The sequence below is a fragment of the Nicotiana sylvestris genome, chromosome 10 (genome assembly GCF_000393655.2).
Source record: "Nicotiana sylvestris chromosome 10, ASM39365v2, whole genome shotgun sequence".
Lineage (NCBI taxonomy): Eukaryota > Viridiplantae > Streptophyta > Magnoliopsida > Solanales > Solanaceae > Nicotiana > Nicotiana sylvestris.
The window spans coordinates 66731212-66803300 of NC_091066.1; the positions used below are offsets into that span (position 1 = coordinate 66731212).

Here is a 72089-nt window from a genome sequence, read left to right on the forward strand (position 1 = left end):
GAGACAACATGTGGCAGACATGTATCAAGCATGGATAACTGGGAAAGCACCACCCCCACCACCGCCAAGCTTTTCAAACTCTGGCATTACCCATCCCCCATACTCTCCATCCCAACCCACTTATGACAGCTTTCCTAGCTACCCGAGTAGCTCCATCACTCGTCCACGCTACTCCCCTCCCCAATGCTACTTCTCTCCACGAGGTTCCCAAAGATGGGCTTCACTTTCCAAATACCCAGCTCCACAGAAGGCCTATCCACCCTCACAAGCCTACCAGAAGCCCCCTGGATCAGGTTTCCGGCCCAATCAAGCATTTAGGAACGAAAGGTTGCTGAAGCGAGGAAAGGCTCTCACCCCTATCGGAGTATCTTATGCAAGTCTGTTTGAAAGGCTAAAGCATGCTGGCTTGATTGAGCCGCTCCCCGCATATACTCCAGATCCACATGCAAGAAACTTTGATCCGGCAGCGCAATGCGCGTACCACTCCAATGTCATAGGGCACAACATTGAGAGTTGTCGTAATTTGAAAAGGGAAGTAGAGAAAATGATCCAAGAAGGGCGGATTGTGATCGATAACAGTAACATGGAGCACTCGAACCCTATCGAGAACTTGTTGACGGAGGTTGATGATATGGAAGCTGATAATGGTCTTGGCAATACTAATGCAAAGCTTAGTGGCTAAGATGCCAATTTTGATAAAATGGGAGGACGCTCCGTTCCTTGGTTAGCAAGAGAGAAGCTGTTGGTGGTTTATTTTGTTGTCATTTCTGTTATCCGGATTATTCTTAGGGTTGTAATCCGAATATTGTCTTGTGTCAAACCTTCTTATCTTTCCATTTTTGTCGTATCAGTTTGTTTAAGTCTCGTTGATGTTGTGTTAAGATTTTATTCTGGTTGTTTTGTTTGTTTTTCTAACCATTTCGCCGGAAGTCTAATACAAAAGCCGGTCTTTTATTATTTCCAGTCATCTTTTTATTTAGTCCTTTTGTCATTTTCGTTCAATGCCGATTCTAGGGACATGACATGCGCACACAGTTTGGGCCTAGTCTATAAAGTTAATCATAAAACCCTGGGAAGGTGATCAAAGCATTTAAAGGAAATAAGAACGGTTTGAGATTATTTGAAGCCCGAGTCATGTGGAACTGGGGCAAGTAAAACATAAAGAAAACCGTTAAATGCAAGATTCGCCAAATTGGCATGAGGGTCGTGCATGAGAGTGAGAGTGTCGCCCAGCAGTGCTTTAGAAATGACAAATGAAAAAGCAAGTGTTTAACATAATTGTCAAGTCCAGCACCATCGGAAGAGACTATAAATCTATGTTCAATTGTGTTGTTTGCACTTGGCATGTTTTGAAGACTGGAATGACGAAGGCATTTTATTCTGCTACCTAAACACTTTATCCTTCGTTACCCCTTTTGAGCCTTATTTATTTTCTTTCATACCCCTCGTTCGGAATCAATAGCAACGACTAGGAAATACGAGCCTGGAAGGTAAAGAAAAAATCAAAAAAAAAACGAAAAAGAAAAAGAAAAATGAAAAAAAAACAAAAGAAAGTCAAATGAAAAAAGAGGAATTGGGAACTACGTTTGACCTGATTCCTCAAAGAGGATACGTAGGCGCCTCACGGCTCGGTCATAGGGTGCATAGTGTGCATAATGTGCATAGTGTGCATAGTGTAAAAAAAATTTAAAAAAATATAAATAATAAATAAATAATCCCCAAGCAAGAAACTGGGGCAAAAGTTGCGCTTGTTGTAAACAAATATGATTTCGAAGGTTGTAATTTTTAAACCCCAAATTTATTTGTTTTTTTTGAGCCTTTAATACCCTTTCTTTCTAAACCTATCCAAAAACCCCACATTACGGTCCAAAGAAAGACCTTCTGACCAGTCTACAAAAGATGCCAAGTCAGACAAATGAGAGTTTTACCGGCGAACATAACATTCTGTTCCCCAGCAGAAAGGACTCTAATCTCCAGCAGAAAGAGTCATACCGGCAACACTCCAAATCCCCAGCTGGAAAATGATACAAATGAGAGAGTCTTATCGGTGAAAATCTTCACGGACACCATAAGGCGATGAAAGTTGAAAGAAAAACCCAAAATGAGAGAGGCTTGATAGTGAAAACCCTTCGGGCACTACAAGTCGAATAAGATTGAGAATCAGATGGGGAATTGCCAATTGAAGGTCTTGAAAGACGATTAACAGCATAGGATAGGCCACATGTGCATGTCAATGACCATTAGAGTCGGTATTTGCGTTTGATAGGTCTTTATTTATAGTTTCTTTTGTTAAAGAGTCATCTTTTTCTGTTGTCTTTTATTCTATTCCCTTTTATCTTTTTCCTTTCATAGAAATTTCCCCAGTAAAGTCTGTTTGGTCAGAACCAGTGGGAAATGACTTCAAAATAGGCCATCAGCTTTCCAAGATAAGATCTGACTAGTATATACAAATGGTATAGTCAGCAAGGAACAAGCGCGAGGCCAGTGTCAAAAAAGATATCCCCAGCAAAAGGGAATTGACAAAAAGATCAACGAGTGTAAGAGGAATATCCTTGCCAAAATCAGAGGTTATTAAAACCTCAAGGCCAAGGCCCATGGACAAACAAGGAGAACAATAAGCATGATCTGGGAAATTCATGCGAGACTAAAAGGTCGAGAAAATGCAAGTCCCCGAGCCATGCCACGAAAGAAGAGGGATATCCCCAGCAGAAAAGGATTATCCCCAGCAAATAATATCATCCCCCAGCAAGTTGTGGAACGCAGAGCAAGGAAGGGAAAAGGGAAAACCATCCCAGTGGGAGTATCACAACCAACCACCGCGTTTTAAACTAACAAATTTTGTTTAAATTGAAACAGGTAAAGGAAGTGGCATTGATGACAGAAATACAGGCCATAAGGGAGACTGTCAAACTGGGGCAGAAAATTTTCCTTTCATTTGGAAATTTTTCTGGAAGTCAGATACCCATTCAGGGTAAAATGAATATAGCACCAGTCTCAAGGGAAGTGGTCTTTGAACCAGTTTTACCCCCAGCATAACAAGTTTTAATAAAAGAAGTTGTTCCCCAGCAGACAGAACAAAGGGATGACATTTGTGCTCAGGAAAAGCAAAAACCATTATCATCCTCAGCAGCTTCCAGAAGAATGAAGCATCGATTTGAAGGGATAAAATTCCCCAACAGCATTATCCTCAACAACGTTATCCCAAGAAGATAACACTTTTATCCCTAGCAGTGTTGAGCGAAAATAAATTCAAAAAAAAAATTGAATTTGAAGGAGGGGAAGAAAGGAGACTCCCACAGTGGTATTATCCCCAGCAAGCAAGAACAAAGCAGAGCGAAGGAAAAAGAAAAGAAAAAGTCAGGCGTCCACCTGGAGAATGAGGATGAAGAATTAAAGAAGAAGTCAGGCGTCCACCTGGAGAATGAGGATGAAAGAATTTAAGAATAGGTCAGGCGTCCACCTGGAGAATGAGGATGAAGAATTTAAGAATAGGTCAGGCGTCCACCTGGAGAACGAGGATGAAGAATTTAAGAAGAAGTCAGGCGTCCACCTAGAGAATGAGGATGAAAAAAAAAATTGAAGAAGAAGTCAGGAGTCCACCTGGAGAATGAGGATGAAAAAAAAAATTGAAGAAGAAATCAGGCATCCACCTGGAGAATGAGGATGAAGAATTTAAGAAGAAGTCAGGCGTCCACCTGGAGAATGAGGATGAAGAATTTAAGAATAAGTCAGGCGTCCACCTGGAGAACGAGGATGAAGAATTTAAGAAGAAGTCAGGAGCCCACCTGAAGAACAGAATGACGATATATTGGTTGAAGTCAGGAGCCCGCCTGAAGAGAGGAATGGCGATTATTTTCAAAGTTGTTGTCAGGAGCCCGCCTGAAGAGAGGAAAGGCATTTTTAAAAGTTGTTGAAATCTTGCCAACCTAAAGAAAGGAATGGCGATGTATTGTTTGAAGTCAGGAGCCCGCCTGAAGAGAGGAATGGCGATTATTTTCAAAGTTGTTGTCAGGAGCCCGCCTGAAGAGAGGAAAGGCGTTTTAAAAAAAATTGTTGAAATCTTGCCAGCCTAAAGAAAGGAATGGCGATGTATTGTTTGAAGTCAGGAGCCCGCCTGAAGAGAGGAATGGCGATTATTTTCAAAGTTGTTGTCAGGAGCCCGCCTGAAGAGAGGAAAGGCGTTTTCAAAAGTTGTTGAAATCTTGCCAACCTAAAGAAAGGAATGGCGATGTATGGTTTGAAGTCAGGAGCCCGCCTGAAGAGAGGAATGGCGATTATTTTCAAAGTTGTTGTCAGGAGCCCGCCTGAAGAGAGGAAAGGCGTTTTCAAAAGTTGTTGAAATCTTGCCAACCTAAAGAAAGGAATGGCGATGTATGGTTTGAAGTCAGGAGCCCGCCTGAAGAGAGGAATGGCGATTATTTTCAAAGTTGTTGTCAGGAGCCCGCCTGAAGAGAGGAAAGGCGTTTTAAAAGAGTTGTCGAAATCTTGCCAACCTAAAGAAAGGAATGGCGATGTATGGTTTGAAGTCAGGAGCCCGCCTGAAGAGAGGAATGGCGATTATTTTCAAAGTTGTTGTCAGGAGCCCGCCTGAAGAGAGGAAAGGCGTTGTCAAAAGTTGTTGAAATCTTGCCAACCTAAAGAAAGGAATGGCGATGTATGATTTGAAGTCAGGAGCCCGCCTGAAGAGAGGAATGGCGATTATTTTCAAAGTTGTTGTCAGGAGCCCGCCTGAAGAGAGGAAAGGCGTTTTTAAAAGTTGTTGAAATCTTGCCAACCTAAAGAAAGGAATGGCGATGTATGGTTTGAAGTCAGGAGCCCGCCTGAAGAGAGGAATGGCGATTATTTTCAAAGTTGTTGTCAGGAGCCCGCCTGAAGAGAGGAATGGCATTCATTTTTGTTGTTAAAGTTGGGAGCCCGCCCATAGAACAGAGGCATACATTTCAGTCTTTAATTTTCAAGCATTGAACTTGGGAGCCCGCCCAGATAACAGAGGCATACATTTCAAGTCTTTAATTTTCAAGTATTGAAGTTGGGAGCCCGCCCAGATAACAGAGGCATACATTTCAAGATCAAGTCAGAGAACAATAAAACAGAGGGTTACAATAGGAATCCCCAGCAGGAAACAATAAAATTCCCCGGCACCGGGAAGCAGAAGGTTGCAACAAGAGGTCACAGCACAAACTCAAGTGCATGTGTCAAAAGAAGAAAAGTACCGGAAGAAATGCAAGCAGACAAGGAAGCAAGGCAACAAAAACAAATTGTACTCTAGCCTAGCTTCTTGTTTTCTTTTAAGCATGTTGTAACAAGGAAATCGGTAAGCAGTAGTAATAGCATGCAACAACAGTAACAGTGCAGTCCAACGGTAGTCCCAGCTACCAAAGTTTCCCGAACTACATTGACCTGATTCCTGTTTAGCCCAGGATATGTAGGAAACCTTTGAAGCAAAGGTTCGGTCAAATCTTTTTCAAAAAATGCTTCAACGGAGTACTCGAATGGGCAAAAATCGCTCGTTTTATCTTTGCACGAAAACCCTTCGTGTCTTCGGGCAAAGAGGGGCAGCTGTAAGCACGTGATTTTTGCCCAATATGAGAAATACTCCCAAAAAATGCAAAATAAAATGATTTTTCTTGATGTGCAATTTTGAGTGTTTTTGTGATATTTTTGGATAATTATTTGTATTTGTCTGTGTTTGCTTATTTGTTAAATTAATAAAAAATACAAAAATACGTCGCATTTTGCATGTAGGATTTAATTCTACAATTGTTAGTAATTAAATTTGTTTATAAAAAATGAAAATTACAAAAATAGGCATCGTTTGCATTTTTAGCATTTAATGTCCAAATATACAATTTTATGCTTAATTAACACTTAATTGTGCGTTAATTGTTATTGGAAGTTAATTTGCGCTTTTATAACTTAATTTAGTTCTTAATAATAGTTTAAGTATTTTTATAATTTAGTTTTAGAAAAATAAAAGAAGAAAAGAGCGAAAATATAAAGAAAGTCGGAATTGGACCTCTTCTTCAATTTCAAGCCACAGGCCCAAAAAATGGCCCAATCTTCCCTACGACCCAGTCCATTTCGAACTGGGTCGACCCAGTCCATAACCCAACTCCCCCTCTTCATTTTCATTTTTTCATTTTTACAAAACAAAAACAAAACAAAACAAAAAGAAAAAACCAAAAACCCTAAAAAACCTAAGAAACACCTCCGCCCCCCTCCCTTTGCTTCATCTTCTCCAACCTCCAACTCCCAACCTCAAGCAGCCATGGCTGTTCCTCCCCCCACCCACAGCTGGCCAAGCTTCCAAGTAAACCCCACTCCACGTTCGTCACCTCCAAACAACCCCTCACCGCCGGACATAACCCCAAACGACCACAGTCCTTTAACACCAAAGCTCAACCACGATTTGTAACGTCGTCCGCTGCTTCACCTTCTTCAGTCGCTGCCCAGCAGCTTTGCTACATCCAAACAGACCCCATGGCTATTGTCTCATCTTCTCCGGCGTCGAGTTGCTGCCTTAGCTTCGACCTCCATCGCACATGGCTGCCTAGTCGTGGTAGTTTGTTTCCGTCCCCTCCATCATGCTGTTGCTGCTCGTAACCATGGTTGTCTGGTCGTGGTAGTTGTTTCCGTCCCCTCCATCGTGCTGCTGCTACCGTTGCTAGTTCGCCGGAGCTAGGTCGTCGTTGCTGCTGCCGGCGCTGCTGCTTCACGTTCCATGCTTCGGCTCTTGCTTCGTCTTCTTCGTTATGTCAAAGTTTCGTTGGTTTCATTTAGAGTTCGTTCGATGTTCGTCGTTGGTCATTTACGGTTAGTTGTTCTAAGTTTTATTTTTGTCCATATTTTTGTTTGATATTTTCCGAATCCAAACTCGTTAAATGATTCAATTCTTGTCTTGTTCGTTGTTCATCGTTGAAATAATTTTCTAGTGTGTTCATGTGTTTGATTGAATTAATTTTCAGATTTCAAATGATAAATTAATTAAGTGGTTTTTCATGTTTATTTCATGTTTGTTTTATTGTTTAGGTAAGAATTTGTTAGTTTGATGTTTGTTAGATTCAAATTGAAATTTAATTAACTATTTCTTCAATTTGTTTCATGTGTTTATGTATTGTTAGAAATTGTTAATATTGTTAAGTTCAAGTTTAAGTTCATAATTGTTTCTTCGTCGATCTTGTTATTTGTTTAAAGAATTTAGTTGTGTTAGAGAAATATGTTGGTTTAATCGTTTAAATCCATCATGCTTGTGTTAAAATAGATTCATTCATGTTCATACTTTGTTTGGATGATCTTGAATCCGAATTTTGTATAGTTTGATTTCTTGTTTACCATTTATGATTATTGTTTGAATTGTTCTCATAATCTTGTTTAAAGTTTAATATAAGAATTGTTTGTTGTAATGTTGTTAGAGTTGATGTTAAGTTCTGTTGTTGAATCCGAAAATAGGATTGTTTGTTGCTAAAATATTGTTCAATCAAATTTTAGTTGTTCTTTGTTGTTCAATTCGTGTTCATGTGATTTGTTGTTGAAATGTTGTTAAAATCGTGTTCATGTGATATTGTTGTTATGATGTTCATCCATGTTCATATTGTTGTTTGAACATTGTTAGAAATTGATCATATTGTCTATATTTTGGTTAAGTTTGATTAATTGATGTGTTATAGCTGATGGGTAGTTTGGTAAATTTGTAGTACGTTCAGGGGTAGTTTGGTAATTTCAGTAAGGTCGGAGGGGGTAGTTTAGGAATTGTACATTTTGAAATTGTTTATTTGAAGCATGGGGGACAAAATGAAATGGGGTGGGTTGTGATATGATTATTTAATATAAAGGGGGGACAAGATTTAAATTAAAGGGGAATCTTGCATTATTTTAAATAAAGCATGGGGGACAAAATATAATGGGGTGGTGTGATATGTTTATTTAATGTAATGGGGATGAGTGGAAAGATAATGGGTTGGGTAGAGAAAAAGTATTGATTTAATTGATTAAAAGGTTTATGGAATGAGATTATATGTAGGTGAAGTCTTGAACACAAGACAGAGAACGAACAAGAATACAGATAGAGAGAAAAAAAAACGGACAGAGAATAGAAGAGAGAAAAATTCCGAAAAATATTTAAGCTTTCAAAATAAAAATAAAAGCTAAAAAATATATTGCTTTCTTTCTTTGTTTGAAATTAGTATTAATGGTTGTTGTTACATTTAAAGCTTAAAGCTTTTGTTTTTGGGATTATTACTCCACCGGTCTGTTACTGGGTTGTTACTGTTGCTGGGCAGTTGTTGCTATTGCACTGTTATTACTGTTGCTGATTTTCATCTTCATTTTCTTTTGCTTCCAATATCAGGTACATATCTTTTAAACTCATGTTGTGAAGAGCTTCAACATGGCAAGTAAATGAAGTTTGGAATTATAAGGATGTCTTCTACTCATTTAAATTTTATTAGTTTAAATTTCAGTTTTGTTTTAGTTGGTTAATATAGTATTAAATCAATTAGTAGATTAGTTCTCTTTCTTAATAACAAATGGCTTAGTTATTTTAGGAACGCGATCAACTCATTTCTTTTAATATATGAAATAATGTCAATGATTTTTTACAAAATATAGAGTTAGTGTTTGCAAATATTCGCATAGGCAGAATATAAGAATTGGTTTATTTATCTCAAACCCAATCTTCGTAAGCAAAATTAACCAAACAATTATAACCTCGGACTAAAAACAAGTGGTGTAAAAGAAGGATGAGATTTATAGATTGTAACTTTTTAAGTCAAAAAATGTGTAAATAGCGTTTGCTCCAAATATAACAATGAAAATTCTTCAAAAAATATTACTTCATTTATTAAATCAATTGTTTTCCTAAGTTTATACGCAATTCGCTTTTTGGGTAGATAAATATTGTATTTACCATAAAAATGGTAGTATTAATCACACGTTGTCACACGTTGTTTATTTTTATTTTATTTTTATTTTACTCTTTAAACTCATGGTTTTTGAGGAATATAATTCACACGTAAAAAATATAATTTGCGGTCAACACTTAATGAATTGTGAATTCTTTTCAAGGAATTTAGAGGCATCTCAAATAGTGATTTCTCATGACTCTTACATTTAAAATATATGGATGCAATAAACATTTGTAGAGAATTTATATTACTGTCAAGAATATTTGCATAATTAAGGATGCGTTCGCGTGACTTGATTATACTTCTAAAGGCGATTCGGATTATGCGTTCGCGCAACTTCGAGCAAATTTTTAATAAAAAGGGGTTCTTCGGAGATCATCAATATTAATTTCATATAACCCGAGATGTGCAGTTCACTATTTAATCATACAAGAGCGACAGACGTTCTTAATTTTATTTAAGCACAATTTCGAACTTAAGTCTATTTTTATAATAATAAAAAAAATCGAAAATAATAATAATAATATTATCAATATCATTGTGTACACGTGCGCGTGACACAACTCCGCATGTTTTAAAAAATATAATTTATAACACGAATATACGTACGCGTGATTCGATTCGAAGAAGGGTCTTTAATTATAAACAATTTAAATAGAAGCGGTAACAATAAAATCATGCAATAAAAATGTATTTAATAAATCAAAATAATCAAGCCAAATATAACAGTTGAGCGACCGTGCTAGAACCACGGAACTCGGGAATGCCTAACACCTTCTCCCGGGTTAACAGAATTCCTTATCCGGATTTCTGGTTCGCAGAATAATAAACAGAGTCATATTCTCCTCGATTCAGGGATTAAAATTGGTGACTTGGGACGCCTTAAAATTCCCAGGTGGCGACTCTGAAACAAACAAACAAATCCCGTTTCGACTGTCCTTTAATTGGAGAAAACTCCCTTGCACCCTCGCGGGGGCGGAAAAAGGAGGTGCGACAGCTCTGGCGACTCTGCTGGGCATTGGACCCGATGAGAGTTTTGACAGTATTTGGGCATTGTTTTTTTTTTCAAAAATAAACAGTCAATTCCCTAACCGCTATTTCTTTTTTTCAATTTTAAAATATTATTCATGATATTCAAAAGTCAGTCAACACACAAATCCGGATCAAATAAATGCGCAAGTAGCAGCAAGTAAGATGCATCAGGATGGTCATTTTTTTGGTACACCTGTCCTAGACAGACCCAACCCCTGTGTTGAGTCTCCAAAGTCAAATGCACGTGATGCAAACAATCGCTCCTACTAGGGATCCGGCATGAAGCTGAGTTATTCTAAGTGAAAAAACCTGAGGCATATTGATCTAGCCCTGGCTTACCCAAACGGACAGTTTGAGCCGAAGCGGGGGCAACGTACCGGGAGCACGAAAGTCTACCCGGCCTAGTTACTTGTCCCAACTTCGTCTTATTTGGTATGACTTTAACAGAAAGGTGGGCCACGCGCACGTGTGCACCATAAATTTAGAAGACTCAGAAAGAAGGGGGTTTCGTAGCAGTTGTATATATTCATAATTCAAATAATATTAAAGCGGTAAAAGTGTCATTTAGCACATTGGGCATATATCATGTAAAAAATCAGATAATAAATAAAGCCAACTATAACAATTATTTTAAGCTCGAATTCTTGAACCCTGAACCAGTGGTTTTGGTTATCATCCCCAGCAGAGTCGCCAGAGCTGTCACACCTCCTTTTTCCGCCCCCGCGAGGGTGCAAGGGAGTTTTCTCCAATTAAAGGACAGTCGAAACGGGATTTGTTTGTTTGTTTCAGAGTCGCCACCTGGGAATTTTAAGGCGTCCCAAGTCACCAATTTTAATCCCTGAATCGAGGAGAATATGACTCTGTTTATTATTCTGCGAACCAGAAATCCGGATAAGGAATTCTGTTAACCCGGGAGAAGGTGCTAGGCATTCCCGAGTTCCGTGGTTCTAGCACGGTCGCTCAACTGTTATATTCGGCTTGATTATTTTGATTTGTTAAATACATTTTTATTGCATGATTTTATTGTTACCGCTTCTATTTAGATTGTTTATAATTAAAGACCCTTCTTCGAATCGAATCACGCGTACGTGTATTCGTTTTATATATTAATATTTTTTAACGTGAAAATCGTGTCACGCGTACGTATACACAATATAATAATTATTATTTATTTTTTTTCGAAATTTTTTATTATATATTATAAAAAAAAGACTTAAGTTCGAAATTGTGCTAAAAATAAAATTAAGAACGTTCGTCGCTCTTGTATAATTAAATATTGAACCGCACATCTCGAGTTATATGAAATTAATATTGATATTCTCCGAAGAGCCCCCTTTTTATTAAATGTTCGTTCGAAGTTGCGCGAACGCATAATCCGAATTGCTTTTAGAAATATAATCAGGTTACGCGAACGCATCCCTAATCACGCAAAAGATTCTTAATAGTAGTATAGATTTTCCATAAATGTTTATTGCATCCATCTATTTTTAAATGTAAGAATCATGGAGAATTACCGATTGGGATGCCACCAAATTTCTTGACAAAGAATTCAAAATTTATTAGGCGTTGCTACAAGTCTTATTTTACGCATATGAATTATATACCTCAAATTTTAAAGAATTAATGACGTGAAAAAGAAAACAGACAATACATATCTAAAACTAACATTTTTTCGTGGATACAACCTTTGGATGTCCATAAATCGAATCGTGTATAAAATTGGGAAAGAACTTAAAATGGTAAACAAATTAATAGTTTCCGCAGAATCTTCATTGTTTCATTTAAGGCGAACTCTTCTTCTATATATCTTTTACATAAAATGCCACAATTCGTTTATAAATCCTATGTCCTTCTCATGTATTTGTTTTAGTCCAAAGTTGCAATGGTTTGGTTAATGTTTGCAATAGAAGATAAGAGTCAAGTTGATAAGAAAGAGAACTATTATACAAATTGATTCAATAAAATTACATCACATGCAATATAGTTGTACGTTTGAACCATTCCTAATATTGTATCAACTCACCTTCCACATATGATTATATATATACTCATCATCATGCCATATATGAACATACAACTTATATTAATCTAAACAAAAATCAGATTTTTGATAAAATATACTAATAATGTAATTTATTGATACTTCCATTCTACTTTACATTTAGCTAACAATATTACGGGATGTAATTAATGGCCCATTTTATGCCATGTTCCCTACCTTGATATTTTAATCATGACTTCACTTAATGAAAAATTCGGAAATAGATGATATTATTACAACACTTAAACGAATTTTAAGAGGTAACAATTATCTTATATTCATTACGCCAAACGTACTACTATATTAATCAACTGAAACAAAAACCAAATTTTTAACTAATGAACTTGAACGAATGGAAAACAGAATTATAATTCCCGAACTTCATTAATTTGTCATGTTGAAGCTTTTCGTGACATGAATTTACGGATATGTACCTGATATTGGAAGCAAAAGAAAATGAAGATGAGAATCAGCAGCAGTAATAACAGTACAACAGCAACAACTGCCCAGCAACAGTAACAACCCAGTACAGACCGGTGGAGTAGTAATCCCAAAAACAAAAGCTTTAAGCTTTAAATGAAACAACAACCATTAATACTAATTTCAAACAAAGAAAGAAAGCAGTAGATTTTTAGTTTTTATTTTTATTTTGAAAGCTTAAATATTTTTCGGAATTTTTCTCTCTATCTGTGTGTGTATTTTTTTTTTCGTATCTCTCTCCCTATTTCTTGTTCTTTTCATTTGTCTTCAAGACTTCCCATATATATAATCACATCCCATAAATCTTTTAATCAATTAAATCAATACTTTTTCTCTACCCAACCCATTATCTTTCCACTCATCCCCATTACATTAAATAAACATATCACACCACCCCATTATATTTTGTCCCCCATGCTTTAATTAAAATAATGCAAGATTCCCCTTTAATTTAAATCTTGTCCCCCCTTTATATTAAATAATCATATCACAACCCACCCCATTTCATTTTGTCCCCCATGCTTCAAATAAACAATTTCAAAATGTACAATTCCTAAACTACCCCTTCCGACCTTACTGAAATTACCAAACTACCCCTGAACGTATTACAAATTTACCAAACTACCCATCAGCTATAACACATCAATTAATCAAACTTAACCAAAATATAGACAATATGATCAATTTCTAACAATGTTCAAACAACAATATGAACATGGATGAACATCATAACAACAATATCACATGAACACGATTTTAACAACATTTCAACAACAAATCACATGAACACAAATTGAACAACAAAAGAAAAACTAAAATTTGATTGAACAATATTTTAGCAACAAACCTATTTTCGGATTTAAACAACAACAACAAACAAGTATATTTAGATTTCTAACTTCAATCATATTGAACTTAAAATCAACTACTAACAACATTACAACAAACAATTCTTATATTAAACTTTAAACAAGATTATGAGAACAATTCAAGCAATAATCATAAATGGTAAACAAGAAATCAAACTATACAAAATTCGGATTCAAGATCATCCAAACAAAGTATGAACATGAATGGATCTATTTTAAGACAACAAACATGACGGATTAAACGATTAAAACAATATATTCCTTTAATACAACTAAATTCTTTAAACAAATAACAAGATCGACGAAGAAACAATTATGAACTTAAACTTGAACTTAACAATATTAACAATTTCTAACAATACATAAACACATGAAACAAATTGAAGAAATAGTTGATTAAATTTCAATTTGAATCTAACAAACATCAAACTAACAAATACTTACTTAAACAATAATACAAACATGAAATAAACATGAAAACAACTAATTAAACTTCTATTTGAATTCTGAAAATTAATTTAACGAAACATATGAACAAACTAAAATTATTTCAACTACGGACAAACAAAACAAACATTGAATCATTTATCGATTTTGAATCCGAAAAACAACGAACAAAAAAAAATATGGACGAAATTTGAAAACATAAACCAACTAACCGATTCGAAACAACGACGAATAAACGAAGAAGATGGAGAGGAAGGAGCAGCAGTCCGCAGCTGAACGCTCATGGCTGCTCGTCGCAGCTCCTCGCAGCTGAACGCTCATGGCTGCCCGTCGCAGCTGAACGCTCATGGCTGCTCGTCGCAGCTCGTCGCAGCTGAACGTTCATGGCTGCCCGTCGCAGCTCGTCGCAGCTGAACACTCATGGCTGCTCGTCGCAGCTCGTCGCGGGCAGCAGTTGACGTGTTCGGAACAGGAGCAGCTGGTCGACCATGGCAGCAGCTCGACGTGCTCGGAACAGGAACAGCTGGTCGGAGGAAAGGAAGCCGCAACGATGGGGTTTCTCCTTCGTTGGTCGAGGGTTTTTCCGGCGTGATTGGGGTTGGGGTCGCGAAAGAGGTTGTGTCGTTTGGTGGTGTTTGGACGGTGCTTGGGTGGTGTTCGACGAAGGGGGTGGCTGCTGGGTAGCCATGGCAGCTCACTATTTTGGAGAAGGAGAAGAAGAAGAAGAAAAGAAGAAGAAGAAGAATGGGGGGGGGGGGCGGATGACTTAGGTCATTTTTAGGGTTTTTTCTTCTTTTTTCTTTTGTTTTGTGTCTTTGAAATGCAAGATAGGGGTATTGGGTCTTTTGGGTTATGGACTGGGTCGACCCAGTTCGAAATGGACTGGGTCGTAGGGAAGATTGGGCCATTTTTTGGGCCTATGGCTTGAAATTGAAGAAGAGGCCCAATTCCGACTTTCTTTATATTTTCGCTCTTTTTTTCTTCTTTTATTTTTCTAAAACTAAATTATAAAAATACTTAAACTATTATTAAGAACTAAATTAAGTTATAAAAGCACAAATTAACTTCCAATAACAATTAACGCACAATTAAGTGTTAATTAAGCATAAAATTGTATATTTGGACATTAAATGCTTAAAATGCAAACGATGCCTATTTTTGTAATTTTTAATTTTTGTAAAACAAATTTAATTACTAACAATTGTAGAATTAAATCCTATATGCAAAATGCGACATATTTTTGTATTTTTTATTAATTTAGCAAATAAACATGCACAAATAAATACAAATAATTATTCAAAATATCACAAAATATCACAAAATTGCACACCAAGAAAAATTACTTTATTTTTGAATTTTTTGGGAGTAATTCTCATATCGGGCAAAAATCACGTGCTTACAAACATTACCAAATCCTAAGGGGAGTTCCCTCACACAAGGTTAGGCAAGCCACTTACCTCGAACCAAGCTCAATCAATCCGAAATAATGCTCTTTCTACGAATATCTGACTCCAAATGGCTCAAATCTAGCCAAAACCAATTACTTAACGTAAATATAGCTACAAGAAACTAATCAAGCCAACAAAATCAAAGCTAAGGCAAGAAATTAGAAAAACGCCCAAAAAGCCTCCCTGGGCCCACGTCTCGGAATTGGGTAAAATCATAAATTATGAATACTCATTCACTCACGAGTTCACTCGTACCAAAATTATCCAAATCCGATGTCAAAATCCCATTCAAAACTCAGAAATTCGATTGGATAACTTTTCCCCAATTTTCCCAACTTTCTCTCCCAAATTCCTTGATTAAATGAAGAAAACAATAATAGATTAATGAAATGTAACCAAAATCGAGTAAGGAATCGTTACCCCAATGCTCTCTCTGAAAATGCCTCAAAGAATCGCCAAATCCCGAGCTCCCAAGTCCAAAAATGGTGAAGTGAATCCAACCCTTGATTTGCCCTTTTTCTGCTAGTCAAACCGCATCTGCGGACCTTTCTTCGCACCTGTGGTGCCACACCTGCGAAAATACCATCGCAGGTGCAGAAATCACTTATGTCCTCGAGTCCCTCTTCTACGAGCAATGGGTCGTACCTGCGCGTCCGCTTCTGCGAAAACTCCTCCGCTCCTGCGGTTCTTCCCTCATATCTGCAGGCATCGCAGATGCAGAACTAACCTTGCACTTGCAATCCCAGCCTGGGCTGCCCAAATCTGCTTCTGCGCTCCATGTCCCGCTTCTGTGGGCTCGCACCTGCGGTGACCACTTCGCAGGTGCGATTACACCAACACAAAAAATCTTCAGCAAGTTGCATAAGTCCAAATTTCAACCCGTTAAGCATCTGAAACACACCCGAGGTCTCGGGGCCTCAACCAAATATACTAACCAATCCTAAAATATCATGCGAACTTAGTCGAACCCTCAAACCACATCAAACAATGCTAACAACACAAATTACCCTCCAATCCAAACTTAATGAACTTGAAACTTCAAATCACCACAACCGATGCTGAAACCTATCAAGCCACGTCCGATTGACCATAAATTTTGAAAACAAGTCATATTCAATACTACGGACCTACTTCAACTTCTGTAATCGGATTCCGACCCCAATATAAAAAATTCCACTACCGGCCCAAAACTCCGAAAATTTGACTTTCGCCATTTCAAGCCTAAATGAGCTACGAACCTCAAAAACACAATCCGGATACGCCCCTAAGCCCAAAATCGCCCAGCGGAGCTAACAAAATTGATGGAATTCCATTCTGGAGACGTCTTTACACTATACCGACTACAGTCTCAATTTTAAGACTTAAGCTTCCATTTAGGGACTAAGTGTCCCAAAACACTTCAAAAATCAAAACGAAGCCTCTTGGCAAGTCACAATAGCAAAAATAGATACAGAGATGCAGTTAATAGGGGATCGAGGCTCTAATTCTCAAAATGACCGGCCGGGTCGTAACAAATAATAGGCCTCTTTTCAACAAAAAATTTATTTTTTTGCAAAGACTGAAATTTAGTTTTACAAGAGTCTTTATAATGACCCATTTTACCACAGTGAGTATACAACCAATTATCAGCCATAATTGTATACTTGCTATGGGACTATAGGAGGTTTTAGCCTTTTGGAACCCTATTCCTTGCATGTTTCCACCATTACTTTTGTATATAGACGTTATTACATCAGATGACCAAGTACATTTAAGTGACTTATCAAGATCATTTTTAACCCTTTCAAATCCTCTTGAAGTTGTTTATTCTTAAGCTCACTATCAAGCTCCAGTTGAGGCTGACTAGCCACTTATTTTTCTTTAGGGGTGTCCATCTATTTTTTCATATGGTTTTTTTAACCAAGGTATTTTTTCTGGTTACTTCTTCCACATATTCCTTCAAGTCTACAATGGAAACTAACATACCATCTCTTTCTTATTTTATGTTACCAATTTCTTCAATTAGAGTATTTTCTCATTAATAAGGCTATGATAGGCATCAACCAACACATTTTCTAAGGACATCAATTTTTGCTTAGAGTAAGTTTTTAAATTTCTTTGAACATCAAGAGACTTACCTCATCTTCCTCCTTATCCTCGTTGTTATCAAATTTAGCCATGAGTGCAAAGATTGACTCATATTCTGAAGATTCATTGTCAACAACTATCATAAATGTATCTCCTTGGTCATCCTCACCTTTAGATTCACTAGAGGAATCTCCCCAGTCAACCAAAGCTTGCTTTACCACGTTGTCAGCAACATCTCTTCTTTTGAACTTCTTGTTAGGGACCTGGTTCCTCTTAGCCGCCTTATCAGTGTTGGTTTTGTAATGATCCTACTTATGAAGAGGACAACCTTTAATAAAATGTCCAGACTTTTCACACTTATGACATCAATTATTTTCTTTGAAATTCCTATTGGAACTTCCTTTCTTTGAAATACCACCATTTTTTCGAACCATCTTTTGGAATCTTCGATTGAGATACTCCATGTCGGATTCATCACTACTTGAGTCGTTGTTAGCCTTGAAGACCAGGTTTTTTTCCTTCTTGTGCTCTCTTCTTTCAAGATCATTCTTTCTCTTTATCTCATAAATTTTGAGATTTCCAATAAACTCGTCAATAGTCAGATTCTGCAGGTCTTTGGCTTCAGTGATAACATTAACCTTGCTCTCCCAAGAACCTAGTAGAACACTAAGTATCTTTCAGATTAGCTTGCTGGTTGGAATGATTTCACCAAGCAAATGAAGCTCATTGATTATGGAGGTGAAACAAGTATACATCTCTTGAATGGACTCATCCTCTTTCATTTTAAAGAGTTCATACTCAGTTGTAAGCATATCTATTTTGGACTGCTTTAGCTGAGTAGTTCCCTCATGACTGTTTGAAGAGCTTCCTAAATTTCCTTGGCAAATTCACATGATGAGATACAATTATACTTGTCTGGTCCAATACCCCACACAAGAATCTTCTTCACCTTGAAGTTCTTCTCAACAGCTTTTCGATCAGCATTAGTGTATTGTTTTCTTGTCTTTGGAACATTCTTTGTTCCCTCTCCAACAGCCTTCATAGGGACAAATGGACCATCATAAATCACGTCCCAAAGCTCGAAGTATTCAGTCATAATGAAGTCATGCATTCTTGTTTTCCACCAGCCATAACATTAGCCGTTGAATCTTGGGGGTCTATAGGTTGATATTCCTTCCTCGAAGTTTGGTGAAGCAGCCATGATGAAAATCCTTTTCAAGTGTTAACCTCTTAAAAAGAACCTGCTCCGATACCAATTGATAGAAACTAAGGGTCCACCAAACTGTTTAGAGAACTAGGTTCTCTATCAGTTACCATGGTAAACAACAGACTGTAAAACCAAACAGTATAGGGAACTAAGTTCTCTATTTATTCCCGCAGTAAATCGGCAGTAAATAAAGAACACACAATATTTACATAAAAACTCCTTGTTCAAGGGATTAAAAACCATGACCTACCCTAATATGATTTCAACCCCACTAAATCGAGCAAACTTGAGATTATAACCTATTGCATTCTAGGAATTAAACTCTTAATCCCTCACCCCTTACAATAACTCTATTGTAAGCCCTTTACAATAACTCTATTACAAAGTAACAAACCTTGACTAACTCTAGTCAAGAAACTAAATCAAATTGTAGTTTAAATCTGTCCTACAAATTCATTTCTTGAAAGTAGTGTATGATTACAAACGAAGAATAAAATAACAAAGACTCAACAAACCTAAGGACTTAAGATATCTTCAACCATTGGATCTGGTCCTTGAGGTTGCAGCAGCTTTGTTCTTGAGAGAGGTGGTGGCTAACACTTGAGAGAATATGTTTTTTAGATTTGCAAGTGTTGGTGAAATGAAATCCCTTGCCTCATGTTGATAATATGTGCGTGTGAGATCATCAAAGATGATGCAATAAAGTGTCCTTTAGTTTGGCCTTAGCAAGCTACAACTGTGTTGCTGTACTGCTGTCAGACGGTACATTACATCAACTTTTATAGCTGTAAAGTTGACTGTACGACGACCATGGGAATTGATCCCTGTCTGTTCCCTCTATTGTTCCCTTATCTGATTTTATTGAGAATTGAACCAGACATCTGACTAGTTACTCCGAACGCAAGAGAACTAATTGTATCAGGTTCCTTATCTGGTTCTCTCATGAAGTTTGTCAAACCATCAAAACAAAAGAGACATAACTTATCAAATATGATTTGTTGGACCCCATGCTCCAAGAAAGTTGAACGGTGCACTTGGTTGAATGCTAATTATTTATCCAAAGGAACATGGATCGATTCCCACTTAGTATTTCTTTTTTCAATGGTGCACTCATATTTTAGAAATCCTAAATCCGCATGTGTTTGTTAAGGATTATGAATCAACTTCCTCCATCAAAAGTTAAGAAGTCACAAAGGCACATGACCCTAAGGGATTGGTGAGATCCTACAAAATCATGAAGTAGTTCCTAGGTGGGTCGAATCCGAATAACATATATAAACACTTAAAATTTCTCCTTCAACGACAGAGATAATACTTTGTGATACTTAATATTGAGTAAGATTTTTTTATATATGAGAATTAATTGTATAATTTAAAATATTAGGATATTCATGCAATTGAGTCATATAATATGATTATTTAGAGTAAATTAGACTTAAGGGTCATTTTGCTATAGACATTATGAAAATATTCCCGGTATAAAGTGTTTGGTTGGAGAGAAAATTAGGAAAAATGATCCTTAATATACGCATACCTTGCTTGGTGTTATAAGAAAAAAAATAATTTCTCTATCATCAATGCAACTTTAATTGACGGTATTAATAAGTACTCATATTAAGTTATGTGCAAAATTATTATTATCTTAATGTGGAATAAAAAATTATTTAAAAACAAAAATGCCTCAAAGCAAGTATATCCTTACATGACGATTTCCTATATTATTATCCTTACATGGAATAAAAAATTTTCTTGTTATTATTCATTGTTTAAATAATCTTTACATCACAATTTTTACACAATTAGTGTAAAATAAAAAAAAGACTTGAGCATAGCATAACAGCACAAATTCAAATTAGTTGGGGAATGAGTTCGGAATACTTACTGAATACTTAAAAAGGAAAAAGGTACTGCAGAGCTAAAGCCAAGAAGGAACCCTAGTTCATATTGTCCTTTTCTTATAGTAGTAGTAAGTATTTTTTTTAGAGTGAAAATGGTCTAGGATCGATTGACTAACCCGTTTATGCCGGGCGGACCTTAAAAAAGCCCGAATTAATAATTAATTAATTCAGCTTAAACCCTCGTTCGTTCGAAAACCTAGCCCTCTTTTTGGCATCGCCTACATTTGAGCATGTCCTGCCCCCTCTTCGTAGCTGCACCTTTCCTCTGAAACTCGAGGAAAAGTACAACAATTTTAAGCTTCAGAGATGCTCGAAGTTTATAGAAGCAGCTCAGTTGAGTGGAAGCCTTCGCCGGTAGTAGCCCTAGCTACTAGTGCCGACGATTCTCAAGTCGCCGCAGCTCGAGAAGACGGCTCTCTTGAGATTTGGCTTGTTTCTCCTGGCTCTGTCGGCTGGCACTGTCAACTTGTACGACTATATATATTTGTCTATTTACTCCCTTTTTTTAGCTTTAAAATATGTGTGATTGAGCTTTTTTTGTTTTGTTTCTGGCTGTGTAGATTATACATGGAAATCCTAATTCTAGGGTTTCGTCGTTAGTGTGGTGTAAGTCGGGGTCGAGAAGGTTAGATGCAGGTCGGTTATTTTCGTCCAGCATTGATGGATCAGTTTACGAGTGGGATCTTTTCGATTTGACTCAGAAGGTACGTGTAATTGGGTAATAAGTGTATGCGTATATTGATTGATTGAATTGGAGGAACTACTTATGCTATAATATACTCGTCCAAGGGACCTTAAAAGGTATACATTATTTAGTAGTGCAATGAAATGGACCTGAATTGAGTTGACAAGGTAAACTTGTTGACTGCATTTTTTTGATGAACATAGAAAAGAAGGCAATCTGAAATACGACAAAAGAAGGAATTTTTGACATTTTATGGCAGTGATTGTCTTTATAGAATACTATGTTGATCTTATCTACTATTTCCTTTTCTCTCCATTATTCTACCTTTTTTAATATATAAATTAGTGGATTTTTGAAATGGTTGTTTGTTAAAAAGCTATGTTTAGCTTTCCTTTTGTGGGGTGGAGAGATTCCAAAGAGATGATATCCTCTATGATATTTTTCATTAATAAAAGGGCAGTCCGGTGCACTAAGCTTCCACTATGTGCGGGATCCGGGGAAGGGCTGGACCGCAAGGGTCTATTGTATGCAATCTTACCGAATAGTACTCGTCGGCAAGAATTTTGTTAAAAGCTTATAAGCTGCATATTGCTGTAATCTATTGCTTTTAGCTGCTATTGTCTTAGATACCATGCTCTTGCAGTGTCTTTTATGGATTTGGCATAAGAAAAATGCAGTCTTTTTGGCTGTATGATCGGAGACTCGGGTCTTCCCTGATCAATGCATTTCAAGATCCATTTTTCTTGCCTGTAGTTTTAGGGTTTGATTTCGACGGATCGAGTATGTTTTTTCTATGGTTGCTTGCAGGCTGTGCTAGATTCCATTGGTGTTTCAATATGGCAGATGGCTGTGGAACCATGCAATACTTCGCAGCTTCATCAAAATCTTCCAAGGCAGTATGAGAATGGCCATGTTAATCATACAAATGGTGTTAGTAGTGATAATGAGAGCACTGAAGGTGAAGATGATGATGACTCAGTTGTTCTTCACGAGGATGATGATAGTGAAAATGGTCAAATTGCATTTGCTTGTGATGATGGTTGTGTTCGAATCTACACTACTGATGAGAAGAATATGACTTACAAAAGATCATTGCCTAGGGTCAGTGGTGAGACAGCTGCCCCTGAGAGTCAAAGTGCAGATATCTGATTGTTGCTTTGGGTATTTTATAATTTTTGTGTAATTGCAGGGCGTATATTGAGCGTCACTTGGAGTTCTGATGCAAAGAGGATATTTTCTGGTAGTAGTGATGGGTACGTTCTATTTTGGAATTAACTATGTGCTACATTTACTTGTTGATTTCTGATGAAAAACTCAACAGAGGCAATAATGTCGGCTGAAGCATGACTGTCTATTCTTCATGGCGTGTCCGCTGTGAAAATTCTGAGAGGAGATTTTTTCTTTGCAGGTTTATAAGATGCTGGGATGCGAAGTTAGCATATGAAGTCTATAGGATAACTGTTGGACTTGGAGGTTTGGGTAGTGGATCTGAACTATGCATATGGTCATTGCTTGCGTTGAGGTGAATATCAAATTGGCAACCCTTCCCTTAGAAGTTTCAGAAAGAATGGGAACTCCTTTTTTTTCATCTTGTGTTATACTAAAATTTTCCGTTTTAATATTGCTTCAAACCTCATAATGCTGTTTGCAGATGTGGTACCCTGGTTAGTGCAGATAGTACTGGTAGCGTCCAGTTCTGGGACACCCATCATGGCACTCTTTTGCAGTCACATTCAAGTCATAAAGGTGACGTGAATGCTTTAGCAGCATCACCCAGCCATAGGAGGGTGTTCTCTGCTGGTTCTGATGGTCAGGTACATAAACACGCTCCCTATCCAAAGAAAATACTCTATTTAAGTTGTACATCTATTTGTGCTTATTCCTCTAGGTTCTCATTGAGCCCTTGCTTGTTTACCCAGATAAAAAATGAAGTCCCATTTTATGAAGTTAGTAGATGATGTTAATTGATGAAACTAGCAATGGTATCCGCCAGAAATTTGAACTATGGATAAGCATTTTAGGGATTAAGTGGTTTAGGATAAGTAGAAATAAGACAGAATATATGTATTTCAAGTTTAGCAAGCATACGAAGAGTGAAATTGAGGTGGAACTAGGCAGGATTGTGGTACCTAAATGCAGGCAATTCAAATATGTAGACCTCAATGCTTCAGGGGAGTGGTATAGCAAATGAAGATAAAACACAGAACTAAAATGGGATAATACATAAATTGCCTCCTAAACTTGTCCCTAATTATCAGTGCTTTGAGATGCTACAATTTTTTTTTTTAAAACAGGCTCAATGGTTAACTATGAATAAATAAACAGGTTGTATGGTTTGTGATAGTAAAAGATAATATGTTCGAAGCATTTAAATTGTTAGTTGCTTATGTTGTTATACATGGGTTAAATCGCTTGTCTAAAAGACAAAAAAAGAAAATATGCTACAATTGGTTGTTGCTTGAGAGGCTTGACTTCCATATTTCCAGTATAAGTGCTTCCTGTGTTTTGTTTTGTTTTTTGCCAAAAAACTTGCACGTAAAACTTCATTTCCTTTTCTATTTCTTGTTATCTACCTTTTTCTAAAAAAATGATAAAGAAAAGTTAAAGCAAAAAGGCAAAGAATTGACGAATGACTAACATAGAGGTGCCTGCTATTTTATAAAAATGTATCTGTAATCTTCGTTGATCAACAATATTCTTTTTTTATGAAGTTGTTTCATTACTGGCATCATGAAGATGCAGAAAGTACAAAGGTAAATATGTTAGCTTCGTTACATGATATTGTAGATACTGGGAGCTAGCCACAACACCAAAAAATCTTATGAAGGCCTTTCATGACTATGGCTAGTCTAAAGTTAGGGAACTAACAAAGCCTATGAAGATAGTAGTACTATTTACATGGAACTGGTTGGACCAACTAAACAGACTAAGCAGACATTTAGCTTTTTGGTGAGTGATTTCGAGTTGAAATTCCATCAAAACATCTGAGGTTTCTCTCATCCGAAGGCACCAAAAAGTACCTTTGTACTTAAATCTTTCGAGTTGATCGACAATATTCTTTCAGTCAATCTTGCTAAAATGAAGATATTACAGTATCAATCTTTTATTTAATTTGTTTTTCTTTAGATATTGTATATTCTCATCTCTTCTGATATCTTGCTTAAGACATTCTCAGCTATAATTGTTTTGAGAACACAATTTAAGTATGCTTTTATAGCTGCTAATTATTTGCTATTGTTTTTAGGTTATAATTTATAAGCTCTCAACCAGTGAGGTTGGGTCTAATGATGGAGATATTACTTCTGTAGACATGAAGAAATGGATTTATGTTGGTTATGTGAGGGCCCATACACATGATGTGAGGGCCTTGGCAGTTGCTGTACCCATTGCTCATGAAGGTCAGTTATTTAGTTTTGCCTCTCGTTCACTGAAATTGAAGTTGAAATATTTGCCTTGTTTTGATTTTGGACTTCAAGATATCCCTTCTTATCTGGGTTTTGTTATACTTAATTTTTAACCTTTCTTCTCCCTGACAGAGCCCATGGCTGAACATAAGGCAAAGAAGCAGCGTTCTGGGGAGAAGCCCCTTGATTTTAGTTACCATAAATGGGCACACTTGGGTGTACCGATGCTTATCTCAGGTGGTGATGACACTAAACTTTTTGCATACTCTGTAAAGGAATTCACCAGGTTTTCTCCGCATGACATTTGTCCTTCACCTCAGAGGCCACCTATACAACTTGCAGTAAATACAATCTTCAGTCAGGCTTCTTTACTCTTAGTCCAGGCTGCGTACTGGATAGATATTTTTTGTGTTCGTGTAAAAAAGGGAGTTATGTCTGATAGCTGTGGCCAGTCTGGCGGGGCTGCGAGAACAGATCTTGTGGCTCGTGTTAAGTGCAAAACTTCGAGGAAGATCACATGCAGTGCAATTTCTCCTTCAGGTGTAATGTTTGCTTATTCCGACTATGTAAAACCCTGTCTTTTTGAACTTAAAAAGAGTGGTGCTAGCAAGAGTCCATGGACTGTCAGCCGAAGGCAGCTCCCTTCGGGACTGCCATTTGCCCATTCAATGGTTTTCAGTGCGGATTCTTCTCGAATGATGATAGCAGGGTGTGACAGAAACATCTATGTGAGTGATTCCGTTCTCCAGTTTATCTTCTCTAGTTTAAAGCATAAAGTGTGTTTGTCTTTGATAAAGTCAGGGTGAAGTTCTCAATGTATTTTGCATGTTGCTATCACTTTTGAGGAGTGAGTTGATGACAGCTTTTTCTGAGGTGTTACTCTGACTATGTTAGATGTAGTTTGTAGGTAGTAAGGTTCTTACTAAGGTTGGAACATTTTAGTTAAGAATCATGATTTTAGAACTATACTAACTTAAATACTCCTTCCATCCCAATTATGTGACACTCTTTCATTTGTAGTTAGTCCAAAAAAGAATGATACCTTTTTATATTTAGTAACATTTCACTTTAAATTTCTTCTTTTACCCCTAATCAGATGATTTTTAGCCATACAAATTTCTCTAGTTTGTTATAGACAATAAGTTTCAAAAGTCTTTCTTTTATTTCTTATAACTTTATGCCCAATCAAACACCTTCACATAAATTAGGACAGAGGGAGTAACTACAGTAGTCAGATTTTCTCCCGTTTGCATATTTTATGTCAATAATAGGGAGTGTGAACTTTTCTTGTGTGTGTTACTGGCACAATTTCGTCTTTGTGCTGACTCAGTATAGCTGTTCCCATCCTAACAATAGTCTATTCATATGATGGATGTGGAATGGATACAAATGATTCATAGCTGACCCATGAAGTATAGTAGATTGATCGATTAATTGAATTTATTGCTGTACAGCATACACGTGCAGATCCTTTTCCAATTTGTACACGGACAAGCAGATGTTAGCTTTATGTTGTGTGTGCATATGGAGATGCTTACTCCTACACATGCAATAATAAAAAGTTTTAAGTTGATTTTTGACCTAGTTTTCTTGTTTGGAGGATAAAGCTAATTCTTCACAAGGTAGGGGTAAGGTCTGCGTACACACTACCCTCCCCAGACCCCACATGTGGGATTACACTGGGTTTGTTGTTGTTGTTGGTTGATAAAGCTGATTGGATGCAACCTTATTTTGGTGCATCATATGCATTCAGGATTTTCTTATACCAAAAAATATTCATCATGTTTCATCTCTCCTCCTTTCCCCACACCGATAAAATAAAATAAAATAAAATAGAAAATTGTTTCTCTGAAGAGCCTTGGAGCGACAGTGAAGTTGTCTTCGTGTGGCTGATAGGTCATGGATTCGAGACGACGCTTGTGTTAGGGTAGGATGCCTACAATACACCCCTTTGAGGTGAGGCCCTTCCCGTACCTTGCGTGGACGTGGTAGTCTTCGTGCATCCTGCTGCCATGTTTTAGGAAATTGTTTCTCTAGTACTTAAACTCGTATTTGTTGAGTTTTCAGTGAGATGGTCACTAACTTTGTCCTGCTAGTGAATTTTAACCAGTATTGGGAAAAGTGCTCTCTGTCGCTTAAAGCGACGAAGCAGAGCGACGCAAGATGCCCTCGCTTTGACATGTCGAAGATGTGATATCACTGAAGCATGCGCTTCCAGTGATGAGGCGAAAAGCAACAAGCAATCGCTTTGTTGCTTCTTATTTCTGCCCTTTTACCTTTAAAAGGGAAATAGGAAATGAAAAGCCAGAAAGTTACCAGCTAATCAGAACCCAGAATTCATGCACCGACACTTCTCACATGACTCTGATCTATCAGCCAGGTGCTTCTTTCTCTTTCTCATCTTCTTCTTCTTCCTTCTCCCCCTCTTCCACTTTTTCTTCTTTGAAGTTTCACTGCTACAGAATCAGGCTCTGATGCTTCGCTCTTCTTATAGCTTCACTGTGGCAGTGCTGCAAACCCTGTATTAGGGCTCTGAAGAAGAAGTGCAAAAGCATTGCATCACTTCTTCTTTGTGTCTTTGCTGTTAACTGAAGATCATAAAGGGTTTAAAGCTTCATTTTTCTTCTTATTGCAAAACTGCTATATTTTTCTTGTTATAATTGTTTTAAAACAGAGAACAGAGTCTGTTTTTCACTCTATTTGAATTGAACAGAGTATGTGAAGCAGACTTCTTATAAAATGCCTATTAGTTTGTCGTCCCTTTTTTATTTTTAGCTTGTCTGAAAATGGTAAATTTTTTTTAAAGCAAGTTGCTTTTGTATTTTACCCTCTTTTTAATAGTGATGTGAAAATGGTAAAAACTGATTTTAGCAACTTTTGTCTGCATTCTACTACCTTTTCTTATAAATTTATAACAATTTAAAACTATCGTGAGTAGGATTCTTTCTTGGGATAAAATTTAGGAATACGATCATGGTCAAATGGTGATTTTCTTAGCCTATTGGCTGGTGGACTTTGTTTTTGAATGATTTCGTTTGAGTTTGCCTTTTCTTTTTATTTTTAGCATGTTGAGATTATGCTTGTTATGTGTGAGGGTTATGTGAGGACTTGTATAACATGTACTTGTTGAGTATTGTTCTTGCATTTATAATGATTTCCTGATTATATATGTGTATGCTGCAACTTTGTTATTTCTTCAAAAAGTGCACTCACGCATTGCTTCTTGCTTAAAGCCCCACACCGTTTTTTGCGCTTTTGTATTTGAAAACACTAAGATGAACCAACTGTAATTTCTCCCAGTAAAAATGATCCATTTCTCACAAACATGTTTAATCTAATGGGAATTACTCCATAGTACGTGGGACAAAAATTTTCCTACTTTTTGTTGTATAATAAGGGAAAAACAGTGACACATGCCTCCCTCCTGAACCATATCTCTTTGTCATCAGCCCCCCTTACCTCACCAGAATCACCACCGCCAATCTACATATGGGGAAGATGTGAAGAGGAGTTGCTGGAAAGTTAGCGAAACAGAAAGGAAGTTGGGAAACTGGGATCATATGATAGAGGAAAGAAGAGGGTTAAGGGAGTGGGGAAATGAAGAGAAGATTGCCAGTGAGAGGAGAAATGGTGAGGGGATTGATGGAAATGGCGAGGGGATTGTAGGATGCCTATGACAAGGGAGGAGAGAGCCGGGCTGTGGCTGGTGCTGGTGCGGAGTGATTATTGACCTTTTTGCTTTAATTGAGGATGTCATATTTGCCTTGAATACTGTTGTCGACTGTAATGTCCCTCATGTAGACATCAGATGTCGGAGTTAATTTTATTTTTTTTTCAAAGATGGGGGAGTTAATGTATATTGTAAATTTGGATCAATATTAATAGGAGAATGCAGGGTGGAGACAATAGTTAATCGATAATAAGAAGTATCAATGTAGAGTGTCAATCCTATAGTAGTCGTAGTTGAGATATAATTGTGATGTTTTTCTTTAGTCTCTGAAGCTTGTCTTCTTTTCTAGGTGGTTGATGCCGTAAGCTTGGAACTAGGTCACATTTTCTCACCTCGTCGTCAAGAGCATTACGAAGAATTTCCACCAAATGAACCTTCCATTACCAAAATGTTCACTAGTGTCGATGGGCAGTGGTTAGCTGCTGTCAACTGCTTTGGAGATGTGTATATATTTAATCTTGAGACACAGAGGTATGGGACCTCCTCTCTTACATGTATCTAGTATCTTATCTATCTTCATTTTTGCCCATTGTGGTTTACTTTTTGTGTATTTTCCAGTAAACTTCTAGGTACACTACATGATAAATAGGCATATTTTTAGAATGAGAATTCTTCCCATTTCTTGCGCATTGAAACGATGAACACTTAATTCCCTGTGTTGTGTGGTTATCCTTTGAGTGAAACTCCCATTTGCCACTTGATAACTTTCACTGTCAAGTCAGTTCAATATTTTTTTGAGGACCTTCATCATATTTCCTTTTGGGGGCACTGACTAAATATTGTGGAACAGGCAACATTGGTTTATATCAAGATTGAATGGTTCTTCTGTTACAGCGGGTGGTTTTACTCCTCGAAATAGCAATGTGCTTATTGTATCCACATCTTCGAACCAAGTATATGCCTTTGATGTTGAAGCTAAGCAACTAGGAGAATGGTCCAACCGGAATACATTCTCCCTGCCGAGAAGATTTCAAGAATTTCCTGGAGAAGTTATTGGCCTTTCTTTTGCTCCTGCTAATTCATCATCTGTGATCGTCTACAGTGCAAGGTGTGTTTTGCTGTTTTTGTCAAAGCTGTTTTTGAGTTTTTGTTTGTCTTTGTCTTCTGCTGTCTTTTCTAGCTGTATTCTTTTTGGTGACACTTTAGGTTTGCTTTAATGTGCATCAAAGATTTTGGTAACATTTTGTTAAGAGAATGGTGATTACATGAAATACAAGTTGGTCTCGTAATTGGAGCCAAGTACTGAAGTAATGGGCTTTCTTAGCTAGGCTGTTCATTTTATATGTTTGGATACAAAGATTTTGCTTTTGATGCATCTAGGCACATCAGCACACAGTAGTAGTAGTCAGCATGTGTATGATGTGCTGCAGATTGCTGTGGTTCAGTCATTATAGCTGAGATTGTTTAGAGCAATTTATTTGCTGAGAGCTAGTTTTTTTTTGCTGTGTTAAGAAATTTAATTTCTTATCCAACCTAATTGCTGGCTCAGGATATTCTTAGAAGCGTTCAGTTGAACCCCAACTTAATCCGAAGGAACTGCATGTGGCTTTAATATTCATGGAAAGTTGAAATGCCTGAGCAGTGTATGCTTCAGTATGTGTACCTTGCTATGGCCCAATAAAGTTGAAATGCCTGAGCAGTGTATGCTTCAGTATGTGTACCTTGCTATGGCCCAATGGAAATTTCTTTGACCATGCCCTAGTCCTGTTTCCTGCATATTCCTTCTCAGTTTGTTTGATCTTTCTCGAGTTCTTTATCTGGTTAACTTTGAGAAACCTAATTACGTTATCTCAGTGCTTTAGTTCCAATAAATGTCACATGAGAAACACTTTTATGGCTTTATTCTGTAGGGCGATGTGCTTGATTGACTTTGGGTTGCCAGTTGGTGATGATGACGATACCGACTTAGCTAATGGTCAAGATTTAGCTTTGAAGAAGCTACATGGTACTCCTGCAAATGGGACCTTAAAGCGCAAGCCGATAGGGAATGACTTAGATATGAAACAAAATGGTAGAAAGAATTTTGAATTCTGTGCATTCAGGGATCCTGTTTTGTTTGTTGGACATCTTTCAAGAACTTCCACCTTGATCATAGACAAACCCTGGATTCAAGTGGTTAAAACGCTTGATGCATTACCTGTTCACAGACGTATTTTTGGGACATAAGTCTTTGTCACAGTTTTTGTTACAGCTTTACTAGGAAACGTTTCGTGGGGTGTATTCAACCCCTTTCACTCACAGATTCTTCTTTGTTTGTTGGAGTTCGGGTTGGGAAAAAGTTGAAATCAACTCTCAAGTTCAATATAGCTTCACTTCATCTGCAGGAGTTCTCCATACCTGTAAATATAACTTATGAGCTTTACTAATGTCCATTAGTCTGTTCAGATATTGATTAATGTTTTCCTGTATAACATTTTTTTCTAAGTTTCTGTATCAAGCAGTTTTGCCTCATTAAACATACGTTTTGATCCACAATGTTTAAGTTTCTTTCTTCTAGTGTACTTCCCGCTCTTACTCAAGTTATATAAGATTTGTTTTTACGGAAAGGGTCTGATATGTCCCTCTACTATGATTAATTGTTTAAAGTTATTCTCCGTTATACTATTGGGCTATGAAATTCTCTACCGTCTTACTATCCTAACAAATCTATCCTTAATTAGACGGAGGTGACATGTGGCACCCATCTGTGGCCTTTTTACATTTGGGCACATATTAAGCGTCCCGTTCCACGAAACCCATAACACGTAATCCATTTTATCTTATTTTAAAGTATTTTTTAATATTGGATAATCTCCTTGACCATCCGAAATTTCTCTTGGATTCCCAAGCTCAATCACCATTTTCCAAAAATAATTTATTTCACTATGTAAAACCATTCTCATCAAAATCCATCAATCTGTTTTCTTTCTTTTCATCCATCATCACAAATACCACCATTTTCATGACCAAATCTATATATTCCAATTCCAATACAAAGAAAATCCAAACCGCTAATGATAGTAGATCGCAATTTAATACTCAATCAACTAGTGTTTACCAGAGATTGCAATTTTTTGGTTATGTAAATGGTGGAATTTGGTCATCTAATTTAATCACCGTGCAACTCACCAAACCCACCGTTCAGTTTTTCTTTTTCTTCATCCCATCATCTTAAAATCCACAATTTTATTCCAATTTTAGGAGGGGAGGTACTTGCCCAGAACGATTCTTTTGACCGAGCAAATCTGTCTCTAGGGGCGATTTTGGTAACACAATAGGATGATTATTTTTCAGATTCGTGCAAAGAGCAGCAAATAATTTTTTAGACTCGGTCGATTTTTTTGACTGGGAAAGGAGAACCTTCTTTCTTGGTGCAAATTTGCAGATCCAAAGAAATAATCCCTCTTTCTTTTTTAGTGATAAGAGGAAGCGTAATTATTTTAGTTGTTATCCAGTCAAACTTCCATATCATACACCCGCAGGAAACAATTGATTCAACTCATCAAAATAATTCACAAACAAGAGGGCAAAAATGATGAATTTATGAAAAAATCTGATCTTATTTGAGAAAAAAATTTAAAATTTTATTGTAAAACTCCATGATACAAATCTGCAAGTATATGTTGAATAACTTTCTTGTCAAACAAACTTTTGAAGTCTTCTCAAAAGTCAAAAGTTCTCCCACTGTACTTCTTCAATTTATAACCACCATGAGCAAGCAGAATCTAACGTGCCGCTGTTGTTGCAATAAAAGGCCGCCGGAAAATTCTTCGGTAAGATGCCGACCATACTCCATGGTTGGAGTTTCAGCTATTATTTCGCTCCCTTCTGGATCTGGTAAATAAAAAAAACATATGAAAAAGAGAACAATGGCTCGCCGGAAAATTTCCGGTTAGATCCAGTAAATTTCAAATCCAAAGGTTCTCCCTGGTTTCCGGCGAATTCTCCAATAGAGATTCCAGCCATGGTCATAACAGTGATGTAAGAGAGAAGAGTGGAGGAAAAGAGAGAGAAGCGGGTGAACTTTGGGTCGGATAGTGGGTTTTTCTTAAGTGAATCGGGTTACAAAAAATAAAAAAGGGTCAATTTTAATCCTATGCCGCCACGTATTACCTCCGTTTAATTAAGGATAAATTTGTTAGGATAGTAAGACGGCAAAGAATTTTATGACCTAATAATATAACGGACAACAACTTTAAGCAATTAATTATAATAGAGAGGCATATCAGACTCTTTTCCGTTGTTTTTAATTAATTTGGCTTAATTTTTTATTGGAAAAATTAAGAGAAAACTAAACTAGCTTTATACTTGTAACCACGCGATAAACAGAAAAGCTATTCTCAGTCTCTATTTTAAATTTCTCTTCTAATTCAATCTCCCTGTCAACTTCTATGTTTATAAAATTGATCGAAAGACGGAATAAAAGATCTCTCCTTCATTCAATCTCCTTATCAACTTCTGAATTTTCGGAAATCGATTGGAAGAGGGAATAAAAGATCTACTGCCTTTTGGTATTAAAAATTGACTTATGCCCCTTAACCAATCTCTTTCATTTAATGGGACCAAACCTAATTGTTAGTTATAGATAGACTATTCGTTTCATGCAAAATGTCATTTCCTCACTGTTGAATATCTTTGGAATTTTTGAGGTGTCTAGTCATGCATGTGCTAATTTGGAGGATTTTAGTTTCCAAATCTTTTTGCTGGCCACAGTTTCTCTTGTCATTGTGGACATTCAGTAGTCACTCGAAACAAAAGTTATAGATATTTTGGTATAACGATGGATTGGCAGATAGTAAGGCACACGTACGCTAATCAGTAGGTTAAATCCATATTATTTCCTTACAAAAAATTTAGCCAACTAACTAAACTACTAAAAAATTTTGAAGGTCGAACCCATGTCTCTCACTCATACAAACCCCAACCCTTCCCTAAAGAGTAGAGAGTCAACAATAACAGTGGTAAATAGGTATATCAAGAAATCTAGGTTTGGAAAAAGAGAGAATATTTCCGTCTACTGAAAAATATGGGATGCATGTGTTTGCTCACAAGCAATCACATGAAAGGACTCCTTTCATGTATTTACCAACATCGATTGTGGTGGAATCATATTCAATTATTTAAATTGTAGGTTCGCATCTGAATCAAAGATGTGGAGAGTATTATGTCGTCAACTTGCATAAATGTTTGAGCCGTGAAAGGAGAGCACCAGGTTAATAATATGGGTGGTCCAAAAATTTTAAGTGAAAGTGAGGGCCAACAAAGTTCGGATTAGGGCTGAAAAGCTCCACATTATTAGTAAAATGTTATTTAACAATGGTGATTCCATACTCAAGGCCCGGGTCTGAGACTTATGATAAGGATGAATGAGTATATACTATACCACTTTACTTGTGATAATGAGATAATGAAACAAGATAAAGAAAGTGAACTTAATATTAGTATATATATTTCTTTACTCGTAAAACGGTATAGTTAAATTTGTTACGTGGTTTATAGACAAGCAAATTGATTTAATCCCAAATGATAAATAAATAAGATTAAAAATAAGACTTAGCGTTAAAATCAAAGGGAATGACATGCGTGACTCCGGGAGCGATGCTTCCGAAGACAGAATAAGATCAATATAAAACAGAAAGTAAAGTTGTATTATTTAGCTTGAGAATAGAATGTAGCATAAGTTTTCTCAGAGATTTCGTGTCATACAATGGTTGTTAAAGCCACTATATATTGCTATACCTAGAAAACAAGATCCTAGGATCAAGCCCCCCCTTTTTTTTGGAAGGTGTATTAATTCCATTTATAAGTCAAAAGATTACATAGAGAGGGACAAAAGCTTAACCTCTTATACAAAATATGCAAAGGACTAATCTGCAGAAGATATGGGGAGGACTCCTCATGTAACTATTTTGCTTCCAAAAGAGATTAACTAAGTATTAAGAAAGTTACAACAAGAGAGACTCATCCTGGATCAAAAATGAAGACACCTTTCTTCACTCTAATCCTGAATGTAGGAGGTCCATTAACCTCATTCTTCATTGTGGATTTTATCTGTCTAGGTAAGGTGGTATCCCTAGTGAAGAAAGTGTTCTGTTTATTCCTTTCCCCCAAGTTAGCAAGTTGATCTGCTACTAAATTGCCTTCTCTAAAAATGTGCTCGAGTTGAAAGAAACCTTGTGAGGTCATATTCTGCACTTGAGTGATCTCTTCTCTGATTTGCCAAAATGGAGTGATGTTGCCCTTGACCATTTGGATAACTAAAGTGAGTCAGATTCAATAGAAATTAGATCTTCATATTTGTGAGAGCATCTGATACCTTCATATTTGTGAGAGCATCTGGATTTCCAAATTTGCCACAAAATAATAGAAGGCAAGCACTGCAAAATTAGATCATGAACTTTGTTTTTAGGCTTTAATAACCACCATCTCATTACCATGCTTCTGATATATCCGTGGAGCAAAGGTATACCACAAGCATTAGAGAAATATCCCCAAATGTTACTTGCCAATTCTCCATTAGCAAAAAGATGATTTATAGTTTTCATATTTTTTCGAGAACAACAGTAACACATAGAGGGACCATGAACCCCAAATTTGATGAGAGAATCATCAGTAGGGAGCTTTCCTTTTAGAAGTCTCATCATAAAGAAAGAGACCCTGAAAGGAAGCTTATTATGCCAAATTTTCTTTCCAGTAAGAGTAATGTTATTCGGATTCTTGAGATTCTTTCAAGTAGATTTGGTGGAAAATTTACCATTTTGGTTGGCAATCTAAATTGCTTCATCATCTTGCCCAGGGATAATTCAGATAGTTTGAATATGAGAAACTTAATCAACAGAGAGAACATTATAGAGCTTAATCAGATCCCACCGATTATCAATAAAGAAATCACTAACTCTAGTTTTTTTGACTTGTATCTCAGATTCATTAGAGTAGCTAAAGCTCTTTTTTTCGTCCAATTATCCCACCAAAATGACAGGTTTCCTTTACCAATCTTCCAGTGTAAAAGTTTTTCACAATTTTTTTTCACATCCATGAGTCTCTTCCAGATATGTGATTGGCCATAGGCCCAACTCTTAGAGACAGGATGTGATCTCTTACAATATTTTGCTTGTAAAACAAGGTTAAGAAGAGAATTTTGGGTTCTGAAGGTCCACCAAGCTTTAGCAGCAAAAGAAATGCAAATATCATGTAAAGATCTAAATCCTACCCCACCCTCCTGAGTAGGAAGGCACAGTTTTTTCCAGGAAGTCCAATGATACTGATTCTTACCTTCTGACTGACCCCAGAAAAAGTTAGCAAGAACCTCATCAATTTGATCAAGAGTAGTTTTAGGAGGGTGCAAAACAGCCATGATGTGAAGGGGTAAAGAATGCAAAACTGACTTAATAAATACAGCTCTACCCCCGACATACAATAATTTTCCCTGCAACCCTTGAACCCTATTGACTGTCTTAGTAACCATAGTACTAAAGTATGAATTTTTTTTCCTGCCTATGTAGATAGGGCATCCAAGATAAGTGAAAGGAAACTGTGAATGAGAGTAACCTGTGATGGCCTTGATATCCTCAATAGTTGACTGAGCTATTTTTGGAGAAACCAGAAAGGAAGATTTCCTTTTATTCACCATTTGGCCAGATATGAGTTCATATGTCTCCAACTTCTTCATCATAATGGATATTGAAAGAAGATCGCTAGAAGAAAATAAAATGGTATCATCTGCATAAGATAAATGGGTGAGTAAAGGGCTTCCTTCATCTATAGAGTAAGGAATAAAATTATCAAGTACTAATTGATCCATTAGTCTTGATAAGAATTCAGCGGAAATAGCAAATAAAGAAGGGGAAATAGGATCTCCCTGTTTTAAACCTCTGGAAGACTTAAACCATCCATGCCTAGCTCCATTAATATTAATAGAGTACCAATTATTGGATAGAGTTCTCGTTATCATGCCTATCCACCCTTCATCAAATCCCATTTGCCTCATGACATGAGATAAATAGTCCCAGTCAACTCTGTCAAATGCCTTGGCCATGTCCAACTTTAGAATGATATTACCACCAGAGTTTGGCTTCCTAATGTTATGAACCAGTTCTTGAGTAAGCATAACATTATCAGAAATTGTCCTACCTTTTATGAAGCCAGTTTGATTTGGTGAAATGATCTTATCCATTAATAGAGAAAGCCTAAGAAGTTTGGAAATAATTTTAGAAGTAAAATTACTCAAACTAATAGGTCTGAAATCAGTAAATTGTTGAGGACTATTAGTTTTAGGAATGAGGACAAGAAATGTATGCGTAAAAGATTTTGGAAGTTGATGTCCAGAAAAAAAATCTAGAACCATATTATAAAGATCAAGATAGATAATGTCCCAGCAATGTTGAAAAAACTTCCCCGAAAAACCATCAGGGCTTGGAGAGCTGTTGCTGCTTAAAGAGAATACTGCTTCCTTCAGTTCTTCAATGGTGGGAGTAACCTGAAGCTTGAGATTGTCTTCCTCAGTAACCACCATTGGAATGCAATGAAGCATAGAGAAATCCCTGTCTTGGTTCTCAGTAGTAAATTGATTTTGAAAAAAAATGAATAGCTTCAGTAGCTATATCCTCATTGCCTTCAATCCAGGTGCCATCTTGCTTTTTTATTCTTTTTAAGAAGAGCCTCCTTCTTCTAGAGTTAATAACAGAGCGGAGGAATCTGGTATTGTTGTCTCCATCAGTAAACCATTTTAGACCAGACTTTTGCCTCCAGAAAGCTTCTTCAGTCTTAATATGTCTAATCAACTGAGCATTAATGTGATTAAGCTCCATCCTATTCTCCTCAGAATTATCAATAAGACTATTTTGCTCAATATATTCTAGCTTGGACTGAAGCTCCTTAGTCTTGTCAAAGATATTTCCTAAACTATTTTTGGACCAATTGGAAAGCATCTTACATACATTCTTTAGTTTAAGATGTAGCTTCCACATTGGGCCACCCACTACCTGTATATTCCAGGCTTGTTCCACAATATCCATAAAACCTTCATGTCCAGTCCATAAGTCTAGAAACCTAAAATATTTTTGAGGTTCTTGTAGTGTATTGAAAAAGGATATCAAAAGAGGGGCATGATCTGAGCCAGTTCTCACTAAGTGAGTAACTGTGGTATCACTAAACTTCTGAAGCCAATCATTGTTACCAAGAGCTCTATCTAGCCTTGCCCAGATTCTATTTTTTGGCGCCCATCCATTACACCAAGTAAAAGGAGAGCCACTATAATCCATATCCATTAGACCGCAATCCATAATGCAGTGAATGAAAGGGAGGCTTTTTGACATGTTGTGAATTTTCCCTCCTTTCTTCTCTTCTGGGTCAGTAATAATATTAAAATCCCTAGCCACCATCCATGGGGAATTCATTCCGCTAGCAATGGTTTTTAAGTTGTCCCAGAGAGGTTCTCTGAGATGAGCCTTGCACTTAGCATAAACTAAGGTAAGAAAAATTGGATCATCATTGATAGAAACCTTTACAGTAACCTGTTGTGACACGTCCTCCACTATACTAAAATTAAGGTATCCCTCACAAAAGATCCACACTTTATTAATACAGTTAGCATACGCAAAATCTAACCCCAATCTTCTCTTGAAACTCCTTAGAGTAGAATTTTGGCATAAAGGTTCCATTAGAGCAATGAAAACCAGCTTCTCAGATCTTTTGAGTTGACTAAGTCTATCAAAAGCACCTTGTGATCTGGTGCCTCTTATGTTCCATATAAGGGACTTAATCATTAAAATGATGTTGAGAGGGAATCTTGAGCCTGTGCAAGTCTCACAGACTTTCTAGTTCTGCCACCTTTGCCTCCTTTAGATGATGGACCTCCTTTGGAGGAGGTTGTGCCTCTACGAGATAGATGTTGTTGCTCTGCAATTTCGTTAAAAGCTTGGTCAATTTCATCTACAATTTGAGATTGTTGATTGAGTGTCACTACCAAATTATCAACATTGTCATCACTAGTGGCAGAGAATTCATCCATACTTTCAAAGTCACTATCAGATTCATTATCACCTTCAGATTCTTCTGCTAATTCATTATGATATGAGTCTTCTGAGTTATCATCCTCAGAGTCAAGAGCACCAGTGTTATCTATGTTCCGACTATTAGCTAGAGTTGTAGTAACTTGGTCTGTTCGAACATTAGGAATGGATTTCAACTGAGAGAAAGGGTTACTGGTATCCAAGAATTCGATGCTGGCGTTGATTTGATGGGCAATGTTGTTGATCACATGATTAGAATCTATAGGGTTAAGAGAGGTGGGGTTACTTAGGATCTGCTGACTATTAATTTTGGGGTCAGGTGGTTCATTGTTTGAAGGAGGAGGTGTGAGAGCTTTTTGGGTATTGAGTTGCTTCTCAGGGGGTTCAGGTTTAGTAGTAGTTGGTTTAGTTTTCTTGCTATTTGGTTTGTTGGAAGATTGTATACTAGAGTTGTCTTGATGTTGGGTTGGTGCTTGTTTTGGTGGGGGAGCAGGACTTTGTTGAGTAATTTTCTTTTGTGAAAGATCTAAGTCTTGTCGAGTCGTCTGTTGTAATGTCCCAAGGGTTGAGATGTATTGTGGTTGATTTTGTTTTAGTGGCTCATCTATATTGGCATTAACATTTAATTGTCCCTCACGGACTACATTTTGTTAAGGCATCCGTTGGACTTTCTTTTTTAGTTTATTTCTTTTTGTGGAAACTTGCTGGACATGATATGACTCATTGTGTGTCCTGACTTCTTTGCCTTTTCCTTTCAAATTTTCTGTTGCTATACCATGTTGAGTTACCTGATGCCCGTTAGTTTGCATTGGTATTTGATCACCGCTAGCATTTCCAGTTGGAGGATTTATTACAGGCACTTGTTGAGTGTCAGATTGCTGTAATTGAGGATTTATTACAGGCACTTTCAATTGTTGAGTGTCAGATTGCAGTAATTTTTGAGCTCTTCCAGCATTTTTTTGTGATTTCAAATCATTTTCCCCGACTTCAGTTTGGATCTTCTCTTGTTCCTCGTCCCATTGCTTCCTTCTACAAGAGCTTTGAGAATGTCCTTGCATAAGACAATATTGACAGTAAGCTGGAGCATCTTCATATTCAATATCTAACCAATAGCCATCTTCCTCATTGCTTCCTAATCTTTTAAAACCAACCCATATTTGATCTTGTCGGGGCTTAAGTAAGTCAACTTCAACTTTAAGCTTAGCAACATTCCCCCTAAACTTTGAAAAGGTAGCAAGATCAGGAGCCATAGCTGTACCCACAGATTCCACCATTTTAGAGATTATATCCCATCTAAATAAGTGCCAAGGGAGTTGATGGATAAGAATCCAAACTGGGGCTAAGGATGTTTCAATCCCTGGGACAAAATCAGGTGTCCAAGTGACAATTTTCATAGAATATGGTCCCGGATCAAGCCCCTCTTAAATGACAATAAAGGGGGCCTATCGATGAACATGTAACGGCAGGCCATGAATGCCAAAATTCTCTGTAACGACTGCCTATTTAATATTAGGAAATATTCTTCATTAAATGCCACCTGTTGACAAACATTCGAACCCGCTCACGTCGGTAACGCTCCCTTCGGGACTTATCCGATGTCAGCTGCAGCTGTTGTCCCCTATCTTGGTTCTTACACGATTCATCTTTTGCCTGTCTCCGGTTCCACGTGTCACACAATCATTCGATCATTTAATATAAACTAATTTTATCCTATACAGATAGACCCCCTACTTTTCGGTGGCACATCTTTGTGTCATCGAAAAGTTGGTGAAGATTCCTTTCTTGGTGGGAAATTTTCTATAACCCTCTGAGCAGACTCTGACGCTTGATAAGACGCACGTCTCCTCACATTTAATACCCCGAACACATGTTGCCCCACGATTCAATAATATTTTTGCTGGTTCTCGAGGTAATTATGACCATAATTTTAGCCGTTTATATCTTTAGTTATACGCATCATTTTGCCTTTTTCATTTCTAAATATTTCATAAGCTTTTTTATCCTCTTTGCACTTAACTTCCTTCTACTTCCATCTCTCTCCGATTTTTTTCAAAAAACTTTGTTTTCTTCTTATCATTACTATGGTTTCTTTCACTGAATCTATTTTGGTCTTCTCTTCAGTGGAGTTCCGAAGAGAAGCAAGGATAAAGAGGTTGATGTTGATGCTGATTTTCCTATGGTGAGCACCATCATACCCAAACATTTGAGTACTGTTAACGACTTCCAAGAGAAGTTTTCTTTTACGAATCCTTGATCTTGGCCTGTTAGCAGGTATTCCTCTTCTATTCTCCCTTCCAGTATTCCACTGTGAAGGATGATTGTAACTGCCATGACCTAAATATCATTGCTCCTAAACTAGTAGAGCGAGTTACCTTCACCAAGAAGGGTTTTACGTATGTCTATATGTACCTCTTCACTTTGGGTCCATTTTCTTTGAGTGGGAGACTTAACCTCGTGATCTTGAAATTATGCCACTGGTACCAGATTTGCTTGGTTCAAGTAGGCCATTCTGTGTGGCGAACGGTAGCATGTCTGTGCTGGCTGTGCACAGAGATAGAGAAGACCCTAACCTTGACACATATGATGAACCTCTATTCCCCCAAAATTTTCCATGAGAAAAGTAAGATAACTCTTGATTAGTTAAAAAATTTCTGTATAAAAAAAGTGAAGCTATTGTTTGTTGAGTCATGTGACTTTCATCCTCGTTCTTTGATTATTATTATTATTATTATTATTATTATTATTATTATTATTATTAAAGCAGAATTATCAATTATAATTGGTGAATTTTATTGATTAATCATTCAATGTTTTTTTTATATAAATAAATTTTGATATTGTTAGGTTTTGCCCTGAATTTCTAATTTGTTAGGACTCTCATTCTTGAAAGAAGGAAAATGAATCTTAAAAGAAATAAATCTCCTTCATATGTCTTATCCTTTTCTTGGAGAAGTTTTATACTTCTATAAATTAACATTTTCCTCTTACAACAAGAACAACAATATCATCCACAATGTAGTAATTAAAGAGTCTTGTTTAGGGAGATTTTTCTCTCAATAATTTTTATATTTTTATACTAGTTTTTATATGAGTGTTAATTGATCAAACCCATTATAATAGCCTGTTTTATTATTCTTTTGCTATCTGATTTATCGTCCATCAAACTTTGTATTGTTAGCTTTCGCATACCCCATGTTATTTCGATCTCAACACATATTGTCATACAAAGTTCAATACACTTAATGTAATACTCCGTAAATTCGGATTAGGTGTGAATGTATTAAATGAGTATTAATGTGATTTTTAGGAATGCTAATTCCTATCAGGATGATTATGGGTGGAAATAGTTATTTTGGAATCAAGACGCAGAGTGATACGCATAAGATGCGATAAAATCGAATAAGTTTATGAAATGTCTGTTTTTAGACTAATTTCACGTAAATCAGTTAGGAATTTCGGAACACTTAAAACATGAAAGTTGTATCCCTTTGAAATACCTTTTCAATGATATACTATTCAGCCTGAATGGATCTCTGTGCAAAATATTATGCACATTTTACTGGACAATGCGCAGCCTGCGCACCCAGCTGTTCCCGTGCACGACAACGCACTTGTGGCAGTGCCACTGCCCTTGCTGCACGTCCAAATGCACAGTTGGACCTTCAGCTGCGTGGAACGCACCCAGAGGGTCGTTTTAAAATCCCTACCTCGTCCCCCACACCCCAAAATACGAAAATTTGCTCTAGAAAAGGAAGCTTTCAAGAACCCAACTTCCTCCAAGATCCCTCCATCATCCAAGGTAAGTTCTAATGATGATTCTAAGTTAATTTTAATTCTCCAACACCTTATTGACATGGGTAAACTCTTTAAATCATTATATATTCATTCGAGACATCATTGTTGAGAAATGAAACTCTAAAACTCGAATTCAAGATGACTGGACGTAAAAAAAGGAATGTCTTCACCCTCTGTTTGACTATAGTATTGGATTAATAATTATAAACTCTAGTTCATGAGATATGAATTGATGAGTTTGATATAAAAGTATGAACGGTTATACGTTTGGATTGTTGATTACTCTCTCCGGTTCAAATTAGATGAGATACTTTTCTTTTTAGTATGTTCCAAAACAAATGATACATTTCTAAATTTGGAAATACTTCAACTTTAAACTCTTCTTCTTACCCAGTTTTCCCTCAATGAGAAGTTTTTATAACTACACAAATATCATGGCCCCACAAAGCTTTTAGCCATAAAGCTTTTAAGACCACAAACTTTAAAAGTCTTTTTTTTCCTCTTAAACTCTATGCCGAGTCAAACTACCTCATCTGAATTGAAATGGAGGGAGTATTAGTTAAGGGTATTGTTTATCTTATGGGTGATGAAGAATGATATTGATTATAAGAAATTTGAGATTTTAGAATTTATCTAGGAGCAAGAGAATGGGTTGTTGGGTGTAGAAACACTATTAATGAGGGCGATAAGGTTTTATGCCCATAAGGTATTTGATGAAATTCCTAAGTGACTAAAATATGAGCATTAGTGCTAATATTGGTTCTATTACACCATATAGTTTCGTACATGAAAGTATGCCATAAATAAATTGATGAAAGCTCGGAAATAAGATGTTACATCCCGCATTTTCGTACGTTAAAGTTTTGTCGTAAGTTAATCAACGCAAGCTCGGGAATGAGATTATTTTGAGATTGTTAGTGTCATGCGATTTCAAGCAAGTGATAAATAAATTCTTGAAGATGAGAGGGTAAGTAAAACGAAGAAAATGAATTTTCGTCGAAGTTTGACATTTTGGGATAAAATACGGCCCGAGGTATAATACCCCGTATTTATGGACTAGTGCCATACAAGGTATTACATGACCATGATAGTAAGGTATATAAAGTGTATTAAAAGTGAGTAGTATTTTAAGTAAGTTGAGATAATTCTTAATTATGTGGATAATTGATTAATTATTGGTTAGTGGAGATTAATAAATTATCAATTTATTAAAATTGGATAAGTTTGAGGGATCTTACCTTTAACGTGGCAGCCCATGAATTTGTTACTAAAAGCCACTAAATGACTCACATAAGACATGGCAAGGTATCACATTATTAAAGCTTTTAACAAGATCCACATTCTTTAAGCCCTTTGAATGTGATTTACACAAATATATGCACTTTAGCATTCTTTAAGCCCTTTTGAACGTTATAGCATTCTTTAAGCCTTTTGAATGTGATTTACACAAATATATGCACCTTAGCATGCTATAAGCCCTTTTGAACGTGATTTACAGTGGTCGGAGTTGTAATGTGAGATTTTGCGATTCTAAGGAAGTACGGTACAATCTTTCTCAAGAATATCATACGACTTTTTCCCTACTCCGCTCTTACCATCACATGTTTTGTCGCAAGTGACGTGTATTAGAGGGATTGTCAAGGGAATCAGCTCAAGTGTGTTAAGGCTAAACCTTTCCTTCATTTTTGCATGATCTCGTCATTATGCAAGTTTGATAACGAGACATAAAAAAAATTCATATCCCGGAATTTATGTATATTTTGCTAGTCTCGCAAGTACATATATTTTTCTAGTTTTGTAAGTTACAATATTCTCCTTATCGGAACTTTATATTCAATTGAGCATTTCCTTCTTCCAGTCAAGATAGTAGAGAGTTTATATATACAGTATCACAATATTTTCATTACCATCGAACTATAATCATTGTACAGGCCCCTATTGGGCAACATCTGATCAGATGGTAAGTTACACAGAGCCTGCTGTGGCCGCGCCTATGAGCGAGCCCAGTTGATCGACAAATCCTAGTATGGCCGAGCGCTTATGAGCAAGCCTGCTATGGCAGAGCAGTTATATATATATGTATATAACGAGCCTTATAGGGCCGGACAACTATTTTATTTACTATATTGAGAGAGTTGAGTCAGTATCAGCAGGTGAGCATATCTTCAGATTATCTTTAACTTCCAGTTACTTTCAGTTATTATATTATTAGTTCAGTTTCAGCTTTCAGTATATTGCCTTACATACTCGCTACATTATTTTGTACTGACGTACCTTTTCTAGGGGTGCTGCATTTCATGTGTGTAGGTTCAGACAGACAGACGGGTAGACCTCATCATTAGGTGTTGCCTGAGTTCAACTTGATCGGTAAGCTCCATGCCCTTCGGAGTTGTCGGGTCTAGAGCTTTATGTACATCTTGTGTATATATGTATATATGTTATGAGTAGGTCAGGACTTATTCCGATCACAATATATCCATCAGTAGAGGCTTGTAGACATATCCTGTCAGTTAGTGAAGTATGTTGGGCTTATAGGCCTTGTATGTATATTTTAATTGGTTTGCGAGCTGTAGTATTTATGACGGCCTCATCGGCCCAATTTATATTATTGTTTAGTAAGTGTTTGCAAATTGTCTTGCAATGGGGCCCATGGCCAAAGTATGTCATTATATGTTCAAAATCCCTTAGTCACAAATTGGTATGCAAGGATAGGTGAGGCACCAGGTGACAATCTTGCCCCCTAGGTTTGAGACATGACAAAAGTGGTATCAGAGCAATTATGTCCTAGGGATTCTATAAGCCGTGTCTAGTAGAGTCTTGTTTATGGGTGTATTGTGCACCACACTTATAAGTAGGAGGCTATAGGGAATTTAGGACTGTCACTCTTTCTTCTTACTCTAGATCGTGTGGTAGAGCTCAGTCATAGAAATTCAAATTCCTAAACTCTATCTTACTCATAATACGACAGTACATACATCCAGAAAGATAGTTGGTAAGGGAATGAATGTGGCTATGAAAGAGTTGAGTCAGAGGAACTCGATTTCTCATGATGTTTATGATGAGTAAATGTAAGGTCTAAGACGTGTAAGCCTCTTGATAAGGAGCCTTAAGGCAAGAATATCTATCTACCCCTATGGTGAAAGGTAATGAGAGATTCAGAATATAAAAACAAAGTTCAACAAGTAAAAGAAGCAAGATGAAGAAAGGTACGAGGTGCCAGTTAATGAAGATTATTAATATTTACAATTCAGGTAGAGGAATATAAGCCGTTTGAGTTACCTTCAATTTTAACAGAGGTATGTACAATTAGTCACACCCATATCAGTTATGCTCTATGGGAGCCAATATATATAGTTTAAGAAAAGGACAGGATAGGATCCAGTTGGGGTTGAAGTAACCCAAAATGTTGGATGGATTGTTAGCGTTAGCTGACATTTCGAAGGATATTGCAAATGCATTAATAGATCTTCTTGTGAGTCACCCAGATGGTGCACTCTAAAATAGTACAACTAGAAATGAGTATTACAAAGATAAGCACTGGAAGCCTAGAAGGGATAAATATTATCTTAGTGTGGCTCCCGCCCTTAGTAGAAAAGAATGTTAGGCAACCCGAAGAGCCAGTGGATGGATCAAGGGGAGCTAAAAGCAAGAGAATGTCTTGTTGAAGCTTTCAAAATACAGTGATAGACCGAAATGTTAGCAGGGAAATAAGAAGATAGTCAATGAAGTATTATGAGTAAGTTGTGATACATGGACAACAACGATAGAAAAAAAATGACAGTATTATAAAGTCTACAGTCAAGTGAAGGAAAAGACGAGAGGTGACATGCCTTGAGATAACAATAGATTATAGGCTATAAAATCATATCCTTATTTTGAGAAATAAGTTTTTGAATCCAACGCGACTGCCAGAAGGAAAAGGTAAACCCCATAGTAATATAGATCAGTATGGATTGGTGAACAAGATCAACTAAACATGAATTAGGGACTGAGTGATTTGATAATGGTCGGCATCATGAGAATTTCAGATTGTGTTCCTGCAATAATAGAATAAACAACAGAAGAAGATTCACGAGAAATTTAGAAAATGGTCATTCAGGAAGACGCTTCCCTAAAGCAAGCAATGTGAGCAAAGTTAAGCTTAAGGGACTGTATGTGCCAGTTACACGAAGTGTCACCCTCGCGAGTAAGGAATTTTATTATCCTTGGTACAGAAAATTACCGCAAGGCAAGAAAAGGTCATCGATGATGGGGAAAGACGCCAAAGATGAATAGGTAAAATATTTATAGGTAGATCGTCGTAGCTCTAACTCTTAGTACTCCCCTAACGGGGGAATATGGAGTGTTGTAGCATTAAGCCAGAATTAAGTGGTTCTAGTAGCTATGGAATGGTAAAAGAATAATGCAATAAAAATAAGAAAGGGATGAGATTTCACTTATTCAAATCCTACAGATATGCTGCAATTTCAAAACATTATGCAAACACGAAATCAAAGAAAGGAAGTAAGGATTCCTGCCCAGGATGTTATTGATAAATAAAGAGCTAGTGTGAGAGGTAAGTTAAGACAAAGGAAATAACCCAAGAAAGATTACGCGGAATATTGATATGAGAATGGGCTAACGAGTAGTTAGTAGTTGATTCAGGAAGAGCCTAGTTGTGGCTAGACAAGAGGTTACAGACAAATCAACAAATCATGCAAACTAAATATAGTGAACCCCAACATGGAGAATTCAGTCTCGCAGATATGACATTGGGACCCTTGAGAAATTTTCAGATAGGAGTTGGGGTAGTTAAATGTATCGTATAAATGTTATGGAATTAAAAGAGAGTGCCACTGGGAAGACAGTCAAAATATCAGTCCATAAGCAACCCTACAAGCATAAGGGCGTGGAGGTAAGAACTACAGATAATTATAGGTGAGTACAAACATCAAGATTTCCATTGGGTATGATGTAATAAGCTCGCATCTTTACAAGAGTCAGAAGGTCTTCCTAAGTACTACAACGAAAGACTAACTGAGGAAATAAGGAAGAAGGCTTCAACTTAAACATGGTAACTCGAAGGAGAAAAAAAATGGTCATGAAAAAAGATAGTCTCACTACAACATTATATGCACTCTATAAGAAAGTGGCACCTACTGTGGCTAACGAACGGGAAGTAAAGTCAAAAGTAATATTCGAGATCATATGAGTTACACGAAAATTCCAGCATGCGTGGGAACTATGATAAGCTAAGTATGCACGCAACAAGGAGGTAGAAGACCAGGAAAAGTAATAGCTTACATTAAAGAAAGTTGAGAAGGAACGAAAGAAATTATTCGATCAATAATCCAGAGTTAGTTACGTTATGAATGCATTTGCGATTTCGGAGTATATATATATATATATATATGTTGAATATCATACAGTCGTAGAAGACTCTGGTATACATTAAAAGAAAGAATTGAGTCCAACTCATAGACAAAGGATTGAATTGTTAGAAGATTATATACTGGATATTCCATAGCGTCCACGAAGGGCTAAAGTAATAACTAATACCATGAGCCACAGATCGGAAGATAACTTAAGCCTACACGAAGGTTGATCAGAGGGAAGAGGAAACTAAAAAGTTACATCAACTAAGTAAATCAGGAGTCTGATTATTAGACCTAGAAAATTATAGAAATCATGATCCAGAACATTGCAGGATCAGCCTTAATATCAGAGGTACAAGAGAGATACTATGAATAGGTAAAATATTTATTTGTAGATCGTCGTAGCTCTAACTCTTAGTACTCCCCTAACGGGGGAATATGGAGTGTTGTAGCATTAAGCCAGAATTAAGTGGTTCTAGTAGCTATGGAATGGTAAAAGAATAATGCAATAAAAATAAGAAAGGGATGAGATTTCACTTATTCAAATCCTACAGATATGCTGCAATTCCAAAACATTATGCAAACACGAAATCAAAGAAAGGAAGTAAGGATTCCTGCCAAGGATGTTATTGATAAATAAGGAGCTAGTGTGAGAGGTAAGTTAAGACAAAGGAAATAACCCAAGAAAGATTACGCGAAATATTGATATGAGAATGGGCTAACGAGTAGTTAGTAGTTGATTCAGGAAGAGCCTTGTTGTGGCTAGACAAGAGGTTACAGACAAATCAACAAATCATGCAAGATAAACATAGTGAACCCCAACATGGAGAATTCAGTCTCGCAGATATGACAATGGGACCCTTGAGAAATTTTCAGATAGGAGTTGGGGTAGTTAAATGTATCATATGAATGTTATGGAATTAAAAGAGAGTGCCACTGGGAAGACAGTCAAAATATCAGTCCATAAGCAACCCTACAAGCATAAGGGCGTGGAGGTAAGAACTATAGATAATTATAGGTGAGTACGAACATCAAGATTTCCATTGGGTATGATGTAATAAGCTCACATCTTTACAAGAGTCAGAAGGTCTTCCTAAGTACTACAACAAAAGACTAACTGAGGAAATAAGGAAGAAGGCTTCAACTTAAACATGGTAACTCGAAGGAGAAAAAAAATGGTCATGAAAAAAGATAGTCTCACTACAACATTTTATGCACTCTATAAGAAAGTGGCACCTACCGTGGCTAACGAACGGGAAATAAAGTCAAAAGTAATATTCGAGATCATATGAGTTACACGAAAATTCCAGCATGCGTGGGAACTAAGATAAGCTAAGTATGCACGCAACAAGGAGGTAGAAGACCAGGAAAAGTAATAGCTTACATTAAAGAAAGTTGAGAAGGAACGAAAGAAATTATTCGATCAATAATCCAGAGTTAGTTACGTTATGAATGCATTTGCGATTTCGGAGTATATATATATATGTTGGATATCATACAGTCGTAGAAGACTCTGGTATACATTAAAAGAAAGAATTGAGTCCAACTCATAGACAAAGGATTGAATTGTTAAAAGATTATATACTGGATATTTCATAGCGTCCACGAAGGGCTAAAGTAATAACTAATACCATGAGCCACAGATCGGAAGATAACTTAAGCCTACACGAAGGTTGATCAGAGGGAAGAGGAAACTAAAAAGTTACATCAACTAAGTAAATCAGGAGTCTGATTATTAGACCTAGAAAATTATAGAAATCATGATCCAGAACATTGCAGGATCAGCCTTAATATCAGAGGTACAAGAGAGATAGTATCGGCTCTACGATAAAGCCAGTTAGAAAAGTAACAACCTCATATGAAGTTAGTATAAAGCTCCCACCGGATTGTAGTATTATAATAAAGCTTCAAGTTGTGGATGTGAATCATACCTATGTGAAAGGGAGGTTATGAAAGAGATAGAAGATGTGATGCGAGATTTTAAGGTAATTAAGGTAAATGTGGACAACGTACAGAGATACTCAAATGCAGAAGGTTGTGAATAGTCCATACTTCGTATAGTAGGCTAGAAGCACGGGGATTCAGTATCCAGGAATGATAGTGGCATCGTCAATAGTATATTTTCCAGCCTATGGTTTCTAGGTATTGAGAGGACTAGTCAAGAGAGCAAAGAAAAGTTAGAGGCGATGTGATATCTCGCTTGATGTTCTAGAATAACATAAAGAAATCTATGGGGCAAGCAAGTTGAAGGAAGGTTGCAAGTAGTATTAATAGATAAGTGTAGGTCACAAGCTAAAGTATGGTAGAGCGACAAGGTTTTAGGAAGACAAGAGTAAGAATAAAAAAAGGCAAGTGAGAAGATGACGAAAATGGATAAGTCCTCAGGGATCAAGCCCGTGAAAACAAGAGAGCTAATAAGAAGCTTGAAATAACTCTGTGTGACGACCCGGCCAGTTGTCTCATGAGTTACCGCTCTGTTTTTCCCCATTTCTACTTATTTATGCTTTGTTTATCCGTGTTATGTGGTATCGGGTTGGTCGGATCGAAACCGAAATGGTTTTGGTAAGGTTTGAGACACTTAGTCTCTAAAAGTAGCTTTAGAGTTAGAACAGTCAACCGAGAGTTGACTTATTGGTAAACAACCTCAGAATGTAGATTTTATGGCTCGGATAGCTTCGTTAGGTGATTGGGGACTTAGGAGTGTGTCCGAAATATTTTTGTCATGTCCGGTGTAGAATTATGCTTGAATTGGCAAAAGTTAGTTTTTGGCGATTTCCGATCGGCAGTGGAAAATAGCCTATCGGGGTCGGAATGGAATTCTGATAGTTGGAACAGGTTCTTAATGTCATTTTGGATATGTCTGCAAAATTTCAGGTCAATCAGAGTTGTTTTGGATAGTTTCGGCGTCATTGGTGGAATTTAGGAATTTCAAAGTTCATAGGCTTGAATTTGATGTGATTTTGGTGTTTTGATGTTGTTTTTGGTGTTTTGATGGCTCGACTAAGTTCGAATGATATTATGGGACGTGTTGGTATATTTGTTGAGATTTTCGAGGGTCTCGGGTGGATCTCGAAAGGTTAACGGATCAATTTAGACTAGAAAATAAACTGCTGCATTTTTTCACAACAGCATGAACAGTAACCCAGGTGAACAGTAACTCGGGTGAACAATACTCGGGTGAACATTATAATGCGTGAGCAGTATTTAAACCCTCCGGGACCATTAAACCCTTTTACACCATTTTTGAATGGGGAAAGAGCTTTAAGGCGATTTTGAAGAGAGGAAATCATTGTTCTTCATTGAGGTGAGGATTTTGGACCATAAAACTCAATTATTTGTGATTAAGGAACAAAATATCAGTGTTTAATTCATGAAAATTAGTAGAAAAAGGTGGAGTTATGGCTTGGGATTATGAGACATTCTAGGGATGATTTGAGGGGTCAAACGAACTCTGGTTTTCGAGTTCTTTATATGTACGGACTTGTGAGATGATAAAGAATAATTTGGTATAAAGTTTGTCCAGTTCTGGGATGCGGGCCTGAGGGTCGGGTTTTGACTGATTTCGGATTTTGTGCTTAAAATCGATATTTTTCAATTGAAATTCATTCGTTTTGCATAATTTGTTGATAAAAATCTGAACTTGGTAGATTTGGAGCACTCAGAAGTTGGTTTGAGAGGCAAGCGTGTTGTAGAGTAGCTTTTCGGGCTAGTTCGAGGTGAGTAATGATTTTAAATGCTGTTCTGAGGGTATGAAACCCCGGATTATACAACGTTCGGCTGTGTTGAGGTGACGCACACTCTAGATGACGAGCGTAGGATCGTGCACCGTTGGGAATTGTGACTTACTCCATCCCGAATGACTATTTTTCTGTATATTTGGTAGTTAATTGTTTGATATTATTATACTTTGGGCTAAATGCCATATTTGGGCTTCGTGCCAACTGTTTGAACCCTTAGGGGATCTTTAATGATATTTTCCTCACTGTTTGATTTCATACTTGTGCTCAGTCATTCCAGATCTTTCAATGGTTTCAAAACTCAGCTATGTCAATCTGTTTTAGAAACCTTAAATGATGTTTTAAAGATATTTTGAGCCGAGCTGCATATTTTTACTATTGCCCGAAGGGCTTATGAGATTCTAACTGAGTAAGGCCGAGGTTGTGAGGATACTTTTGGGTTGGGCTGCACGCCGCAGCAGTGATACACTAATTACGATAATGAGGCCGAGGGCCTGAGATTGTACGCCACGAGGTGACTTGATATTGATATGAGGCCGAGAGCCTGTTTATGATACCACGAGATGGCTTAATATTGCGCTTGGGCCGTAAGGGGCCCCTCCAGGAGTCTGCACACCCCCAGTGGGCGCGAGTACTCATTGTGACACGAGATATAACCCGAGAGGCTGGTATTGTTCTGTGATATTGCCTGAGGGGCTGATTTGATGTTATTGTGCCCGAGGGGCATTTCTTATGTGTTTACCATTTCTAGTTGTTTTTCCTATCTATTGTTGACTGCTTAAAAAGGTTTTTATGAGATTTCATCGTTAAATTGTGTTATTGATTTTGTTATGCCTCTGATAGCTAAATGTTGTATTTAACGTGATTTTATATCATTCAATATTCATTTATTCTTATTACTCACTGAGTTGGAAGTACTCACTTTACTCTGATTGGGGCGCTACAGGTCTTGCTACTGAGAGTTGACAGTCCTAGCAGATCTTCAGAGGTTTACTAGGTAGCTGCTTGGTGATTCACAGCCCAGTGCAACATCCCTCTATCTTATTTCTTTTTTGATTCAGTTATTTTGTAGTGGAGTAGACTTTCAGACTGGTAATATTGTTTTAGATGTTCATGACTGGTGACACCCCGATGTCGGGCTGTGTTGGCTTTTATTTCCGCAAATTATACTGTTAAATGCTTATTTTGGGATTTTATTTCCGATTAAAGACTTAGTAGTTATTATTTTAATTTCTTAAAGTGAATTGGAAGTGAGTCGGCTGGCCTTGTCTTCATGAGAGGCGCCATCACGATCAGGTTGGGTTTAGGGTCGTGACAAGTTGGTATCAGAGCCTAGGTTACATAGGTCTTACGAGTCATGAGCAGGTTTAGTAGAGTCTCGCGGATCGGTACGGAGGCGTCTGTATTTATACTTGAGAGGCTGCAGAACCTTTAGGAAAAATTCCATATTCTTGAAATTCTTGTCGTGCGAATTTGTTGATCCGAGAACTAAACTTTTGTTATTCTATTCTCTCACAGATAGTGAGGACACGCGCTACCGGTCAGAATGGACGACCACCAGTACCACCAACTGGAGCCACTAGAGGCCAAAGACGTAGTCGAGGCCATGGTAGGGGTAGAAGTGCATCCCACACAGCAGTTGGGGCAACACTTACATATCCACCAGCCGCCCCAGTTCAGGATCAGGTCCCGGCTGTGGCGCTCCAACAACACCCGCTTAGGCACCAGCTATGCCCATTGTGATTTCGGGTCTTCAGGAGACTTTGGCCCAGATATTGACCGTATGTACGAGTCTTGCTCAAGCGGTCACAGTTTCTACTGCCATAGCCATTTCTCAGGCAGGGGGAGGCTCTCAGACTCCCGCCTCCCGCACACCCGATCCGGTGGTTCAGGGAGTGCAAATACCGGAGGCACATCTAGTACAGCTACTCAGGATTATGTAGTTCCTGCTATACCAGAGGACGTGCAGCGTAGGTTGGAGAGGTTTGGTAGACTTCAGCCTCCGACCTTCAGTGGTGCAGAGGGCGAGGATGCCCAAGTTTTCTTAGATAAATGTCAGAGGATTCTTCGTACAACAGGTATTCTGGATACCAACGGGGTCACTTTCACTACTTATCAGTTTTCTGGAGCTGCCTTCACTTGGTGGGAGGCATTTGAGAGGCGTAGGCCTGTTAGTGTAGCACCTCTTACCTAGCAGCAGTTCTCCGTTCTTTTTCTGGAGAAGCATGTGCCGTAGTCTCATAGGGAGCAGCTGCTTAGGGAGTTTGAGTGGTTGCGTCAGGGAGAGATGACTGTGATGTAGTATGAGATGAGGTTTTTTGAGTTAGCTCGTTATGCTATTTGGTTGGTCCCGACAGATAGAGAGAGGATTAGGAGGTTTGTTGATGGCCTCACTTATCAGCTTCATATTCTTATGACCAGGGAGAGGGTAACTGGTGCTACGTTCGAGTACGTTGTGGATATTGCCCGTGAGATTGAGTCTGTTTGTTGCCAGGAGCGATAGGAGAGGGAGGCCAAGAGGCCTCAAGGATCTAGTAGTTATAGTGGTGCTCCATCGAGAGGTCAGTTTCAGCACGGTAGAAGCCGTCTATTTAGGCAGGCTCAGCCAGCTCGCCCAGTTTATCGTGGGGCATCGTCGGGTCATGGTTATCATATTTCTCAGCAGGGCCAGTCATCACTTAGTGCCCTTCCAGCTCAGAATTTGTCCCTTGCTCCATCAGTTCAGGGCTCCTCTATGCCAGGTGCATCTGCTAGTCACTCCAGTGCGAGGGGTTCCCTTCAGTCCCCTTCTCCAGCACCTGGGAGTTGTTATGAGTGCGGAGAGATGGTCATATATGGAGGCAGTGCCCTCGTCGTCTCGCGAATTCATCTCAACAGAGGGGTCAGTCATCGGCTTCAGCGCCAGATACTTCATCACTACCCGCCCAGCCAGCTAGGGGTGGAGGTTAGTTAGCTAGGGGTCGCCCTAGAGGGGGAGGCCGATCAGGTGGCGGTCAGGCCCGTTTCTATGCACTTCCAGCTAGACCCGATGTTATTGCTTCCGATGCTGTCATTACAAGTATTGTTTCAGTCTGCCACAGAGATGCCTCTGTATTTTTGATCCCGGTTCTACCTTTTCTTATGTATCATCATACTTTGCTCGTTATTTGGGTATGCCCTATGAGTCTCTGGTTTCTTCTGTTCATGTATCTACCCCGGTGGGCGATACTGTTGTTGTAGACCGTGTGTACCGGTCGTGTGTGGTGACTATTGGGGGTCTGGAGACCCGTGTATATATGTATTATTATGTATGGTGGATTTCAATGTCATTTTGGGCATGGATTGGTTATCTCCGTATCGTGCTATTCTGGAATGTCATGCCAAGACAGTCATATTGGCTATACCGGGTGTGCCACGGATCGAGTGGCGAGGCTTGATTAATTATGTTCCTAATAGGGTAATCTCCTTCTTGAAGGCCCAACGTATGGTTGGGAAGGGATGTCTTTCGTATCTAGCCTTTGTGAGGGATGTCGGAGCTGAGACTCCCAGTATTGATTCTGTTCCAGTTGTGAGGGATTTTCCCAATGTGTTCCCTGCAGACATGCCAGGTATGCCACCGGATAGGGATATTGATTTTGGTATTGACCTGGTGCCAGACACTCAGCCTATTTCTATTCTGCCGTACTGTATGGCACCAGCGAAGCTGAAGGAGTTAAAGGAGCAACTTTAGGAACTCCTTGATAAGGGGTTCATTCGGCCTAGTGTGTCGCCAAGGGGTGTGCCGGTTCTATTTGTGAAGAAGAAGGATGGCACTATGATAATGTGCATTGATTATAGGCAATTGAACAAGGTAACAGTTAAGAACAAGTACCCTTTGCCTCGCATTGATGATTTATTCGACCAGCTTCAGGCAGCGAGAGTGTTCTCCAAGATTGATCTCTGTTCAGGCTATCACTAGTTGAAGATCAAGGACTCGGATATTCTCAAGATAGCTTTCAGGACCAGATATGGTTATTATGAGTTCTTGGTGATGTCTTTTGGGCTGACTAATGCCCCAACAACGTTCATGCATTTGATGAACACCGTGTTCTGGCCTTATTTTGACTTGTTTGTCATAGTCTTCATTGATGATATTCTGGTATATTCACGTAGTCAGGAGGAGCACACAGAGTATTTGAGGATTGTGTTGTAGAGATTGGGGGAGGAGAAGCTTTATGCAAAGTTCTCCAAGTGTGAGTTTTGGCTCAGTTTAGTGGAATTCTTGGGACACGTGATGTCCAATGAGGGTATTCAGGTTGATCCAAAGAAAATAGAGGCGGTTTAGAGTTGGCCCAGACCGTCCTCAGCCACAGAGATTCGCAACTTTCTTGGTTTGGCAGGTTATTATCGCCAGTTTGTTCAGGGATTCTCATCTATCGCATCGCCCTTGACCAAGTTGACTCAGAAGGGTGCTTCATTTGTATGGTCGGACTAGTGTGAGGAGAGCTTTTAGAAGCTCAAGATAGCTTTGACCATAGCTCTAGTGTTAGATTTGCCGTCAGCTTTAGGTTTATATACCGTGTATTGTGATGCTTTGAGGGTCAGTATTGGTTTTGTATTGATGCAGGAGGGTAGAGTTATTGCTTATGCTTCTCGTCTGTTGAAGCCCCATGAGAAGAACTACCCCGTTCATGATTTGGAGTTGACTGCCATAGTTAACGCGTTAAAGATTTGGAGGCATTACTTGTATGGTGTGTCTTGTGAGGTGTTTACTGATCATCGCAGCTTCCAGCACTTGTTCAAACAGAAGGATCTCAATTTGAGGCAGCAGAGGTGGTTGGAGTTGCTTAAGGATTATGATATCACTATATTGTACCATTTGGGGAAGGCCAATATGGTGGCCAACGCTCTGAGTCGAAAGGCGGTGAGTGTGGGGAGTTTGGCATATATTTCAGTTGGGAAGAGACCTCTTGTAGTTGATGTTCAGGCCTTGGACAATCAGTTCGTGAGGTTGGATATTTTGCAGCCTAGTCGGGTGTTGGCTTATGTGGTTTCTCGGTCTTCCTTATATGATTGGACCAGGAGCGCCAGTATGATGATCCTCATTTGCTTGTCCTTAAGGATAGAGTGCAACACGATAATTCCAGAGATGTGACCATTAGTGATGATGGGGTGTTGAGGATACATGGCCGGATTTGTGTGCCCAATGTAGATGGGCTTCGGTAGTTGATTCTGGAGGAGGCCCATAGCTCGCGGTATTCCATTCATCCGGGTGCCGCAAAGATGTATCAGGATTTAAGGCAACACTATTGGTGGAGAAGAATGAAGAAAGACATTGTGAAATTTGTAGCTCAGTGTCTCAATTGTCAGCAGGTGAAGTACGAGCATCAGAGACCGGGTGGCTTGCTTCAGCGGATGGATATTCCAGAGTGGAAGTGGGGGAGGATCACTATGGACTTTGTAGTTGGACTTCCACAGACTTTGAGGAAGTTCTATGCTATTTGGGTGATTGTGGACCGGCTAACCAAGTCCGTGCACTTTATTCCTATGTGTACTACCTATTCTTCAGAGCGGTTGGCAGAGATCTATATTCGGGAGACTGTTCGGTTGCATGGTGTCTCAGTTTCTATCATTTCAAATAGGGGCACTCAGTTCACTTTGCAGTTTTAGAGGTATGTGCAGCGAGAGTTGGGCACCCAAGTTGAGTTGAGCACAACTTTTCACCCTCAGACGAACGGGCAGTCCGAGCGCACTATTTAGATATTGGAGGACATGTTGCGTGCTTGTGTCATTGATTTCGGAGGGTCATGGGATCAGTTTCTACCGCTTGCAGAGTTTTCTTAAAACAACAGCTACCAGTCGAGTATTCAGATGTATCCATATGAGGCTTTGTATGGGAGACAATATAGATCTCCAGTTGGTTGGTTCGAGCCCGGTGAGGCTAGGCTATTGGGGACAGACTTGGTACAAGATGCTTTAGACAAGGTGAAGGTGATTCAGGAGAGGGTTCGTACAGCACAGTCGAGACAAAAGAGTTATTCCGACAGGAAGGTTCGGGATGTGTCCTACATGGTTGGTGAGAAGGTTCTGTTGAAGGTTTCACCCATGAAAGGTATTATGAGATTTGGGAATAAGGGTAAATTGAGTCCTCGGTTCATTAGGCCTTTCGAGGTGCTTAGGAGGATTGGGAAGGTGGCTTATGAGCTTGCTTTGCCACCCAGCTTGTCGAGTGTGCATCCGATATTTCATGTTTCTATGCTCTGGAAGTATATTGGGGATTCGTCTCATGTTCTAGATTTCAGCACGGTTCAGCTGGATGGTGACTTGACTTATGATGTGGAGCCAGCATCTATTTTGGAGTGTCAGGTTCGAAAGTTGAGGTCAAAGGATATAGCTTCAGTGAAAGTGCAGTGGAGAGGTCGGCCCATGGAGGAGGCTACCTGGAAGACCGAGCGGGAGATGCGGAGCAGATATCCTCACCTATTTGAGGCTTCAGGTATGTTTCTTGACTCGTTCGAGGACGAACGTTTGTTTAAGTTGAGATGGTTGTGACGACCCGGCCAGTCGTCTTATGAGTTACCGCTCTGTTTTCCCTATTTCTACTTCTTTATGCTTTGTTTATCCGTATTTTGTGGTATCGGGTTGGTTGGATTGAATCCGGAATAGTTTTGGTAAGGTTTGAGACACTTAGTCTCTAAAAGTAGCTTTAGAGTTAGAAAAGTCAATTGAGAGTTGACTTATTGGTAAACGACATCGGAATGCAGATTTTATGGCCCGGATAGCTTCATTAGGTGATTTGGGACTTAGGAGTGTGTCCGGAATATTTTTGTGATGTCCGGTGTAGAATTGGTCTTGAATTGGCGAAAGTTAGTTTTTGGCGATTTCTGGTCGGCAGTGGAAAACAGGCTATCGGGGTCGGAATGGAATTCTGATAGTTGGAACAGGTTCGTAATGTCATTTTGGATATGTCTGCAAAATTTTAGGTCAATCAAAGTTGTTTTGGATAGTTTCGGCGTCGTTGGTGGAATTTAGAAATTTCAAAGTTCATAGATTTGAATTTGATGTGATTTTGGTGTTTCGAAGGCTCGACTAAGGTCGAATGATGTTATGGGATGTGTTGGTATATTTGTTGAGATTTCCGAGGGCCTCGGGTGGATCTCGAAAGGTTAACGGATCAATTTAGACTACAAGAAAAGTTGCTGCATTTTTTCACAGCAGCATGAACAGTAACCCAGATGAACAGTAACTTAGGTGAACAGTAACTCGGGTGAACAGTAACTCGGGGTGAACAGTACTCGGGTGAACAGTAAAATGCGTGAGCAATATTTAAATAAATCCTCCGGGACCATTAAACCCTTTTACACCATTTTTGAACGGGGAAAGAGCTTTGAGGCGATTTTGAAGAGAGGAAATCATTGTTCTTCATTAAGGTAAGGATTTTGGACCCTAAACTCGATTATTTGTGATTAAGGAACAAAATATCAGTGTTTAATTCATGAAAATCAGTAGAAAAAGGTGGAGTTAGGGCTTGAGATTATGAGACCTTCCAGGGATGATTTGAGGGGTCAAAGGAACTCCGATTTTCGAGTTCTTTATATGTACGGACTTGTGAGATGATGAAGAACATTTTGGTATAAAGTTTGTCCAGTTCCAGGATGTGGGATCAGGGGTCGAGTTTTGATTAATTTCGTATTTTGTGCTTAAAATCGATATTTTTCAATTGGAATTCATTCGTTTAGCATAATTTGATGATAAAAATCTGAACTTGGTAGATATGGAGCACTCAGAAGTTGGTTCGAGAGGCAAGCGTGTTGCAGAGTAGCTTTTCAGGCTAGTTTGAGGTGCATAATGATTTTAAATGCTGTTCTGAGGGTATGAAACCCCGGATTATACAACCTTTGGCTGTGTTGAGGTGACACACATGCTAGATGACGAGCGTAGGGTCGTACACTGTTGGGGATTGTGACTTAGTCCATCCCGAATGACTATTTTTTTGTATAATTGGTAGCTAATTGTTTGATAATATTATACTTTGGGCCAAATGCCATATTTGGGCTTCGTGCCAACTATTTGAACCCTTAGGGGATCGTTAATAATATTTTCCTCACTGTTTGATTTCATACTTGTGCTCAGTCATGCCATATCTTTCAATGTTTTCAAAACTCAGCTATGTTAATCTGTTTTAGAAACCTTAAATGATGTTTTAAAGATATTTTGAGCCGAGCTGCATATTTTTACTATTGCCTGAAGGGCTTATGAGATTCTGACTGAGTAAGACCGAGGGCCTGTATTGTGAGGATACTTGTGGGTCGGGCTGCATGCCGCAACAGTGATACACTAATTATGATAATGAGGCCGAGGGCCTGAGATTGTATGCCACGAGGTGGCTTGATATTGATATAAGGTCGAGAACCTGTTTATGATGCCACAAGATGGCTTGATATTGCGTTTGCGCCGTAACGGGCCCCTCCAGGAGTCTGCACACCCCCAGTGAGCGCGGGTACCCATTGTGACATGAGATATAGCCCGAGGGGCTAGTATTGTTCTGTGATATTGCCCATTATTGTGCCCGAGGGGCAGTTCTTATGTGTTTACCATTCCTAGTTGTTTTTCCTATCTATTGTTGACTGCTTAAAAAGGTGTTTTTGTGAGATTTCATTGTTGACTTGTGTTACTGATTTTGTTATGCCTCTGATAGCTAAATGTTATGTTTAACGTGATTTTATATCGTTCAATATTCATTTATTCCTATTACTCACTGAGTTGGAAGTACTCACTTTACTCCCTGCACCTCTGTGTTCAGATTCAGGTACTACATGTCCTGCTACTGAGGGTTGACAGTCCTAGCAGATCTTCAGAGGTTTACTAGGTAGCTTCTTGGCGATTCGCAGCCCAGTGCAACCTCCCTCTATCTTATTTCTTTTTTGATTCAGTTATTTAGTAGTGGAGTAGACTTTTAGACTGGTAATATTGTTTTAGATGCTCATGACTGGTAACACCCCGATGTCGGGCTGTTTTGGCTTTTATTTCCGCAAATTATACTATTAAATGCTTATTTTGGGATTTTATTTCTGATTAAAGACTTAGTAGTTATTATTTTAATTGCTTAAAGTGAATTGGAAGTGAGTCGGCTGGCCTTGTCTTCATGAGATGCGCCATCACGACCGGGTTGGGTTTAGGGTCGCGACACTTTTCATCTTACCCATTTTACCCTTAATGAAAAGCTTTTATAACTACACAAATGTCATGGCCCCACAAAACTTTTAGCCCTAAAGCTTTTAAGACCACAAGCTTTAAAAGTCATTTTTTTCTCTTAAACTCTGTGTCGAGTCAAACTACCTCATTTGAATTGAAATGGAAGGAGTATTAGTTAATGGTGTTGTTTATCTTATGGGTGATGAAGAATGATATTGATTATAAGAAATTTGAGATTTTAGAATTTATCTAGGAGCAAGAGAATGAGTTGTTGGGTATAGAAACACCATTAATGACGACGATGAGGTTTTACGCCCATAAGGTATTTGATGAAATGCCTAAGTGACTAAAATATGAGCATTAGTGCTAATATTGGTTCTGTTACACCACATTGTTTCGTACGTGAATGTTTGCCATAAATAAATTGATGAAAGCTCGAAAATGAGATGTTACATCCCGGATTTTCGTACGTTAAAGTTTCGTCGTAAGTTAATCGACGCAAGCTCGGGAATGAGATTATTTTGAGATTGTTAGTGTCATGCGATTTTAAGCAAGTGATAAATAAATTCGTGAAGAGGAGAGGGTAGGCAAATCAAAGAAAATGGATTTTCGTCGAAGTTTGGCATTTTGGTATGAAATATGGCCCGAGCTATAATACCCCATATTTATGGACTAGTGCCATACAATGTATTACATAATCATGATAGTAAGGTATATAAAGTGTATTAAAAGTGAGTAGTATTTTAAGTAAGTTGAGATAATTCTTAATTATATGGATAAGTGGTTAAATATTGTTTAGTGGGAGATTAATAAATTATCAATCAATTAAAATTGGATAAGTTTGAAGGATCTTACCTTTAACGTGGTAGCCCATGAATTTGTTACTATAAGCCACTAAATATGACTCACATAAGACATGGCAAGGTGTCACATTATTAAAGCTTTTAACAAGATCCACATTCTTTAAGCCTTTTGAATGTGATTTACACAAATATATGCACTTTAACATTCTTTAAGCCCCTTTGAACGTTATATTCTTTAAGCCCCTTTGAACGTTATATCGTTCTTTAAGCCTTTTGAATGTGATTTACACAAATATATGCACCTTAGCATGCTATAAGCCCTTTTGAATGTGATTTACAATGGTCAGAGCTATAACATGAGATTTTGTGATTCTAAGGAAGTACGGTGCAATCTTTCTCAAGAATATCATATAGATTCTTCCCTACTCCGCTCTTGCTATCACGTATTTTGTCGCAATTAACGTGTGTTAGAGGGATTGTCAAGAGAATCGGCTTAAATATTAAGGCTAATCCTTTCCTTCATTTTTGCATGATCTCATCATTACACAAGTTTGATAATGAGGGATAAAAAAAAATCATATCCCGAAATTTACGTATATTTTGCTAGTCTCGCAAGTACGTATATTTTTCTAGTTTTGTAAGTTACAATATTCTCCTTATTGGGACTTCATATTCAATTGAGTATTTCCTTCTTCCAGTCAAGAGAGAAGAGAGTTTATATATACAATATCACAGTATTTTCATTACAATTGAGCTTTAATCGATGGGCAGGCCCCTATTGGGCAACCTCTAATCAGATGGTAAGTTCCTCTGAGCCTGCAGTGGCCGAGCGCCTATGAACGAGCCCAGTTGGTCGGGATACAGAGCCTAGTATGTTCGAGCACCTATGAGCGAGCCTACTACGGTAGAGCAGTTATATATATGGATATACCGAGCCTTATAGGGCCGAACAACTATTTTATTTACTATATTGAGAGAGTTGGGTCATTATCAGCAGATGATCATATCTTCAGATTATCTTTGACTCCTAGTTACTTTCAGTTATTATATTATTAGTTCAGTTTCAGCTTTTAGTATATTGCCTTACATGCTCGGTACATTATTTCGAACTGACGTCCCTTTTCTGGGGGCGCTGCATTTCATGCGTGCAGATTCAGACAGACCGATGGGTAGACCTCCTCATTAGGTGTTGCCCGAGTTCAGCTTGATCGGTAAGCTCCATGCCCTTCGGAGTTGCCGGGTCTAGAGCTTTATGTACATCTTGTGTATATATGTATATATGTTATGAGTAGGCCGTTACCTGTTATGATCACAGTATATCCATCAGTAGAGGCTTGTAGACATATCCTGTCAGTTAGTGCAGTATGTTGGGCTTGTAGGCCTTATATGTATATTTTAATTGGTTTGCCAGCTGTAGTAGTTATGACGGGCTCATCGGCCTAGTTTATATTGATGTTTAGTCAGCTTTTGCAAATTGTCTTGCAATGGGGCCCATGACCAAAGTATGGCATTATATGTTCAAAATTCCTTAGTCACGAATTGGTACGCAAGGATAGGTGAGGCACCAGGTGCCAATCTCGCCCCCCAGGTTTGGGGCGTGACATGTTCCTCTTAATATATATTGCCATAGATTATCATTGAAAGAGGCGATGAATATTGTGATATGCTTGAAAATGTCAGAGTTAAGGTATTTGAGGCTAACTCTCTACGTTTAGGAATGTTAATGATTATCCCTATACTACGTTTCTTCTACAACGTTACTAATTGCCTCAGAAATATAATTAATCTTAGTTCCTTAAATAGTTGCAGAACTTCTATTCTCTAGCTTCGTAATTCATTCATGACTTTTATTCCGAATGCTGTGAGCTTAGTGCATAATTATTATAAACTTGTGTTTGATGCCTATGAGTCTCAGTCTAGATGACTCAGCATGTCATAAACAGTTGAAGCTTCAGTTCTCATAATCAATTCATGAATACATGTCTCAGTCTAGTCCTATTCAGCCTTTCAATATCATGTAACTCAGTATGATTCAGTATTTCAGCATCATGTATTGCAGTATGATTCTCAGTTCCTAACTTTAATCCCTGAATGTTGAATCACTATATTTGGACATGAGGCTACGATTTATGCTATATGCATCTTTGGATTTAAGGCCACAATTATATATACGTATACTTGGGCCCGAGCCGCAGCTTGTGCACATATATATATTGGGCCTGAGGCTGCAGTTTATTTATTCAGATAAACAGGTGGTTCATCATTCAGAAGAGGGAGTATTCATCTCCTTACTTCCTTTGTTCAATTCAGTTATCAGTTCAGCTATAAGTTATCAGTTATTAGTTATCAATTATCAGTTCAGTTACCAGTTATGAGTTATCAGTTTAGTTTTAGTTTTAACATTTACAGTTCTTTCTTTTAGTTGCTTTACATACCAGTAAAATTCAAATATATTGACGTCCCTTCCGCCCGAGGCCTGCATCTCACGATGCAAGTAATATTTACAAGTTAACGATTCAGAGCGCTAGGATTCTTATACCAGCTATTTAGTGAGCCTAGTTCTTTCGAGGCATTATCATTACTTTATAATCTTTCAGTATTTACAGACAGTAAGTATTCTCAGTATTTCATTAGATGCTTCATAGACTAGAGTAATAGTTAGACAGAGTCACAATCTTTTCATGTTAAGCAATATTGGCTACACATATATTTTAGACTTATATTAGTGTTTTCGCACTTTGATTTAAATTATTCAGACTTTCAGTATATCAGTATATCAATATGTGTTATTTTATCTTCCGCATTCAATATGTTATTATATCACATGTTAATTCAACCAACCAGTTAATTCGCTCGATCAAATGTATTCAGGCACCGTGTGCCGTTTTACGTCCAGACCCAGGTACGAGGCATGACACTTAACGAATCTTAGTTTATACGTGCACGTGTGCGCATTGACATCTTCAATAATTGGCACAAAGTTAAAGACTGTGTTGAAGCAATCGCCAGGCCTAACTCTATGTTTCTCTTTTTCATTTTGTTAACATAGGATGTGTTTGGTATGAAGGAAAACATTTTCCGAAAAATAATTTCTAATTTTTTCATGTTTGGTTGGCTTAAGTGTTTTGGAAAATATTTTTATTATGAACTCATTTTTCTCCAATTGGAGGAAAACGTTTTCCTTATTAAGAAAAAGGAAAACATTTTCAAAAACTTCTTCTCAACCTTACCCATCATATTCCCCACCGTCACCAACCCACCCCACCCCTCTCCGAAAAGGCTTTTTTTTAAAAAAAATTCAGTTCCAACCCCCCCGACATAAAAAAAGTTTTGTTTGTTGTAATTTTTAAATTTCTGTTTTTTTGTTTTTCTGCACCACCCATCACCCCCACCCCACCCCCACATTTTTTTAATAATTTTAAATTTCTATTTTTTCGTTTTTCTGCACACCCTCCCCCCTAGGAAAAAATATTTTTTTAATATATTTTCAGTTTTAGTTTTTTCATCTTTCGGTTTATAGGTTCAAAATTTTACAAGTTCCAAAGTTATGGGTTCAGAGGTTTATATGTTTGAAAGTTTACGGGTTTAGAAATTATAAAGTTACGGGTTCAAAAGTTCGCGGTTTCGAAAGTTTAGCAGTTCAGATGTTTATGAAATTTATGGGTTCGTGAGATTGCTGGTTCGTAAGTTTATGACTTCATGTTTATTGTATCTAAATTATTTATGAATACTCTTGAGAAGTTACTTTCTTAATTTTCATACCAAACGCTAGAAAATGAATAAGATTACTACCAGTTTTTCAAGAAAATATTTTCTTGAAAAATATTTTTCACGAAAAACATTTTTCGTTATACCAAACACACTCATAATATGAACAATAATTGTGCCTGTATCTTAGAAATATTTTCGCTTCAATGTAGCAACTTAGTAAAATCAGTTCAAAACATTAGAACTCGCGCTATGTGTGAGCTTTGGGAAGGATTAGACCATTTTGTGTTATCTTACTTTGCACTTATGCAAGAGATCATTTTCACCACTTAAATTCGTTACCTTTAAGTTATACAATAATAAGTTTTATTGTTTCCTTTAAGTTATACAATAATAAGGACAGTATTGAAGAAGCTTAATGTAGAGGAATTCAAGTTTGTCAAGAGGAAGATAGAGCTAGGCAGAATTGAACTGGAACATGTGCAAAAAAGCATAGATGCTGATCGCAATTATGAGCTGCTAAGGAAAGAGAAGGAGTTGATGCAGAATTTGGAGAAATGGAGATGATTGAAGAAGGAGCTTTGAAACAAAAAGCCAGGGGAAAATGGATTCAATTGGGTGACTCTAATACTAGATATTTCTCTGCTGTAATGACATAAAGGAACCAAAGAAAGCAAATTGTAGAGTTGCAGGCTATTGGAGGCAATAAGATAACTGATGCAGAAAGTATTCAAAAGGAGATAGTTGACTTTTATAAATCACTGATGGGAACTGCTGCTCAAACCATCCCTGCTATAGATAAAATGGTTATAAACTCACTCAACAACAAAGAATTGAGTTATATAAAGATGTGACTACAGAGGAAATCTATGAAGGATTGTGCTCAATTGGTGATGATAAATCACCTGGTGTGGATGGCTACAATGCAGTTTTGTTCAAAAGAGCTTGGCCTATTGCTAAAGATGAAGTTATGGAAGTTGTTATAACCTTGGTGCCCAAGGTGTCTAAGCCTAAAACTGTTAAGGAATTCAGACCTATAGCCTGTTGCATTGTCTTGTATAAAATGATATCCAAAGTACTAGCAGCCAAATTATAAGGTGTTATGGGTACAGTGATCAATGAAGCTCAAGCTGGATTCATACCTGGGAGGAAGATAGCAGATAATATTATTTTGGCACATGAACTGGTGAAGGCTTATACTAGGAAAAACATATCTCCTAGATGTATGATTAAGATAGATCTTAAAAAAACATATGATTCTGTGGAGTGGCATTACATGAAGCAAGTGATGGAGGAACTGGGATTTCTCCAGCTGTTCATATCCTGGGTTATAGAATGTGTTCAGACAGTCAACTACTCAATTGTAGTTAATGGTGAGCTAACAAAACCTTTCAATGTTGCAAAAGGACAGAGGCAGGGTGACCCTATGTCACCATACTTATTTGCCATTGCAATGGAGTACCTAAAAAGGAATCTGACTAGTTTGAAGGAGGAGAAAGAGTTCAAATACCACCCTAAGTGTGCAAAGCTAGGGATCACCCACCTAAGTTTTGCAGATGATCTGGTGCTATTTGCTAGAGGTGATTTGAAGATAGTGCAAGCAATTCAACAGAAGTTCAATCAGTTCACTCAAGTCTAAGGGTTGCAAGCTAATCTTAGTAAAAGTGAAGCTTACTTTGGAGGGGTTCCTGTAACAGAAAGGCAGGAAATTCTGCAGATGCTAGGACTTGCAAGTGGTGAACTTCCCTTCAAATATCTAGGAGTTCCATTATCCACAAAGAAACTGAGCTTAATGCAATGACAACTTCTTATTGATAAAATGTCTAAGAGGATTACTTCTTGGACTGCTAAGACTCTATTATATGCAGGGAGGGTCCAGTTAATCCAAAGTGTGTTGTTTGGGATTCAGGCTTTTTGGGCACAACTATTTATCCTGCAAACAAAGGTGATCAAATTGGTAGAGGGGATATGCAGGTCCTATGTCTGGTCTGGAGCAAATGAGATCACAAAGAAGGCTTTGATAGCCTGGGATAGAGTATGTTTGCCTAAAGTAGGAGGTGGACTAAATATAGTTAACCTGAAATTGTGGAACAAAGCAACTATAGCCAAAACCTGCTGGGATTTAGCATATAAACAAGGCAAGTTGTGGATTCGATGGATTCATACTTACTATATCAAAAATCAACAAATGAGTACAATGGCAATACCTCAACAAGCATGTTGGATGGTAAGGAAAGTAATTGAGGCTCATAGTGTATTGGAAGCTGGACAAATTTTACCAAATCAGAGGAAAAGCATGATCAGACAAATCTATCTACATTTGCTAGGAGACTATAGAAGGATGGAATGGAAGACTTTGATGTTTCAAAATGCAGCAAGGCCAAAAGCAAAGTTTATAATGTGGCTCATGGTATAGGGAAGATTGTTGACAAGTGACAGGCTAGAAAACTGGAAGATATTTGTTGATACAGAATGCGCAATGTGCAGGAAAGAAGTGGAAACAAGAGACCATCTGTTTGGGCAGTATGAACATATTACTCAAGTATAGAGTAAAATGTGTAATTGGATTGGTAGGCAATTTCTGGGAGTTAGCAGTTGGCAGCAGTTCCTGCAATGGTCAATTTCTGAAGCCAAAGGGAAAACTCAGCATGCACAGGTGTTTAGAATGATATATGCAGAAGTAGTTTACCACATATGAATAGAGAGAAATAGACGTATATTTGAAAAGAAAAGCAAAACATGGGAGCAGATGTCAAAGGAAATAGCCTATATAGTTGGTGTTAGAGTCACAACTAGAAACAAATCCTTTGTGTATAGCCTATGTTTCTAGGTAGTAGAGTAAGATGAGTATAGGGAAGAATAGCAAGCTGTGTTTAGCTATGCTATAGTTTTGTAATTGATACTTGGTGATTAATAAAATAATTTAGTTACCAAAAAAAAGGTTTTATTATTGCACTCAGCCTCTCTTTACTAGAAAAATTAATAAAATGAAAAAAATTAAAAGAAAAAGTTTGGTAAATTTTCCACATTAAACTTTCATGACTCAAGCCGAAAGCTACTCAACATTGAAGTAAGCAACACCACTTCGTGCACCCAAAAGCTCTAGCTAGACTAATAAAACTAATTGTTGATTGGTGTGATCGTTCTGCAACACAATAAGATCTAGAATTAGTTGGACGCAATATTCTTACATCTAGCAGCGGAAGCGTAAATTTCACCAAGTGAATTCATTATATATATAGAGAGATAAATTGACCTTATATATGCACTGTAATTTCCAAGCCAAGGGGTTCGGATGAACCCTTCCACTCCTCTAGGTCCGCCTATGCTTATATCACTCTATCTTACCATTTATCAACGTAATTTTTTCCCTCAATTATGAATGACTGGAAAACAAGATAACAATACATATATGGTTTATATGGCTGGTCAATATTTTTAAATAGTGTATCTTTAGTTGTGCCTGCTTATTTAAAGAAAAAAAAACTCGTTTGCTAAAATCAAAGCTTTTGTATTACAAGGCATCTCTGATTCATAAGATTTGTAATGACCGTCGTGTTCTACATGTTAAATCTTCTATTATTTTATTTTTTTCGGACATTTTTTAAGACTTTTCTCAGCAGGGTCTTGCGCAATAAATCATTAATGATCGTCGGTTGTCCTAAAATATTCCTCATGAAATTTTTTGCAAAATCAAAATTTGTGGAAAGTTTTATGGCTTCAATATTTATTTGAGTATAGACGGTAATTCTTTATTTTTCTGGAAACAATGAAACAAAGCAATAGAGTGAAAATGGATCTACTCATGTTTTACAAAATTTATTCATCCTTGTATTGCACAATGTTAGCAGGGACTAAGGGCACATTCAATCAAATGCAACCTGCAAGAATACACATGAAAGGTGATATCTACTCCTACTTTTTTTCCTTTTTCTTGAGACCATGCCCGAGATAGGCTACTTACGTGTCTGGTTGCCAATTAAAATCAGGTCGTACATAATTCAAATCTACTCTTACTGATTTGAGGTTTTTGCTTCGTGGCCTTTCTTGTTTTGGGAAGTAATTGGTTGAGAGGTGCTTTTTAGAACTAGTTTCTCGGCACGTGCAACGCGCACGTGTACGCCCAGTTTAATAGTATTTTTTATCGTAAACTAATGTCACAGATATTAAAATAAATTTTTAATAAGTATAAGTATACATGAATGAATATACTATAAGTTTTTGTGAATGATCATTGTGGATTATCGTCAAATAAATTATTCGTCCGAACCTACGAAGATGAACAATGAAAGTGTAATTAGATACATGTGATTTGCATACTTATTTAAGATTTTATGAGGTTAAAATTTTATAATTAAGTCTATATCACCTAATACTTCCTTATAGACGATATTCTTGTATATGTTCCTTCCATTCGTTTCGGCTGTTCTGTCATAACAAGGACTTCCTTTACGATAGTGTTGTCAGTAAAAGCAATTTTCACTTCTTTATGAACCGAGGTGTAGTTCTGTGACGACACGACCGGTCGTCTTAAGAATTAATGCCCCGATCCCCTATTAATTGCTTTTTCGAGTTTATTTTTGCTATTTTTATTTGCCGGGATGTCCGGTTTTGAGTTTCGGGGAGTTTTGGGACGCTTAGTCTCAGAATGAGAGCTTAAGTGTTGGAAAGTTGACCGTAGTCAGAACAGTGTGAGACAACCTCGAAATGGAAATATAACGGTTCCATTAGCTTCGTTGGGTGATTTCCAGCTTAGGGGCGTGATAGGATTGTGTTTTGGAGGTCCATAGCTAATTTAGGCTTGAAATGGCGAGAGTCGAATTTTTGAAGTTTTCGGTCTGATAGTGAGATTTTGATCTAAGGGTCAGAATGAAATTCCGAAAATTGGAGTAGCTCCGTAGTGTTGAATGTGACGTGCTTGCAAACTTTCAGGTCATTCGGACGAGATTTGGTAGACTTTTTGATTGAAAGCATAATTTAAGAGTTTTTGGAGTTCTTAGGATTGAATCCTATGTTAAATTGGTGATTTGATGTCGTTGTGAGCGTTCCGAAGTTTTGAACAAGTTTGAACGATGTCATGGGATGCGTTGGTACAATTGGTTTGAAGTCACGGGGACTCGGGTGAGTTTCGGGATGTTTTAGGCCAGCTGTTGCAGGTCCAGAAGAGTTTCAGGCCTCGGAACCCACCGGTGCGGTCCATACAAAATCCAGTGCGTCTGCGGTGGGGGCTGTGCGGCCGTATAAAATGCAGTGCGATCCGCGGTGAGGAAAATTTCACTGGTCCTACTTCGGAAGCTCATATCTTTTGATCTACAAGGAATTTTGGGATGATTCTAAAATGAAAGTTGTAGCCCTTCGTGTTTAGTTTCATGAAAAGTAAAGAAATCACAATTTGGACATCTGTAGAGAAAGTTATGGCCAGAATACTAAAGTCTGTCACTGTAGTCAAAACCTATGCAGACAACACTCGTTTTTGTGCGGACCGCATTGGTTTTGTGCGGACAACACTCGTTTTTGTGCAGTCCGCAGTGGTGGAAATCCGGGGGATGCTCTATAAATATGAGGTTTTGGGTTTTATTTCATATTTTGACCTAGAGAGCTCGGATTTTGGTGATTTTTCGAAGGTTTTTCAAGAAATTCATCGGGGTAAGTGATTCTAACTCAGATTTGGCTAGAGTACATGAATCCATCATTTAATTCGTGATTTGGGATGGAATTTGGGAAGAAAACTTGTGAAATCTTTCAAAAATGTAAATTATGATTTGAAATATCAAATGGTATCGGAATTGAATAATTTTGGTATGGTTAGACTCGTGAGGGTATGAGGATTCTGAAAATGTAAATTTTACCCGATTCCGAGATGTGGGCCTGAGGGGTGTTTTGGTAATTTTACATAATTTCGTGTATTAGCTTAGAATTTAATTATAGAATCAGTTACTTGAAGTGTTATTTACATTATGCAATTGAATTGAATAGATTTGGGCCATTTGGAGTCGAGTACTCATGGCAAAGATGTGATGTTGGGTTGATTTTGAGCCGGTTCGAGGTAAATGACTTGCCTAACCTTGTATGGGGGACCTTCCCCTTAGGATTGGTATATTTGGTAATTGAAATGCCTTGTACGTGAGGTGACGAGTTCGTACTTGTGCTAATTATTGGAAATCCAGTTTTCTTAAGTAATTACTAGTATGTTTCCTTTCCTGTTTCTATTTCTTGCACTATTAAGCCTGTTGTTAGCTTAGGAAAGCATGTCTAAGTGACTTAATTTGCTTTATTTGATTCAACCTGCCTTACTTGAATTCTGTGCAACATGCTAGGCTAGAATCACTTATTGCCTTAATATGAACTTTTGCCATTTCTATATATCTTCCTGCTGTTGTGTATTTATTTTGGGACTACGAATGTGGGATTCCGGTAGCTCCCCCTTGTCTGATTACTTTGGGACTAAGGGTTAGATTTTTGGTAGATCCCCCTGCACAGTTATATGGAACTACGGGTATGCACCCGGTAGATTCCCCCAATACTGGTATTTACATTTGGGATTACGGAACGGGATTCCGGTAGATCCCTGCGAACTATGAGTTGGACTACGGGATAGGATCCCAGGAGATCGTAAATAATGGACTACGGGACGGTATCCCGTGAGATTCACTGGATATGTAAAGATGGGACTACATGACGATATCCTGGGAGATCCCCGATTGTTACTATTGGTGCTGAGTTGTATTTCCTTTCCATGTTTACCTTGTTCTGTATAGTTGTTATTGTTCTATTCATCCTGTGTAATTTTACTACTGTACTTATTTATACTGTTTCGTTCTATACTATTGATCTTTATATTTTGTTTAACCTCAGTAGGGCCCTGACCTTCCTCGTCACTACCCAACCGAGGTTAGGCTTGGCACTTACTGAGTACCGTTGTGGTGTACTCATGCCCTTTCTGTGCATGTTTTTCATGTGCAGATCCAGGTACCGCTACTCAGGCCTACCATCCTTGAGGGAGGCGACTGCTCTAGAGACTTCGGGGTACATCTGCCGCGTCCGCAGACCGAGGAGTCCCTTTCTATTCTAGCTGTTAAAAATTGCCCTTATGTATTTTTCTTTCTTGTTTGATATTCTGGAGTTAGACTATTAGATATTCCAAAGGCTTGTGTTTCCGTGAGTTTCCGGGTTTTGGGATAGTGTACTTGGTTTTGAGAATGTTGTGTTGTATATGCCGAGCGGCATTATAACTATTGTTTCCATTCAGTTATATTGGTTTTTGATTATTTCTTCTGCAAGATTCGTTATGTTCCGCATTTGTTAGACTTACCTAGTCGTAGAGACTAGGTGCCGTCAC

The 72089-nt window shown here is 37.8% G+C and overlaps 2 protein-coding genes across 2 annotated transcripts; one reads left to right on the plus strand and one right to left on the minus strand.

The window, feature by feature from the left end:
* Positions 1-20589: 20589 nt before the first annotated feature.
* LOC104246752 (WD repeat-containing protein PCN-like) lies at positions 20590-30707 on the plus strand. Its single transcript, XM_009802626.2, has 11 exons — positions 20590-20860; positions 20953-21096; positions 21885-22185; positions 22267-22330; positions 22486-22599; positions 22729-22891; positions 24322-24475; positions 24614-25209; positions 28501-28682; positions 29002-29259; positions 30062-30707. The coding sequence occupies exons 1-11, from the start codon at positions 20699-20701 to the stop codon at positions 30375-30377; spliced, it is 2454 nt and encodes an 817-aa protein (XP_009800928.1). The 5' UTR covers positions 20590-20698; the 3' UTR covers positions 30378-30707.
* Positions 30708-36742: 6035 nt separating this feature from the next.
* LOC138879455 (uncharacterized) lies at positions 36743-37954 on the minus strand. The gene has a single exon (XM_070159065.1). It carries the CDS (start codon positions 37952-37954, stop codon positions 36743-36745), a length of 1212 nt encoding a protein of 403 aa, XP_070015166.1.
* Positions 37955-72089: the final 34135 nt, after the last annotated feature.

Coding starts and splice junctions, on each gene's coding strand:
- LOC138879455 (XM_070159065.1), bottom strand. CDS start 37,954: ATGATTAAGTCCCTTATATGGAACATAAGAGGCACCAGATCACAAGGT.
- LOC104246752 (XM_009802626.2), top strand. CDS start 20,699: ATGCTCGAAGTTTATAGAAGCAGCTCAGTTGAGTGGAAGCCTTCGCCG. Junction 22,331..22,485: donor TTTTCTGGTAGTAGTGATGG/GTACGTTCTATT, acceptor TTTTCTTTGCAG/GTTTATAAGATGCTGGGATG. Junction 25,210..28,500: donor GGTGTGACAGAAACATCTAT/GTGAGTGATTCC, acceptor CTTCTTTTCTAG/GTGGTTGATGCCGTAAGCTT.